At 40.9% G+C, this 72,089-nt stretch overlaps 3 protein-coding genes across 3 annotated transcripts in view; 2 read left to right on the forward strand and 1 right to left on the reverse strand.

The window, feature by feature from the left end:
* The first annotated feature begins 1,235 nt into the window (after positions 1 to 1,235).
* On the forward strand, positions 1,236 to 10,372 carry smyd2b (SET and MYND domain containing 2b). Its single transcript, XM_039781673.1, has 12 exons — positions 1,236 to 1,459; positions 3,247 to 3,310; positions 3,824 to 3,934; positions 4,040 to 4,100; positions 6,828 to 6,952; positions 7,135 to 7,202; positions 7,832 to 7,934; positions 8,738 to 8,848; positions 8,985 to 9,105; positions 9,339 to 9,513; positions 9,606 to 9,714; positions 9,962 to 10,372. Exons 1-12 carry the CDS (start codon positions 1,290 to 1,292, stop codon positions 10,040 to 10,042), a joined length of 1,299 nt encoding a protein of 432 aa, XP_039637607.1. The 5' UTR covers positions 1,236 to 1,289; the 3' UTR covers positions 10,043 to 10,372.
* Positions 10,373 to 10,909: 537 nt separating this feature from the next.
* On the reverse strand, positions 10,910 to 54,013 carry LOC120546612 (tyrosine-protein phosphatase non-receptor type 14-like). Its single transcript, XM_039781672.1, has 20 exons — positions 53,610 to 54,013; positions 41,980 to 42,409; positions 34,506 to 34,681; positions 27,033 to 27,130; positions 25,867 to 25,937; positions 25,338 to 25,408; positions 25,128 to 25,215; positions 24,919 to 25,007; positions 24,648 to 24,735; positions 24,265 to 24,347; positions 23,987 to 24,047; positions 23,300 to 23,378; positions 21,909 to 22,378; positions 20,512 to 21,810; positions 19,117 to 19,257; positions 17,836 to 18,054; positions 16,125 to 16,253; positions 15,665 to 15,899; positions 14,841 to 15,004; positions 10,910 to 12,913 (listed from the first exon to the last, which is right to left on the reverse strand). The coding sequence occupies exons 2-20, from the start codon at positions 42,151 to 42,153 to the stop codon at positions 12,785 to 12,787; spliced, it is 3,864 nt and encodes a 1,287-aa protein (XP_039637606.1). The 5' UTR covers positions 42,154 to 42,409; positions 53,610 to 54,013; the 3' UTR covers positions 10,910 to 12,784.
* A 14,967-nt stretch (positions 54,014 to 68,980) lies between these two features.
* The window catches only part of LOC120546239 (pro-opiomelanocortin-like), a 5,610-nt gene continuing 2,501 nt past the window's right edge, over positions 68,981 to 72,089 (forward strand). The window contains exon 1 of the mRNA XM_039781031.1: positions 68,981 to 69,188. The gene's annotated coding sequence lies outside the window, so the exon portion shown is untranslated. The remainder of the gene's footprint in view (positions 69,189 to 72,089) is intronic.

The raw sequence follows: 72,089 nt of genomic DNA on the forward strand, positions 1-72,089 counted from the left end.
ACATACTATACTATGACTTTTTTTATGACTTTTTAGACATACTATACTATGGCTTTTTATGACTTTTTTCGACATACTCTACTATGACTTTTTTATGACTTTTTTAGACATACTATACTAAGGCTTTTTTTATGACTTTTTTGGACATACTATACTTAGGCTTTTTTTTTACTTTTTTGATATACTGTAATATGGCTTTTTTACCTACTATGCTGTTAGTCAAAATATAGTAAGTCCAAAAAGTGTTTGAAATCCATAGTATAGTATGTCCAAAAAAGTATTAAAAAGCCATTGTATAGTATGTCAAATAATACATAGTATAGACATAGTGGAGAAGCCTGGGATTGATCTGCCATAGTATAGTGTGTCGAAAAAAGTGATAAAAATAAATGTGTCATACTATAAACATTTCATGGTATCGTATGCCCTATAAAAAAGTCATAAAAAGATCATAGTACAGTATACCATAACAGGTCATAGTATATCTTATAAAAATGTCATAAAAAGTTATAGTATAGTATGTCATAAAAAGTCATTAAAAACGTAATTGTATAGTATGTCTTAAAAAGTAATAAAAAGTCATAGTATCATATGTCATAAAAGTTTCAAAGAACCAAAAGTGAAATGATTTACGTTCAGTTTTTTAACCTGGCAATATAGTTTCAGTTTAGTTTCAGTTTTTCTTGGAGGTTTTAGTTTTTATTTAGTTTGTTCACTAAAAATAATTTTACAGCTTATTTTCGTTTGGTTTTAATAACCTTGATAGTATGCCATAGAGTCATAAAAAGTCAGAGTAGCCTATAATATGTCAAAAGAAGTAATAAAAAGGTATAGTATAGTAGGTCATAAAAAAATCATAAAAAGTAATAGTAAAGTATGTCATAAAAAATGGAATAAAAAGTCATAGTTTAGTGTGTCATAAATAATGTCATAAAAAAGTAATAAATTAGTATTGTGTCAAATTATTCCAAGGGAATGAGGGGGTCCCCGGTATTTATCTTGTAAGGGGGTCCATGGCTGAAAAGATTGAGAACCTGGCTCCCTAAATCAATTATTGGGTACTTTAACAAAAGTAAAATGTTTGGCTGTCAAAATAAAAACTTTTACAATGTTTTCTTAGTTTTTATAAAACTACAACCGGGCTCTCTGCCTTTGGATGCTACTATGAACTATTATTAGAAGGGTGACGCCCCTACGCTTGGAGCTGAGGTGTCACATCCCACTTTTCTCCCAGGTCCATGTTGTGAGTGAAAGGTCATTTTGAAGGAAGACAACCCGAAGGAGGCACTATGATGGGCAGCATCGAGGGACTTGAGAGGTTTGACAGTCCTGGTAAAGGCCGAGGTCTCCGCGTTACCAGACCCTTTAAAGTTGGAGAGTTGCTGTTTTCCAGCCCGGCGTACTCTTTTGTGCTGTCACTATCAGAGAGAGGCTGCTACTGCGAGTTCTGCTTTACCAGGTAAGTAAAGGGTTATTTTTATCACTGTGTGCTGAGACAACGTATTTTCTGTTTGAGTGTTACTTGAGAGTTCATAAAGAGTTTTATCTGTCTGTTTCGCAACCTTTGAGATGATACCTGACATCATTTGGCTGGATATCCTGCAACACACCATTACATATGATTCACACACACACACACACACACACACACACACACAAACACACGCCACGACACACACACACACACACACACACACACACACACACACACACACACACACACACCATTTAGGCACTTTGGGCACTTTGTCATGAATATGCCACTCAATAAAATCTATTTTGGTTATCTGGTTCATGTATCTCCTGTTCCACATTTACCCTCTGTGACCCGCTGTGAAAGTATTTGAATGGTGAAGCTGAGCAAAAGATGTTGTGACCTGAGTAGCATCATGATTACATACAGTGTATTTCAATATCTCAAGATATTACAATATCACTGGTCATCTATTTTGCAGACATAGTATTTAATTATGTATTTAAATCAGTTGATGTAGTACTCACATAGTCAGGTAATCATAAATGCATAAATTCATATAGTGTATTCTCCTGAGATAATTTCAAAATGACACACAGCTATGTCAGTGGTTTACTCATAAATGACATTTATTCGTACATTCAGCTCTTGATTGTGCTTGGCTGCATGTGTTCATATAATCTAATCTAATGGTTCTGTAAGGTTCATTGTGGATGATTTACACTGAAGGTACTGTAATGTGTCCTCTTTCAATAAATGATGCTGCTGTGCTGCTTTATTAAACTTTCTTTTAACTGAAAAGTCTAATTATGTGCACAGTTTAAATTTTGTGCAGTGACATTTTTAATATTGACCAGTGCTGATCCTCAATTATCAGGTGACAAAAAGAAGAATTTTTAAAAGCACGATTTCCTTTTTTCTGTTGTAAACCTAACCTCTACCTCTGACCTTAGCCTTGCCCCAATCCAAATCTAGTTGAGATCCTGAGACAGCCATTTAATTCAATTTTCTGTAAGTTAGAAAACACAGCTTCCAGAGACGCCGGCGTTTCTAAAGTGCATAGGGAGCCAGGAGACTAGAGGACTTTTGCAGATACAGTTATAGACAACCCATTGTTTTATCATAGAGGATCAATGATGTTTGACAGCGCTCACTTTAATTGACCACTGTGTGTAGACTGCAGTCTCTGTATGGTTGAACCAATCACCAGCGTGAAACTCTGGGTTACACTTGCACTTTACATCGGGTAGTGTGTTGCCAGCCTGTCATGTTCATTCACCACTAAGCAGTTTGTTGGACTTGGTCTGACTACCGACCAAAGTGTCTAAAAAATTAAATGGGTGGACTTTTGGACCGCTTTATTTTTCAAAGTGGTAGAGAGACAGCTGGTCTGTTTTAAGGTCAGCTCTATTAATACCACAGAATGTTAGTTAAACCTCTTTGTTGCTATCAGTTACGAGGCCACTAGCAACTGCTGGTTCTTGTCTCAGAACCATGGAGCAGGAAGTTTAAATGTCCATACAAACACTTACACACTGAAGCACCTCGATCCTCATATACAGATTCATTCACAACATTAAAGTGTGATATCTACACACCAATCTTTTGGATGCAGGTTGATATCCACTGAGCTGTGATGTCTTACGTTTGAGTGTTGTTTGTTTAAGTCTGGGAAAGTAAATTATACGCAGATGTGTGAGAATCTTTCAGGAACGTTTTAATCATATGCTCTTTGCTATCCATAATAGACCCTGTATTTTTGTCATTTATAGGAAAGAGGGCTTGGCAAGATGTGGAAAGTGCAAGAAAGCCTTCTACTGCGGTGTGAAATGCCAGGTAGTAAACGGTTGGGGGAGGGACAGAATGACTCTGTAATGTAATGATTCCTGTGTAAGATAATGGACCCTATATTGTAGTTCAGGGCTCCAAACAATTACTGTGTATTTCCGTCACAACATCTACTGTATGTTGCACAATCACAAGCAGATTAACTCATGAATGATATTTGCTTATGCACAAATGTCATCGCTGAATTCCTGTCACTCTAATAATGTAAAGCTGAGCCTGCAAAGCTGAGTAAGAGATGACCTAAAATAGTCCCTGGGGATCCCAAGGGATGAGGGTAACATTCAGAATAACACAGTGTGGAGTCACATCACATCTTTTTGCTTAATGTTTCAGCCGGCAGTGTAGCTCAGGGGCCATAAATGCCAACTGTTAGGCCTTTTGTTGTGGTGCGACCTAAACTGTAAATAGTTGGCTCAACCGTATATGTTTACAATTGAATCGGCTTTAAACTACAGGGCTGTGCTTTTGTGTGCAGTTACAATATTGATGTATGTTGTATAGAAAGGGGACTGGGCCATGCACAAGCTGGAATGCTCTGCAATGACTGCATTCGGAGAGAACTGGTGCCCGTCAGAGATGTCCCGCCTGGTGGCCCGGATCCTCGCCAAGAAGGTTGGCAAGAATTTAATAAAAGACACCACGTCCTTTTGGAGTGTTTTCTGGCACATACTGTGATTCACTGAGGTCATTTTTGTTAATAGTGTCTATTTTCCACAGAAAATGCAGAAAGAAAGATGTGCTTCTGAGAGGATCTTGCTCATAGAAGAGATCCAATCACGTGAGTAAATGCTCCTTTAACGCGCATGCATGGTTGTGTTTGTGATTAGCTCTTTGGGGACAACCCTTATAAACCTACTTGGAAAGTGTCAGATTTAGTATGAAGTGTTCAGACCGCATTTTCATTTTTCGGTCAAATGGCCTTTTGAATGGGAGTGCTAGGTGCACTTTTATGCTAGCTATGCTCAAAATAGCTATTTTTAAAACACTAAGAAGGCTCGACACAACATTAAACTTTGCTCGAAGTATCACCAGGGCTCTACACTTTAACAAAAGCATTGACAACATTGTTTGTGTACCCAGAGTTTACTAAAAAGAAAGGTTTTGAACAACTCACCACAGCTCGTTGTTTCCGGCCGCAGCCTTTTTATCAGTCAAAAACAATCGATTTCCGAATGCAACATAACAGGGAGGAGAGTAAAGATGGAAAGCTCCTAAAGCTTAGTTCCATATACATGCACGGATTATTTCTTGTTTTGTCGTTATTGAAAAACAATATTGACCTTGTAGTTGAAAAAGGAGCCTCATATGGAGTCCGTTCATTCACATTTGGATATCGACTCGTTTTGACTGCCGAGGTGGTAGCGGCCGGAAACAACAAGCGCTACGGTGAGTTGTTCAAAACCATTCTTTTTAGTAAACTCTGGGTACACAAACAATGTTGTCAATGCTTTTGTTAAGGTGTAGAGCCCCTGGTGACACTTCGAGCAAAGTTTAATGTCGTGTCGAGCCTGTTGTGCCGATTCCGTCCCAAATATGCTTTTAAACGAAAGTTTGACTTGGGTACATTCACAAAAAGACCCTAGGTTGCATTTTGGCGAGAGTAACGCTTTAACAGACTTTCTCCTGCATATTGTTTTAATCACGTTTCATGACCTCCTGCTTTGCTCCTGTGATAACTACTATGGCCGCTAGAGGGCGCCACCGCCTAACAATTAATGTAAATATGGTAATTGCTGTTTGTACAAATGACCTATGGGGTCGTTTTTCAAGGCAATTATAGTCTAAAATAAATTCTGCTAATACGTATGCATACTACTCTGGGTAAATACATGTTTAAAAAATATACACTACCGGTCAAAAGTTTAAGAACACCCCAATTTTTCCAGGTTTTTATTGAAATTCATACAGTTTAATGTCTTATTGTACTCTGAAATGAAAGAATAGAACAAATGAACAATTTAAGTTAAAAAAGAAATCATGGAATCAATTTATAAACCAAAATGTATTCTAAATTTTTGACTCATCAAAGTAGCCCCCTTTGGCAGATATAACAGCTGAACACACTTGTGGCATTCTTTCTACAATGGAAATCAAATATTCTTCAGAAAGTTCTTCCCAACTCTGTTGCAGAAGTTCCCATAAATGTGTGGCACTTGTAGGTTGCTTTGCTTTCACTTTTCTGTCCAGTTCATCCCAAACCAGCTCAATGGGGTTTAAGTCTGGTGACTGTGCTGGCCACTCCATGTTTTTAAGCTTAACCCATCTTGTTCTTTTTTGCTAATGTAGTTCTGGCATAGCTTGGACTTATGTTTTGGGTCATTATCTTGCTGTAGGATAAACCCCTGACCAACTAGGCGCATACCTAGGGTACTGCATGGCGCTGCAAAATGCTGTGGTAGCCGTTTTGGTTCAGGGTGCCTTTCACTCTGTACAAATCACCGACCCTGGATCCAGCAAAACAGCCCCAGACCATCACGCTTCCTCCTCCATGTTTGACAGTTGATGTCACACACTGAGGAACCATCCTTTCACCTACTCGACGGCGTACAAAAATCCTGCATGATGAACCGAAGATTTCAAATTTTGATTCATCGTACCTTCTTCCAGTCTTTAGTAGTCCATTGATGATGTTTCTTGGCCCAGGCAAGCCTCTTTTTCTTATTCTGACGTCTTAGCAATGGCTTTCTTGCTGCAACTGACCTATCAAACCTGCAGCTCCAAGTCTTCTCTTTACAGTTGAAACTGACACTTGCTTATTACGACCACTATTAAGTTGTGCTTGAAGCTGTTGTCCTGTGAGCCGCCTATCACGCAAACTGTTGACTCTCAGAAACTTGTCTTCTGATTCTGTTGTGGCTTTGGGTCTGCCAGTCCTCTTCCTGTCAGAGTTTCCCCCAGTTTCTAAGTACCTTTTGATGGTGAAGAATACTGTACTCACTGACATCTTGACCTTTTCGCAATTTCTCTGTAGGAAAGACCAACATTCTTAAGTGTTATGATGGTCTGTCTCTCTTCCATTGTTAATTGCCTTTTTCCCGCCATTTTTATAGCAACACACTACTTTCTGCAGTACAATACTGTTCAAATAATGCTCATGAGGGTACGGTACCACAGTGTGTTCCAACAATACTTGTATACAAACAGAGGGGGTTGTAAGTAATCCAGACAAGTTGGAACACCTGTGGGAATTGGTAGCACCAACTTTCAAAGCTTTATCAACCTCCTTTGCTGCAGAACAGCTTTACATTGTTTACCCATTTCTTGTTCCCTGAAAAAGGCCTTTTTGTAAAATACTGAAATGTACATTATTTTTCAGTTTTGGGTAACCTTACTTTTTTTTTAACCTCAGGCAGTTATCACTTACCTTTGTACCATTTCAAGCTATTCATTGGACTTGAACTGCTAAAATTTCAATAAAAAACTAAAATAATTGGGGTGTTCTAAAACTTTTGACCAGTAGTGTATGTTTCATCAATCAAAATGTCTATTCCTATTCCTGTAACAGACGTGGAGGATGTAGACAATGAGAAAAGAGAGATGACTGAGTCAGATATTGCCGGACTGCATCGCTTTTTCTCCAAACATTTGGAGTTGCCCGACCATAAAGACCTTCTCACACTCTTCTCCCAGGTACCACACACACAGACACACAAATGACTGGTGATAATAATATCTATAGAATCTTACTTTCTCTTTGCTGTCCTTATCAAGGAAGCATAGAAAGAAGAACAAAAAAATATAAATCATTTGATGTTTTGGTCACATGTATTTGCATTGTTTTCTTTCTCTTCACTATGTCATTTATTCAACAGGTTGCCTGTAATGGTTTCACTATAGAGGATGATGAACTGTCCCACATGGGTACTGCAATCTACCCAGAGTAAGAAGGAAAACTCACATGCATACATACAAGCACATTTTCATTCTGTACTCTTTCAACTACACATGTAAAGGGCACAGTATATTAGACAGTATTTCCCTTACATTTGTGGTTCTAAATGTCTTTTCTCTTCTGTGGATATGTGTTAGTTCCTTGATTTTATTTTTTGGCTTTGGCCATGCATGCTAAATGCTACAATTAGCAGTATTTGTTCATGTTTTAAAGGTCAGTATCTGGAGCAACATGTAACAGATATCTAAAGAGGCGAGATTATCACTTCCTTGCAAGACAACTTTTCTTCTCCTGTTGGTCATTTGGTAGTACAATCGGCTCCCTGCTGTGGCTGAGGCTGTTAAGTTTTCAAATTTGCCATTTTAAGCTATTTCCAGCCTGCCACCCAGGTAATAGCAAGGTCGCTAACATATGTATGTCACTCAAGACCTCTCTATAAGAGCACTTGTAGCATAGTGTTGGTAATACCACTTCCACAAATGTTAGTTATTACTGTATCATTAATAATAACAAGTTGGCTCTTTTCTCACTGCTCCTATGTCATCAAATGTAAGAAAGTAGAGAGCTGGATTTTTATTCTAATTTGATTCTTTCCCTGTGTGTCTGTCTCTCCAAAGTGTGGCACTGATAAACCACAGCTGTCTTCCCAGTGTCATAGTCACATATAAGGGGACGTCTGCTGAGGTTCGAGCAGTGAAGAACATGAATCCTGGAGATGAAGTGAGGAAAAGGGACAGCTGCCATGAGAGGGGGTTGGGTTCATGTTTTCAAGTGTGTGTGAATGGAGAAGGGAGCCGAGCTTATTACGATTGTGTGTGTGAAACGTGTCTTGCTGTTAGCTCGATTTGATTCTATTTGGTGGATCAGCCTGCGCTGAATCCAAATGAAGAAGATTTGCTAAATTGCTTTTAAACTACTAAATAACTTTAAATGACACAATACTTAATTTTCATCTTCCAGTGATATATAGGAATTGTTCAACTTTGAATGATGTGTAAGCCAGACATTTTTTTTTATTGTGTTTTCTGCCTTGACTTTAAAGGAAAAGTTAAACATTTTGGCAATGCGCTTAGCTTTCCTACCAAGAGTTGGAGAAGATGTATATAACTGTCTTGCCAGAGAGTGATATCAATCTTCTCATCTAACTCTCGACAAGAAAGCAAATAGCCAAATTTTTTCAAACGATTCCTCTAAATCTTGAAACAAACTTAATAGGTTGTGGTTCTCCGGTCTCTTTCTCAACACAGGAAGTTTGGGATTCAAATATAATACGGAAGAGATAGTAGCTTACAAATGGAGAAGGAGACTTGAACATTGTGATATTGTGAGATTGAAAGTCTTTGCCATGACATCACTGCTGGCGTATAGTTCCACGTGAATGACAGTTTACTGCTGTAGAAGAAGAAGAATGTGTGTGGTTTAAAGGGGGAATGCAGCAGCTGATTAAAGTGGCTGGCATGGTTATTTTTAGACTAACCTTGTAACCTGAAGAAAAATGAGGAAAGTGTTATTTCCACTTCTAGGTGCTCATCAGCTACATAGATCTCCTCTATCCAACAGACGACCGTAACAACAGGCTGAGAGAGTTCTATTATTTCACCTGTCAATGCCAGGAATGCAAAACCAAGTCCAGTGTAAGACACCACAGGAAGTGCTGAGTGAAAAAAAATACTTAATCATACAACTGCCATTGCAATTCATGTGTAAAATTTAGAAACAAAACCGCATGGTTTGGTTGACTATCGTGCTCTGTGTCCTGTCTTCCTCCAGGACAAGGCAAAGTTGAAAGTGCGTAAGCAGAGTGACCCCATCGAGCAAGAGGTCATCAGCAACATGGTGCGCTATGCCAGGAAAACCATCAGAGAGTTCCGGGCCCTCAAACGCATAAAAAATATCCTTTAATGTCACTAAATTACATCGTCTCTTGTGTTGTACAATTCGTTTGCACTTTTAATTTAATTTTGCAGCTGCACCTGCAGGTTCAATCAGTGCTTATTAAGCTTTCTTATGCAGATATTATTCTTTAGCAAAGTAGCTTTCAAGACTCTAAACCATCTGTTTATATGTTCAGAGGCCCTTTGAAATCTCAGTTAAAACTTGATGCAGCCCTTGACTCTGTGGCACCCCCTAGTGAGTTGCTGGAGATGTGTGAACAGAGCCTGGATGAGATGGGTGCTGTCTTTGATGACGCCAATGTCTACATGCTTCACATGATGTACCAGGCCATGGGGGTTTGTCTCTACATGCAAGATCCAGACGGAGCTATCAGATACGGCGAGAAGATCATCAAACCTTACAGGTGATGAGAAACAGTGAACAGTTTGAAAAGTTCTAAAGGTGATAAAAAAAAAAATAGTAATCATCAATATGTATGATCTCTTTCCAATGCAGCAAGCTGTATCCACCCTACTCTTTGAATGTGTCCTCCATGTACCTCAAGTTGGGCAGACTGTACATGGGGCTGGAGAGGTACTCAGTGGGCATCAGCGCTCTCAAGAAGGTAACATGACCTGCTGAGCTTTTACATCAGACTTTCATACTCAAAAACAGCAGCTACAAAGCACTTTTAACCAAGTCAACAAAGTAAATGCTATTATGATAAACTTGAACAAAAATCATTAGGCCTGGGTATCATTTTAAAACTAGGATATTAGTTTCTGTATCAAGTACCTTACTTAGAGGAATATACCTAGAAATCATGTACATATTTTTATGCTGTACAATTATATATGTTTGTTTGCACACAGGCAATGGCCATAATGGAAGTGGCTCATGGGAGGGATCACCTCTACTTGACAGAGTTGCACAAAGAGATGACACGAAAATGATGAGAAAGGAAAGAAATGATGTTGAACACAGCTGATCCGAAGCGACTGCAAACACTCCTTTGATTAGGAGCTTCACAGAACTGAAGAAACATTCTACTCTTTTTGATACTGAAGCAAAGATAGAGAGCATTCATGGTTTTTATGCAAAGTTTTGTGCAACAAAAATATTTTTGGATATTAAACTTTTTACAACAGTGTGATGTATGCAAGAACCTATTAGTTTGTTGGATGCAGGATACTTTTGTACCAAGCGTGCATTTAATGTTCAGTTATATGCAAATGTGAAAGTCTGACATTGTAAACAGTGCTTTTTACTCATGTTGACCATAAGGTGTTTAATAATTATTTTCCAAATTGTTAATGATTTTGTGTTTGTTTAGGCTTGTGACTGACACGTCAGCTGGGCCCTGTCATTTATCGGGGTCAAGTTGTTTACATATGAGTGGGGGGGGGTCAATTCAACAAAATCCCTGTCAGCCAATCAGGACAGCTGCCTCACCACAAGGGGCCTATTAAAGCTGTAGAATGGGCCTGAGTCACAATGGCGATTTGGGATAGCGCACCGTCAGGGGCGTTGGACTGGGGGGGGGGGGGAAAGAGGACGGAGTACCCAGGGCCCTCATGTGAGGAGGGCCCAAAAGGATGATAGAATGAATAGCTGTGGATGCGGGGAGGGGCCCATAGAAAATGCCTTTCTACAGGGCCCAGAATTTTGTGCTATGCCCCTGAGCACCATGTTTGCACTAGAACTTTGTGTGAGTGCTCTGTTCTAATTAATGTCTCCAGTACTGACAGAGAACCCCCTTTCCAACACATGCATTATTATTAGCTAACGGAAATCAAATAAATGAATTTGTGGCAACAGTCTTAAAGAAAATAAGGCTTTATTGCATAATAAGCAAGTATAACATATCTGGGGAGAGAAAAACAAAAGACTTGATGCACTGAAAACACATATACAAAATATATGTACACATACTCTGAAAAGGTATTTTTGCCAACAAAAAAAAATTAAGGGGAAAAATTAAATATAAACAAACAGTGGAATGCTGTGTAAGGAAATACTGTCACAAAGAGAACAGAAGTGCAACAAAACACTTATATGTCAAGAGAGCATAAAGCTTATACTTATTTGAGAATATATACAATGAAATATAAAAATGCATGCATAGTTTATTATGTTGCGGTATTTTTAGGGTACCAAGTCAAAAAAAGAAACTATATAAAGAATTTGTAGAAATCTTTTCTCACATGCCCATTCTGTACAAAGTTACTTTGGACATGGCTGGCTTTGCATCATGATTCAGAAAAATAAAAAAGAATATTTCACGTAACATGTACAGTATAAGGAAATTCTTCAGAGTCTAATTTTATAAACAGGATACAGGAACATGGCAACATAATCAATTGGGTATGGATCAGATTAGTACTAACGGCTGCCAATTTTTTGGTCCAAAGTCACTTCTTACTATTATCCTTCAAAAATAAACCAAGACATCAGTATTCTCCTACTGCCAAATCTTTACCTGAGAGTTTGGTAAATGATTTGAAATGTTAAAGTTGTTCTCATAACAAAACACAAACTATTAAATACTGATTCAAAGATTTAATCTTTGGAGGTAAAAAAGGAATTTAGTGTACCAAACCCATCCAGAACCCTAAAACAAGGAAAGGGCTGTCAGCTTCCCCTTGTTTCATGTTTCAATAAGGCACAATGATACATTGCATACAGTATTTTCTGTATAAGGACACAATTCTCTATTGACAGCAAACTGTAAAATTATATTTATAAATGACCTCTAATTCATCAGACAAAAACCTTTTAGACTTTTGAAATGTTTTTAGGTAAGAAATGTGTTAAGACACATTTGAACGCAAGGAGCAGTGAGTCAAGAAACAATCAACTGTTAAAATGAACTTTGTGTGTGCTTGTGGGGGAGGATCTTAATAGAAATGTATCAAGGAAAATGTCAGCGATCCTTTTGACATTGACAGGAAAGCTTTTCGAAAGATATAGTAAAAATTAAAAGTGACAGGGCAAGGATCAACATGCTTGTCAATGCTCCATTCAATTGCAAAGGTGGCCACAATCTTAAAAGAAATAAATAAAAACATTTGTTACAATGTTGAAGTAAATATTTGCCATCAATACTTAAAGGGAACATGTTATTATTTTAACAGTGATTTAAAGAATACTTTTGTTTGGCAAACTCTTTCAGAGTATAGAAAATAGTCATAATACTGCTGCCATCTACTGTTCATGCAGCATAGTGCCAGCTCTAATAATGGCTAAATAATAAATGAGAAATGTAGCAGGCAGGCAATCTATCCAAACTGAAACTGAGATTTAATTCTCAAGATATTTGTTAAGAAATCTCTAGCACACACGGAGCATATAGACATGCATTGGGAAAAAGCACAAACATGCATTCTCCGCACAGAAGGACCAGGTCCAAGAATTAAACCCAGGGGAAAAAAACAACTACACTCATTAGGAGAAATGGTCGTCAATTTCTATACAGGCCTACAAAAATCCTTTCCTCCCTTGAGGTGAGTTTGTATGAAAATCCACCAGAATTTCCATAAACTGCCACAAAGAAAACGGATCTCTGTATCTGCTTCCAACCAGCTATCAGTCATACTGTATCTTTTGCACAGTCCTCATGTTTATTTGAAGGACCATTGTTGTTCTCTGGTGCCATTCTGCCACGTCATGTAAGGTCAAAGGTCAGGACCCCAGGCTCAGATGAGGCGGGAGTTCTTGAGGAACTGAATAAGGACCTGGTAGACAAACTTGTACTGGGAAATGGTCTGCACCATCAGCATCCTCTGCTGCCTCAGCCCTGACAACATGGTGGGAACCTCCACAGGCTGAAGGGAAGGGAAGAAGAGACAGACAAAATACGGTGATTGAGAAGAAATAAAAAACTGAGAGACAATCATTTAGGGGTATAACCTGTAAAATGGACTCCGTATGTGTGCAGTAACAAGGCTACATGTATGTCAATTACAGAACCCACCGGCTATCGGTCTGAGGGCGATCAAGCCTCTGGGGGCAACGGCCAATATTTCTGGGGTTACGGTGTAGCAGGGCAGTTGGAGTCTCGCGGTATCACGTGATCCCGCGAGATCGCCGAGATGCGAGACCAATCAGTGTCCCACGAGGAGCAACTGGCAGCTACGGGTGTAATTTAGGTTTGTGTGACAACACGGAGAGGCGACTGTTTGTTCAAAAAACAATGGCGGCTCCCAAAAAGGTTAGTGTAGATGCTACACTATCATCAGTTATAAGCAGAACTGGAGAGTATTTATTTATTGAAAAAAAGAGCAAAGAACGGCACTCTTCTCCTGATTGGCTTCGGCGAGAGTTTGATAGACAGGTGGTTCATACAATCACCGGCCAGCTATTGCTTGAAAGTGCCCACCCTTTTCCAAATAGTTTCTAATTCTTCTCAGATGGTTCTGTGTAACAAACCATCTGGGGCACCAGGTTAGGTGTTTTTGCAGTTTCTAGAACATAAAATTCCTAGAACTCTTTTTTTCTCGTGTTCCGACTTGACCAATTTGGGGATTTTTAAGTTCCTCTGGCTGCAGTTTCTGTAACTCTTTCAGCTCCTACTTCAGGGCAGGGTCTTTTCGCTGTTCCCTTTTCAGCATAGGGACCTAGGTAAATGAGGGTCGGGTTTCTGGTACAGACAGACCAACAACTGGACAATTTTAACAATTTTCGCCATCTTATTCATCACTAAATTCACTTCTGACAACGTTTTAGGCACGAAATGAACTGTTAACATTTCGAATATAGGCAGTCTTGCAAAAATTCATGCCGAATTGACAATTTGCTTCAAAGTTTTCGGAGGTGGGAAGCTCCATGAAGTGAGGCGACAGCCAGCAGGTGCCTGCCCCGGCCGCGAGCTCTTCACTCGGCCAGTCCTGCTCAGAAACCCCGCTGTAAGGCGGAGGTCTCTCAGACCTCTCGTAAATAAGAGGCTTTTATTTCGTCGTTGACGGTTCGTTTGTTCAAATATCACAACACATGTCCATCATAAGATTAATGGGAACCTGTGGTAAACTGTCTTTTCGGAGTTAAACTCCACAAGCTTGCCCTGACCGATGCCGGGCAACCTATCAGCCCGTCACCCACACACGTCCCCACTGTGCAGCCGCGGCGGGGAGAGAGAGAGATACCAGTTTCTTTTTGGGAGACTTGTTTAAATTATGACAAATATGCTATATACATTAGATTTAGTATTTAGTTCATACTTTGTTGGTGTATTTGTTTTCTGATTTTAACGCTATAAAGACCATTGCCGTGCTTGCATCACTCTCTTACCCCTCCTAAAGTCCCTATGGCCACTTGGCCAGTGCGAATGCAAATGGGAAAAACGGTTTTGGGGGAGAGTAGTTAGTAGAACTGCTCAGAAGTGGACTTTTCCTATAACTACGTTCCTGTAACTACTTGGTCGGAAAGCGGCTATTGTCTCACTACAGAGGATTCACTGAGTATAATAACGGGATAATACCTGGTCTGCATACCTGGATGAGAAGGTGTATATAGTGTTTTACAAATGTGCTGCATCTTTTAAACAACTCTGCTTCCAGTGTTTTCTCAAGTTTTCAAGTCACATGATTTGCATCCTCATAGGAAACTTAAAAATATTAAGCTGTGTGTCAATTCATGAGATACTTGTTAGATATACAGTATATCTTGTCAAAGAAAAGCTGTGATCCTAAAAATGACAAAACCTTACAGCCCAATCAGACTCTTTGCAACCCTGTCACTTCACAGTCCACCCACCTCATTGTGCTCCAGGCAGCTGATCATGAGCTCAGTGAGGATGACCACTCCAGTGCGACCCACCCCGGCACTACAGTGAACCACCACAGGTGGATTGAGGCTCTTTGAGGTGTCCAGCATGGAGTTGGTGTGTCTCCTTACAGACTGGATCTCCTCAAGGTAGGCTGCAGGAAAGAAGAAGAAGACAAAGGTAAGATGTGGGAAATGTGTCTGCCAGGCTGAAGAGAGAATTTGTTGAATGTGGTTAACTGCTTTTGTTGCTCACTTGTTGTATAATGACATATTTTCAGAGCATGTGGCTTCTTTAAAAAGGAATGGCAATTACACACTTGCTTTCTTGAAAAACAATACCTTTCTCATATCAGATATGAAGCTAGAGCCAGGAGACGTTTAGCTTATCTTAGCTTAGGTTAAAGACTGCTGGGGGAAACGCTAGCATGACTCTATCCAAAAGGTAAAAACCACAAATTATAATTTTTACAATTCAGTTTTTGTATGGATTAAACAACTGTGAAAAAAAAACATGTAATCCTTTAGAGGTGCTGGTTGCTTTTTTTAACATTGAAGGAAGGCAGGCTAGCTTTTCCCCGTGCTCACAGTTTTTATGCTAGGCTAAGCTAACGGCCTCCTGGCTCTAGCTTTACCACAGCCGTGAGTGGGATGTCTAGACTAACTCTCTGAAAGAAAGTGAATGAGCATATTTCACAAAATGTCAAACTATTGCTTTAATTAGACATTAAATAATGAAAGTATGGTGACTGTTTCATCACTTCCTGTTATGTCTTGAAATTCCTACAAACAATGATGATTATGATGACACTCACAGAGGAATCCCTGGACATATTCGGGACAGCCCTTCTCAGGCCAGTCAGTGTACTGAAGGTGCCAGACCGTCCTCTCCTGGCCAGACAGAAGGTGTTTGACCTTTAACCCCGTGGTGGCGTAGCAGCCCGAGTCGGTGCGGAATTTGGTGGTCACCTTGAACTTGCCGTGAGTGGCTGAGTTGTGTTTGGATCCCAGTTTAGGCCAGTAGCGGTGACTCTTGGATCTGCCACCCTCCTGGATGGAAAAGATGGGAGGATTAGGATGGAAAAAAGAGAAGAAGGGGATGAGGGAAAATAGATGATGTGCTCTGACACTTAAATAAACATAATCCCATAATCACAAACACACAGTAACACACACACTCTCACTGTCATCCTATTTCTCACACACAGACAGACTCCAGCTGTCAGCCGCTGAAAAATATCCACATCTGTGTGTGCCATGTGTCCGTGTGTGTACCTCCTCGGCAGTAACCATGGCGATGACGTTGACCCCCTGCTCCCAGACCATCTGCCAGAAGTCGGCACAGGTGTTGGCTAGTGGGCCTTGGGTGGCAATGTAGTGCCACTCCTCCCCTCTGATCATCACCTGGGAACACACACACACACACACACACACACACACACACACACACACACACACACACACACACACACACACACACACACACACACACACACACACACACACACACACACACACACACACACACACAATAAATTTGTGCACAGTGACTGCAGAGTAAACAAGAATCTGCCTACACATGAGTAAAAAAACTAATCTGCTTACTAACAACCACATTTGAATTAAATAAAAACTCACACTTCAGCCAGAAATTAATGCATTTATACTAAAATATATTACATTTTAACAGCTTATTTACACACATTGACAATAATCTCATCCACCATTGGAGGGCAGTATAAACAATTTTCATCCACAGTTTGATTCTTTTCTCTCACTTATAAAATTCCCTCTTCTTTAACCTTCTTTTGCTTTCCCTAATTAGTAATCACAAGGCCACACACAGCACTGAAAAACTTCCCATCTTCAATACACCCCAACCACAGAGTGCCCTTGCATAATGAGCATGTCCCAGCTAATTCCTCAAGCCACCTTGTGACTGTAAACACTGTATTAGTAGATGGATGAGGAATAAACAAGGCCTTTTGTTCTGTGGCAGCTACCTTAAATGACGGGGGAAAGTAAGAGGGTTATACCGTGATAGGCAGTGATTCAGTGCTGCTTTTGTGAAATGCAAACTCATGCATACACACAAGCTTGCACACACACACACTGTTTGCAACTAAGCATGAATAGAGGGCTAGTGAGAGCAGCTCAGGTTGACTTAAAAGGGTTTGGAGTTTGGACCACATTCTTTGGGAATTCCACAAGGTCTATGAGCTTAAAGGCCCAAACAGCCTTCAACAACTGCCTTTCATCCCTTCCTCCGAGCCATTCGCTGCTTAGGAATGACCCTACAAAGACTAGCAGCGAGCTGAATGTGTCGTGTTGATGCTCTGTATTTAAATTTTTGGTGTATGATGTGGCTGTTGCAAAGTACTTTGATACTGATATAACTGTGATTAAGTGCCAAAGACATAAACTTGAATCTTATAAAACACTTTGTGAAATATTATATTACTTAATTCAACAGTTTTAACAGTCAATATCATTCTTTTCCTCTATATTGGTTGTCACTGAAAACTGACAGATGATAAAGTCTGATTTAAAACCCCGGCCGTCATGTTGACACAACACACATTCAATGTTGAAGGATATTATCTATCCACCTGTTTTTATGTGCATGTGTAACCATGTATCTCCAATTTTGGTGATACATTTTTTCAGATTAACTAATGATCAAGTGTTCCTTTATGGATTTAGCTACTTAAGATAAATAAACCATTTAAAAACCCATAGGATTTCCTGAAAAATCTATTATAACAAAGGCTTCTTTTCTTGGCTTATGAAAAGTTGACATTTTGGAGAAACATAGTTTTCATAAGAAGATAAACATATACAAAACAACTTCCCACCTTTGTTAACACAGTGAAAGCATCACATGAATTAGATCAAAGTCTGGATTACAAAGAGGTAGATGCTATTATCATCGCTTAAATTCCTTTTTACACTTTTTAGCATTTTACCCATGACCCCTTGAGTGCACCTTGATATGCGAGGCATTGATGTAGCCCGTGTTGTTCTCCTTGTTTGGTACAAGCTCAACCCGATTCTCTTCGTATGGAACAACGTCACGGAAACGGTTACGCTCAGTGTTTTCGGGCAGAGTTGCTGTAGTGAGAACACAGTCTGTCCTCTTCTTGGGCACCTGTTCATACTCAGTGAAGACCCGCTCCTCTTCCAGCTTCAACTCCAAGGTCTTACACTGAAGAGACAGAGAGAGAAAGAAGGAGAGAGGAGGGGGTGTTAGTCATTCACATGATTCAGAGCTTTCTCATTCAGTCCATGGGGCTTTTATTTGTTTACATTCCACCAAACCCAAGTGACTATTCAGACCAGAAGAATTCAGAAATCACATTATAATATACGTCTACATTTCGAAACTCTCATCAGCTGAATACTGACTTCAATATCAAAGAACTCAAGCATGTAAACTGCATCAACACAGCGATAAAAGAGCTGAATATGCAGTGGTGGTATTCATCCTGATGGGGGTCCATATTTATTAGGCCAGTCATGTTTGAGAGGACAGCATCTCTGTCTCTCCCGCTCTTTCTATCACTCTTTCTGTGTGGTTTGCTCTCTCTCGGGTCACATTCTTAACATACCACCGGGCCTAGAGGCGATAAGCACCACCATGCCACGCGTTCCACAGCCCACTTAGGGCTTGCCCCCGTTAGCTTAGCAACAGTCGGGACAAAGGTTGGGTTTCACACCTCTACACTCAAAAGGGATCCAACAGACAGTATTTGGGAATTTAAATTGTGTGATTATCAGAGTTTTACAGTGACAATCTTCAGCCAAGCTTCCTTAATCACTGCCAATAGGTGAAGAATCTGTAAGTTAGAAGGTTCAACATGAATCCTCCAAACATAAAATTTGCTTAAGTTAAATTGGGGCATGGAGGTTTTATTTAATTCCCTAATCTCTCCATAATTGTGGTGTGATTATATTCATGTCTATAATGGTTTGGTTGCGTACCTTTTGAGCAATTGTGAGTAAAAAAGAGCTCTAAAAGAGCTTTGTGTATTGTATCCACTGCATAAAAATGATAACAAACCTATAATGTTCACATAATAATGTTACTTCAACTTACGTCAACCATAACACCATCTTTTTTAAATAAATCAATAGCACATGTCTAACTGAAAAACAAACAAAAGGACATATGCTATATCTTTCAAAAATACTTTTAGATACACAGTATGAAATCTAAAAACTCAAGCAACCCCACATATATTTTATAAAGTAAGAGCAAAAATGTTACCCGTTCGTCGGTAGCAGCCTTGGCACCTTCTTCCGCAGGACTCACAGGGACAGGCATTCGGGCCACGTAGAGGCCGTTGAGGGCAGCCATCATCAGCGGCCTCTTCATGGAGTCGACGGACATCTTCTGTCTTTCCAGCGTCTTCAAGAGAGAGGAAAATCCTGGTGTCATGGTTACAGGTAGCGGCAGCATTGCGAGACTGACTGACCTGCGCTAACCTCAAATCGGTAAGCGCGCACATGTGCGTGTAGAAGTGGGTGGGGACGATTTGACACGTGTGTGTGTGTGTGTGTGTGTGTGTGTGTGTGTGTGTGTGTGTGTGTGTGTGTTGTTTTGTCTCCATCCTGTCTGTAGGACTAACCTGGTCGTACCAATCCAATTGTCTTCCGTACAATGGTGTGAACTAACAAGTCTGAATGTAAAGCCTATTAAGAGTAGACTTGCAGCTTCTTATCCATCTCACTTTGCCCTCAACTTCTTTTGATGCTTTCATCCTTGTTTTGTCCTCCTGCACATATGTTTCATTCTTTCAGTCCTTTTTTTATTCCCACTTACCTATTTGGCTTCCTTTCCTTTACAGAGCACACACTCCCTCTGTCATTTTTCCTCTCTACCAAGCTAACCAAACTCTGACCCATATTGCGCAGTCCCTCCTTCCTCCAAGGATTACTTCTGCTAATCTCTGATGCTATTAAACCTCCAGGACTGCTCCACCTCCCTTATTCCCTGTGGGACAGTCAAAACAACAGCTTGGGGGTCACCAATGGTGTCCTCTAGGTATAAGATAAACCAGCTGAGGGAAAACAGCTTTGGACCAAAGAAAAATATTTTGGAATTTCATTGACTCACATTATAAACACCCAGCAACACCAGGTCACTCTTGAACAGTGAGGTTTATCGCAATTTAAGTGAGCCGATTACATGATTTGACTTATACCTGGACTCTGCTGCTGTGTGAAATGTTTGTGCCTTAACAGAGAGCCAAACTACACAAGAACACCAAACCCAAAGCATAATCGGAGGGATTTATAAGGGTTTTAGCTGCCTGGGGGACTCAGAGCCTAGTGCTACCCTCTCAGGTGCTGAACCCCGGATTACTGCTAATCAGGAGCTATAAAACTAGCTAGCAAACAACAACAACAACAACAACAACAACAACAACAACAACAACGACTGAAATATTTAAAACTGAACCATTATAGTGTGTGGGTGTGTTTGTCCAGTACAGGATTAAATAAAAGATTGTCAACATTGCTGTCAAATTATTTTTTGTTATTAATTAATGAACTTCAGGAATTTCAGGACTGATCAATAGCACGTATCATAAAACAATATGGTGGCACTTGCATAAAATAAACGGTGTCAAGGCAATGAATTACTGAATGATTGTCTCACCCTCTGAGCGATTTCCCTCTCCACTATGCTGTCTTCTAAGGAGAACATCTCTGACACCGGCCTCTCTTTGACCGGCTCCTTCCTCACTCTCTCCTTCACACTGGTCAGGTCCGGTTCTGAAATAGATGGACCCAAAACTGCTCCATTCACCCCACCCTGGTCCCCTCGGGTCAGTGTCCCACCACCACCTGCACCACCACCACCTCCAGGCCCGTTAACACCTGGGATCTGCCCAGCTTTGATTGCTCGGCCCTGGGATTGGTTTGGATCCATAGGTCCCTGGTTGCTCTGTGGCCCTTGATATTGGTTTCGGTGGTGAGTGTGGTTGTGGGTGCGGATTTGAGCATTACTAGAAGGTCTAGGAGGACCGGGGTACTCTGGAGGGGGTTTGTTGGGCAGCTTGGCCAATGCAGCCTGGAGCTGAGCGCTGATGCTGATGTCCTCATTGAGACCTGGGATTTGAACATCCAACTCAGGCCTCTCCTCTTCCTCTTCCTCCTCTTCTTCACTCTCACTACTGTGTATGAGCATTGTAGCATTGGAGAGAGTCTTTTGATGCTGGTAGGCCACAGGTGGCGTTACACAAGTTTCAGATGCTTTCTGGGCAGGCATCTGCACGGACAACTCCTGTGGCTGCTGAGCTGGAGGCTGGGGTTGTGGCTGAGGGGTTTGGGGTTGGGGTTGAGGAATGGACTGAGGCTGAGGCGGCATCACATGTTCTCGCAGAGTATTCCTCCGATGAAGGGGAGCATTCATACCCTTCATCACCAAGCCCTCCATCCCTCCTCCTCCACCTCCTCTCATGCTGCTGATCACCTCCATGCTGTGTCTCTTGCCCAGGGTGGAGCGGTGCTTAGCAGCTGCAGTTAATGGTTCACTAACTTCCTGCAGGGACTGGTGAACCACGGCCGAGCTGTCCGGCTGGAAGGTCTTGACCGAGAGCTGCACCATACGGGTAACCAGCTCTGGACTGCTGCCCCCCATGCAGCGGTGACGGTGGCTAGCCAGGTCCGGGGTGCTGGTGGCCGGACGGAAGGAGCTGGAAGGGTAGGGTGGAGGAGGGCGCGACATGTGGTTTCTCAGCATGTTAGCTGTAGCTGCATAACTTCCCGCATTGTTCCCCTGTTGTTTGGTATTTGCCAGCTCAGGTGTGCTGACAGTGTGAGAGATGGAGCTTCCTACACCTCCACCCCCACCACTGCCTCCCCCTCCATTAACGCAGGGTGAATGACATGGGCCCTGGCTGCTGGCTGGTCCTCCCTGATGAGGGCCATGGGACACTGGCTTACTGTAGCTGATCTGCAAGGTGAAAATTCATAGAAAAACAATGTGAGATGGAGATAAGATGCAAAAAAAAGAAATTTAACAAAATCAAAACACAGAGCATCCACCTCTACCTGTGGTGTGTACGGTCCCGGACTGGGCCCCAGGCCATGATAAGGGCTCCTCTCCCTCATCTCTGGCTGGCTATATACCAGAGCCTCAGGCTGGCGGTAAGCACATGCATTACTGATGTTCAGACTGCGTAGCGATTGGCTGTGGAGGTCATGGTGAGTGGGGAGTATGCGCCGCTTCTGCCGCATTACAGCATCATACTCAGGCGTGGGCCGGTAGGACGGAGCAATGATGGCGCTGTGGCGGTGGCTTGGGATGTAGTCAGGCCGCATGAGCTCGCTGCCGGGGATGCTGAGGTTGGAGGACATGGGCGAGGGCGGGACAAAAGTCTGGGAATGATTGAGGGAGCTCAGGCTGGGGCTGCTGTACATGCTTCCATTGGGCACGGTACCGTTACGGAAAGGAAAGTCCGCCGGGCAGCAGTCCAGACTGGTCTCTGACTTGTAGTAGGGGTCGTCATGGAAGATACTGTCTAAAGATCAAAAGAGGGAGAAAGAAGGGATGAAAAAGACCAAATCTTCCTTAAAGTCAATTTTGTCCTTTAGAGAAAACCTGATTTTTTAAAAGTTGAGTGTTTCTGATGTGGCAGAAATGATCATTGTTTGTGTCTGGTTGCACTGCAGCACCAACCACCTTGGAAAAAATTCAGAAAATTCCCTCCCAGTAGTAAGTACCAACTTACTGTAGAAAGGGATAGATTGGGAATATTTTCATCCCACCATAATGATGGTGAGTGTAATGCATGCCGTTCCTCTTTACTCAACAAATAGAGCATTCTCTTGTGTGAAACTATCTCAAGCCCACAAGCAGGCAGACATACATAATCTCCGTCAACACAAATGGAGTGTGATGCCTGAGGTCACACTACAAAATGATCTCACACCCACGCATAGCAGCACACCCAGAATTTTTTCCACTCGCTCTGTTTTACTGTCAAGCCGACATGAGTAAAGCTCTTTGGATTATAAGGCCGACTGAGTGTGTGAACAAGTCAATGAAAGAGTGAAGAGCAAAATGAGGTCACTGCTCTGCACCCCAAACATTGGGCTCTAATTTGCTGGGAGATTGTTAAAATACAAATGGGCTGTGAGTCCGCGCCCTGATGGGGAAAGACACAATTAGCTCCATTCAAATGCTTTAGTTATCATCAGGGAGGATACATCTTAAATCACACTGTGGTCAAAGCAGTGAGCTGGAGGGTTGAAACTTACTGTAAATATGTATGTGTGTGTGTGTGTGTGTGTGTGTGTGTGTGTGTGTGTGTGTGTGTGTGTGTGTGTGTGTGTGTGTGTGTGTGTGTGTGTGTGTGTGTGTGTGTGTGTGTGTGTGTGTTTGTTTGTTTGTTTGTTTGTTTGTGTTTGTGTGTGGGTGCGTGCGTGTGTTTTACACGTACCTTGAGAGCTCTGTGTGTCCTGATAATGCTCTCCATACTGGGAATGCATTGACTGGAAGTTACAGGACTGGGGCCGCGGCTGAATAAAGAAACACATTAAATGCAATAAAAAAGAAGCAATTCATGTTTATACTCCATTAAGTTATGCATATCATAATCTGCACATATTGAAACAGCCACTAAATAAACATTAAAATATCACACTGCAATCTTTCCTAACACAACAGGTGACTGTGACTGACTCAGATCTACTCTAGAGCCATGGAGTTGTAAACCACCAATGCCTGCAGTTCTCCAGATAGATAACTGAGCACTTGAGTGGACTGAGTGAAACAGCTATTGTGCCACATTTAGCCTAGCCATTGTCTGGCCAGCAGGGAGGGAGACGCACAAATCACTGCCTTCATTGTCGCAGCGGAAATCAAACCAAGCAACACCCTTGCAAACTTTCCAACAACACCCACCACACCACCAACGCACGTTAAAACCAAGGCTCCATAGCACAATTAAGTGCTGCCCTGAGTGAAGAGCAGGGTGAAATCTCTAACCACGGCCATTTCTGTCTTCCCTCCCAAATTCTCCCTCTGTCCCCTGCCGTCTGGTCTCATTTATACACTTTGTCAAACCACTCAGCAATAACCAGTGATAACGAACTATATCAAAGCAAGCAAATGGGGCTAACAGTACCAGAGATTTGCGGTGGGTCCATGTGGGTCTCCTCCTGATTGGTGCAGGTGAGTGATTGGGCCTGAAGGGAAACAGACGAAGATGATTCACAAACCAAAAGTTCTGTGAACTCTGTATCACCAATTTAAGATTAACGTTAAACTATTTGTTTTTGTATTACTTTTTCTGTTTATATGACAAAAGGTTGTTGAACTCTATTTTAAACATTAAATGAATTCAGGATATAAAAGTGTTCAAACGGCCTTCAGCTGGCCTCTCCGGCTGGCCTCGAGACTCACTCTGCACAGATCTTGTTCTGTTTGTAGAATTTGTGTCTGGCCGTGAAAAGACGAGCGATGTACTTTGCCATTTCCATATCCTCCTTCAGATACAAACACAGAGAGAAAAACATTGATATTTTAAATTAACACAGCATTTGTATTTCAGGGGAAATCAAGACCATGTACAGTATTTGTCTGTGTGCAGGTATATCTAGTAATGCGTTGGTACTTTTTTTTGGTTTAACTTCCCACTAGAAACCTTGTGTCCCGTGTGTGTGTGTGTGTGTGTGTGTGTGTGTGTGTGTGTGTGTGTGTGTGTGTGTGTGTGTGTGTGTGTGTGTGTGTGTGTGTGTGTGTGTGTGTGTGTGTGCACTCAGACCACCCGCAGACACAACACTTACCATGTGAAAAATAATGGTATCGTCTCTGCTTGTTATCTCTACTGTGATGGCTGACTTGTTGTGCGCTATGGTACCGATGTCCTTCCACCTGTCCACACAGGAATACAAACAAATGTACACAAGGATTGCATTTTCCCACACAAAATACCTAATATTTTCTTGCATATTCATTTATTTGCACTAGCCCACCACTTCATGATCACAGATAGGGTCAAAACTCATACAGGCTACAAAAATAGATAAATATGATGTAGATGGAGGAGGGGCTTACTTGTGGAGCATGATGGATCTGCCATTTCTGTGTTTGACAAACACCCCAATGAAGGACACACCGATGAAAATATCGTTGGTGTAGTTGTCCTGTGGAAGAAGATTGAACATCAAAATGACACAGTAAAATCTTCTCACAATCAAATAAATTGGCTATTCTGTAGAGGTGTGTCTGTGTAGGAGGCTGGGGGTGATATGTAATTGATCTACCTTGGCAGGAAAGCTCTCCTGCCCAAAGCCGTCCAGTTTCTCCACATCCTTGATGTACAGCAGCTCTGCTTCAGCGGTCTGCATTCGACTGGAAAGTACAGACAGATATAGTACCTGGTACTAGGTAACTCGTTGTCTCTGAATCATGTTTTATTTAATTTTTTCTCACATGTGCACATGTACACAAACACTATAAAAATTAAGCTGTACCAGTGACTCTTGTGCTCCTCAGCGACTTTCTGGGTGCACTCTTCCAGCACCTCCTCGCCATTAGGCCAGTTCTGAGAGAAAAAAAGTGAGCAAAACAGGTAGCAAATAAGGAGATGGAGGATGAGAATAAGAAAAGAGAGGTATGAGAAGCAACATGTGATGGAGGATAAATGACAGAGAGATTGCAAGGTAAAGAAAAAGTGAACTCATTCACTAAAACACTGTTACTACTCTCTTTCTCAATCAAACAGTTTTGCAGCTAAACTGTAGTTAACAGTGTAGCAATGAACATGAACATGAACATGAACATGTAGCTGGAAATGTAACAGAGTGCGTTTCCTCAATGTAATACACTTAGTATCCACTAGATCTTTATCTCAATCAGATTCTTGCTTATTCTGTCATTGTTTTCTGCCTGTTAACCAGATAGGCAGAGGGAGGAGGTACACAAGAATGTGTGCTTTTAGGAAACACAAAGAGAGACACACACACACAAACATATTTGAACAGGGAAGGTTTGAGGACTCACCACCACTGGGAAGAGCACGTACTCCCTGAGGAAGTCCTGAGACATGAACTGAGTGAAGTCTCCAAAGTCAGCTAGAAAATACAAACACATACATTTTATAATCTTTTACGTAAAAAAACTCAATGGGAGTCCATTTTCATGTGTATGAATGTAACATTTACAAATCACAAGTCGCATTACCTGGAATGTATTGTCTTTCGTTGTGTTACTCATATTTTAAGACTTTAGAAACAGAAAACTAGAGGGTAACCCCAGATGATATGAGCAAACTATGCCTGTTGTTATAAATATATATGTGTATATGTCTTTGATAGCCTTCATTTAAAAGGTTTTATCTACATAATTCATAGCATAATGTGTGGACCAAAGATACTAAAACAAGAAGATAACATGTTAGGATAATTACAGTCTTTCCAATTAACATCATTGGTTATTTTCTTTTTCTCTATAATAGTATGACATTTTCCTGTAATCCACCAGTAAATAATAAACCTGTTTGCTTTGTTCTAAGTAACATATGTTGATATAAAGACTGCTGTTGACCGTTAAATTGCTTAGTAGCTCAAACTTGTCTCACTTCTTTTTTTAATGTAGCTAAAGTGGCTTGGTTAAATGTAGCTTTGGGAGCATTAAATAATATTTCTAGGGGAGAAATTTGACAGGTGACACATTAGGGAAGCAAACAAATTCCAGTATATTTCTACTTAGGCTAACAGTCTTGAATTCTAACAAGTAGCATAACTAAAGGAGACAAAATGAGGTGTAGCGGAGGATCCTTGCCTCACGACAGATAAGGGTCTTCCTGATGCTAAGGCTAACCTTGGAACTGGCGATAAGCTAACTGTCTGTTTACATTCCCCCTGAGACACAGACAGCATCCAGGAACAAGACTGAGGAGATGTGTGTGTGTGTGTGTGTGTGTGTGTGTGTGTGTGTGTGTGTGTGTTGTGTGTGTTAAGACTGATACCATAGGAACTCAAGTGGACTGGTATGCAGCCATATTAGGTAGTGAAGTCGAGATGACCCGAGAAAGTGTGAGTTTGTGCTCACTCTTCTCTCTTGTGCTGCCTGTCTCCCTCTGGTAGATTACATGCGATTTTAGTTCGTGTTTGTGTGTTTGTGTGTTTGTGTTTGTGTTTGTGTGTGTGTGTGTGTGTGTGTCTTACCTTGTACTGCTAGGCCAGCTAGTCTGATCCCCTGCTCTACTGAGCAATGGAGGCGTCCATCCAACACCTGCTTCTTCACCTGCAGGTAATACTGATACCTAGAAAGAAGGAAGGCAGGAAAAGAGAAATATTAGTTTTTCAGATGCTGTAGATTGACACTGGAGTTGGAAATTATTGGAAGTTTTACTTTGACAAGAAAATTCAGTCAAGAGACAAGAGAGAAAGTCAGTCAATCACTTTGGTCCAGACTGAAGTATCTCAACAATTGATGAAGTGATGGAGTTTAGGTTAGCATGCTAACACACTGAAATACAATGGTGAACATGGTCAGTATTATATTTGCTACACATCAGCATGTTAGCACTGTGACTGTGAACATGTTAGCATGCTGACATTAGCATAAGTAAGTAAAGCCTGACAGAGCTGCTAGCATGACTATTGACTCTTCCTCAGATTGCATAAGGCCGGTTACACACTGCCGGTGTGGCGTGAGCATGGCGTTTCTGTTGCGTGGATTTTTCTATGTCTTTACACACCAGAAACGTGTCTGACGTGGTGCTGCTGCTGCTAGCCTTGTCTGGACACATGTATGTTTCCCATTGATAAAATTAAATACCATGTTAAACATAAATATATACTGATTTGATTACAGCAAAGATAACGTCGGCAGTATTGACGGCAAAATAGGCTACAGAATATTTCGTTCTGTATTGACAGGTGCAATATTAGAAAATCGATTATTTTTTTAAATTACATTTATATCTGCATTTATATCAAAACCTAGAGACTTTCAAACATCAACATGTCATTTATTAATATGTATTTGTGTCTAATATGTATTCGTGCCTGGAAACGCTTCCAACACGCTTGCGTGTCGCGTAAAAAATAGGCGTCTGTTCTATTTCTAGCAGGCACGCGTTTGAGATGCGCGTGTCACACAGGCAGTGTGTAAACTCTAACCTGTTAACATGGGAGCCGAAATATAAACGGACACGCGACGCATCCAGTGTGTAACCGGCCTAAGAAAGCCTCTCTTCAGCTAAAGTGTACAAAACATCTGACTAGGTGGGTGGTAGCATAGGCACTCTTATTAGCTTTCAGAAACTCACCAGAATTTGGTTAGTGGTTACTGGTAATGTTATTTTTCCAACTAGCCACACTGTCTCTGTACACTACTTCGAGTTGGAAAACATGATGTGTTTTAATTCAACACATTTATCCAAAGAAAGTAAAAAGAGCTGTGCTCAAGGCATTGCACATGAGCAACTAATGGATTGCAAACATCCAAAGAGACACCAAGGAGAGACATATTCTTCTGCTTCTGGTTTGTGCAACAGAAAGTATGCCTCAAGACAGTATTGGCAACAGCATTAGCCGTTTAAAATAATGGCAGAGAGGCCTGTTGCAGAATCCAAGTGAGGAATGAGTGAATCACCTCTATTCAAAATACCAGTGACTCATTTCTGACTTTAGAGGAATGCCAAATGTACACCAGTAGGGGCTAAACAATACGATTTTATAGCTCTGTAAATCTTCGGTAACAGTGAGCATGTTACGGAGCTGACGCTAACAAGGACTGAGTTTAATCTTAGGTAGGACCAACACAAGCTGGACCAAGGAGCATTGTAATTGCTGTGCAAGCGTGAGGCGAACTGGGGACTCTGCACTGTGGTTTTGCCAAGTGTAAGCTGATATGATGACACAGTTCAGATTGTTGAGCCCACTTGCAGCCTTCACATAATGTGGTAAAAAGTCCCAAAACCAAGAGGCTGAAATACACTGAGCTCCTCAAGTTTCTGAGCTCCTTTAGTCCACTTTTAGCAGCGATCCAACTGTCTGCTAAAGAGTGGAGGGGCCACACAGGAGGAAAGAGAGAATTGTCAGGGTGACCGGGCTCAGCTGCGTAAAAACTTGCACACTGTTTCCGGTTTGTTGCCATGGTGACCACTGTCTGAGTCTTTCCAATGTGGGCTGTGAGACACCTTTTCTGACATACGCACAAACACACACACATTGAGAAAGATCTGTGAGTGGAAGCGTACATTAGACAGTCCATGCCAGAGTACACAAACTTCTATGTGGAAACCACTGAGCTGTACACGCTTAGTCATTCACTGTCTGTGGCTCAGAGGTAGAGAGGGTCGGCTTTCAAACACACGATTGGCGGCTCGATCCCAGCCTCCTCCGTCCACATGTCAGTGTCCTTGAGCAAGACACTGAACCCCAAGACTGCTCCCTGGACACTATGTGGCTGTCCACTGCTCCTAATGCTTAGGATGGGTTAAAGGCAGAGATTGAATTTCACTACATTGTACTGTACGATTGTATGTAACGAATAATAAAGTTTCTTCTTTTAAATACTTTTAAGTTAATTCCTCAATTGTTGCATTCTTTCCTCCTATGTCATCTCAGTTGTAAAACTCGCTCTCACCAACCCTCTACTGTTTAGCTCCCTCTGAACTATTAATTTACCCTCATAGTTTCAGAGTTTCATGCCCTCCTTTATGTTCTTTACATTTTTCATGTTCATATTCTTCTTCACATTCTCTCCCATACTACTTTTTCTTGTTCTTTTCTTTTTTGAGCTCCACTCAGCATACTCCCAGGCCTATAATCTGACCCCGCCCTCCTCCTTCACCCTGTCATTACACCCGTCGGCTAAGCTGCCATTCCGTTCCCGTGGCAACCCCCTAATTAGCTAACCCCAACTGCCGTTGATGCAGCGGGGGGAGGAGCTTGAGGGGGGGAGGAACCCTTCAAATGATTGTGGACTTTGTTTTTACAAACTCTCCATGTTTTCCCATGTTTGGGGTGATGGCACACACCTGGCACAAATGTCAGACTGACTGACATCACTATGCTGGAATAACAGGTGAATGTACACACAGACATGAGGTAGAGCGGTCCTCACTAAGAGTTAGTTGTGACTTCCACCATGGCAGAGTGCTCTGCTGGCACTCCAGGCAGCCACACAGGCACAAAGGGCCCTTTATATGCCCACGCATGTTCAAGCCCCGCTCAAGACATGCTGCCAGATGTCCAAGTGGCCCGGACAACAAGCCTGCAAGCATATGTGCATGCATGAATGTGTGTGTACATATGCTTCAACCCCTCCTCCACCACTGTAGTGGTGTGACCCTGACCACCCCCTCAACCCTGGATGGGTCCAGACGGCTTGTGTGGGAGGCTGGAGGATTTCACTTTGAAATGTGTTGAATCAGCAAGGGGCACAACACAGTTGTGTGTGTGTGTGTGTGTGTGTGTGTGTGTGTGTGTGTGTGTGTGTGTGTGTGTGTGTGTGTGTGTGTGTGTGTGTGATAACTAGCTGAACAATGCTAGGATTCCAAGGCTGTTGGTGCCTTGGGGGCTGTTGAGGCCAGCTGGCCTCGCTCCGGTCAACAGCTCTCTGTTTAGGTTCCTCACTTTCTCTCTCTGGGCCACTTTGCCCCTCCTTCACATCAGTGAGACAGAAGGAACAGAAGGCTTCAACCACATAAACCTTCTGCGAGATGTGTAGGTGGTAAACTGGGTAAAATCTAAAGAGGTGATTTTCAGAAAGAGAAAAGAAAAAAGGTGGTATAGGATATCTAGTTACAAGTGAGTGGCATATAGTAGGTAGTCGGGGATTAGTACAGAAGTCAAACACAGTGCAACTGACTCTGCATGATAAACCCACACACACACACCAAACTATTTGGTTATGACCAGTAATGCGAGTAAGGCATTACTCTGATTTATAGGTTTACCTGGGCGGCCTAAAAGGACCATTCTGGCTAAAAATGCACCAGGTTCTGTTACAAAGTCAAAGGTTATCCTCCAGTGTTCAACTTCAAACCCAATCTTTTGCAGTTGTGGTGAATATTGCTACAAAATCATGCTCTAATGCATTGTTTTCTATCAGCTTCAACACCACAGAGCATGTACAAAGATGTTTGGTAAAGAGGATGCTACTTCAAGCATGGAAAGTTTGTTTGTATTTTAGAAATTGTCTTGAGATGACAGATCAATTAAAGAAACAAAGTGAAATATCTTTGACATGCATAGTCAGGAAATTAGATTAAAATGCATGTGTTGCAAAGCATGGTAAAAACTAAGTCTATCTGACTGTATATAATACTCCACATAGTGTCTTACAGCAAAAACTGCAACTATGAACATAATTGCATTAACATAACAGAGAAAAGTGTTTACATGGACTTCAGCTTTCTTGCATTACTGCCTTAATTGCTTGATAATTGGATTGTTCCCAGTACACACACACACACACACACACACACACACACACACACACACACACACACACACACACACACACACACACACACACACACACACACACACACACACACACACACACACACACACACACACACACACACACACACACACACACACACACACACACACACACACACACACACACTTTAGCTCCCCGCTTTGGGTAATTTTCACAGCTGCATGGAAAGAGGAAAGAGAAACAGATGAATGGATGGACAGGAAGAGAGGGAGATCTAGTATCAGGTTACACATCAGTCAAACACTGAACTTCAAAGACCTGACCACATAATAAAACTCACATTACTTTCTCAGTAAATTTCATTTACTCAGAGGAGGCAGAGCCAACTGTATTTTCTTCTGGTTTCTGGCAACAAGATGAATTTGAAAAACCAAGTAATCTGTCTAGTCTTTTCTTACAATCATGCTGATAACATGAACAGAAAACAAATTGTAAACCAATGACCTACATCTAAGTTGGTAACTCACCAATCTAACTATATACATTTTAAGGTTATTAAAAGTATTCTTATGTTATATTTTAATTTTAAAAGTAACTTAAAATCCTAAAAAAGGGTTTTGTGAAACAGTAAATCAAAGCACCACTGTCCAAAAAAACCCAAATCCACTCACTCCTACTCTGTTTTTACTCACAAGAACAAACTTTTCTACGTGGGCAGCGAACTTAAACTTAACATGAATAACAATTTACAAACCCAAAGCAAAGTGCTGCTGCCAAACTTTTACTTTCTCTGTCCCCACTTGTCTTTCTCTTTGCCTTCTCCAAATCCTACCCCCCCCCCCCTCTCATCAGACCAGGTGTGTAGAAAAATCAAAGATCTGCTTCATTGGATCTGACCCAAATTAACTCCATAAATTATCTACATTTAACAAATAATGAGGGCCATCAGTTGTAACGGTTATCATTTTTACGCTGACTGATGTTCTCAAAGGAAAGTACAGACAGCATAAGAGCAAAGTATGCTTTTAAGGATTTTTTAAAAATCCTTGATTAGGCCTGAGTGAAAATATGAAGTTGTGAAAATGGTTTTCAACTTGAAGGGGACAGGGCTTTTAGAAAAGCTTGCCTCAGGGAGCGTGTATGTTCTTACAATGTGGTGTATTGTGACTAACTGTTCTGACAGGGCTGCAGCTGGCTTCTGAGAGGATTCTTGGGGGGAGTGTGCGAGGTGTGTAAGGTGAGTGAATGAGTGTCTGCGTGCTTATAAGTGTGTGTGTTTTGTAAACCAGACATTCCCGCCCCCCCCCCAAAAAAAAAAAACGTTACCCCCAGCACTTCTGCTGGGAGGAATGTGTGGTCCGCCTCCTACGCTTGACGGCTGTGCCAACATTCCTGACAAACAAAAAAAGAGAGAAAGAGGGAGAGAGAAAAGGAGGACGAAGAGAAAGAGAGTAAAAATGTGGGACTAGAGTGATGTGGTGATCTGCTCTTGATAAAAAGGAGTAGGGGTGACACTATATAGAGGGACTGTAAGAGAAAGAGAGGGGGGCTTGAGAAAAAGAGGCAACCATTGTTCCCTAAATTGCCCCTAAGGCTCCATCATAACCCCTTCAACCACAAACACCCCTATATCTTTACCAGAGTAAAGTAGCTTCTGTATAACTTGCAGATAAACACACACTCTCTATTACACACACAGTGATCCCAGGCCAGTTGATGATACATGATGATTTCATTATTTTCTATGTAAGCACAGAAACAGCATGTCCAGCCCTGCCTCCTCATAAAACAAGACAATTCAACTGCGTAAAGGGTTAACACACACACACACACAACTTAAAACTAACTCTAGTGTCAAAACGTCAAGATGTGACCTGCAATCGACCTTTCCCACATCCAGCGAAGCAGAAGCCGCAAATTCACCAGCTCAGTGCGAGGCAGACCTGCAGTGTGTGTGTGTCTGTGTGTGAGTGTGAGAAGGAATCTGAGATGGCAGACTGTCCACTACACACTGACCCCTGGATGCCCTTTTCACAGCTAACTAACATGCTCATTCACACACACACACACACACACACACACACACACACACACACACACACACACACACACACACACACACACACACACACACACACACACACGTTGATAATCAGACTAAAATGACATCAATTCTAAACCAATCAGCTGTTCAGCTGCTGTACATGTATTCATATTGAAACCGAAACGGTACGGGCGTCACGGTTCGGTGCATGAATTTACAAGGTATAAAAATAAATAAAACTTGCGTGCAAATGAATTAATGTAATGCGGAACTACTGTAATGCGGAACTACTGTTAGATACCCAGGTTCTTTAGGGACATCTAATCTGTAGCCCCGCCTTAGCTCTGAAGCTCTCCGCCTATGTATGCAGTTTTAGTGAGTCAGAGAGTTAGAGGACCCGCCGGCCTCTTTAAGATCGCAAGTTTGGGAAAACTTTGGTTTCCCAGTCAGTTACAGTAGTACAGGCGAGAGAGTGGTGGATCGGACTGCTGTTGTAGATTAGTTTACGTTTCCAGCGTCGCGGCTCCGAACTGTAATGTTAGTTGGGACAGACGGCTTGTTTCTTTAGGCTAACTACAGTATATTAGCTTTAGCCACGCAGGGAGCAGCTTTCTGCGGTGAAAAATGGCCGGGAGACGTCGCGATAACGTTGCATTAATTAGGTAATTTGGTTACAGATGGAGTCTGGAGATGATGTGGAGTACTTAATGTTTACTGTTTACATCTTACTTTACACACTTCAGGCTGTTGCTAGCCCAGGGGAGAGACTGTATAACACTAGGTGTTACAGCCTGAGACGTGCACAATAAAAAAAAAAAATTGCCTTCTGCATTTTTGTTTTGCTTTTCCCTCCATTGTACCAAACTCATACCGACCCGTGATGTCTGAACCGAGGTATGAACCGAACCATGACTTCTGTGTACCGTTCCACCCCTACAAGATTAATTTTGTTCCTATGCCATCAATCACTGTCAGCATGGCAACCTATCTCGTCCTATCTGGTAGTGAGATACATCTTTTCTTTACACTTCTCATCACAGACACAGCACAAATGACATGACTATTTTAATGTACATGTCATAGGAAAAGCAAACAAAGAAAATGAGAAGGCACTGTTGTAACTGAATTTAAAATATATAAAATAAAACGTAAATGTCCGACAAACTGTAAGTGGCGTTTGGAGACTCTTCACCTGGTGGCTTCTTGCTCCAGCCGGGAAACACTGGGCACGTAGAACATGACTCCAAAGAAGAGCAGTGACTCATTGCCAAACTTGTCCAGCTGCTTCTTGAGGGGTTTCTCCAGCTCCACCCAGCGATGGGCCGGGGCCTGGGTCTTTCCTTGGAACCACAGGCCAAAGTAATGGGTCTGGAGCCAAGGGAGAGACAGAAGGAGGAGGTCAGTGTGGTGCACAAGGTCAAGGGATGGAGATGACGGAAAAGGAAACAGGACAAGGAGGGGGGGAGAAAGAAGAGAATGAAAGTGTCATGAGCAGGTACAAAAGAAAAGATGAGTTGCAAGCTGGATGAGGAGAGATAAAGAGGCAAAATAAATAACTCCGGGAGACAGGAGGGAACCAAGGAAATGGCGATAAATGGGAGAGATAGTATTGGGATGGGAAATAGGGGTTTGTAGGGATGGAGAGAAATGGGTTGAGGAGGGAAATGGGAAATTAGTTGAGAAATACATTAGGGACAATTGAGCAGAGGGGAGGTTAATAAGCAGCTGAAATACAACCAGCACATACTGTATTTCTCTTTCAAATCTGATCAAACCTTTGACGTCAGCAGCATAACTTAACTAAATATTAGACCGCCGGTAAGATTACCCTGGGAGAAAAGAAACAGGCAATGATCCTATCTCACTGAATCAAAATGAATGAAGTCTCTTGCCTATTGTTTTATCTAGAGATGCATATGCTATTTAAACACAATTCAGCTGAATAAACAGCAGAAACAACATTCAGAGATAACGACAAAGGTGAAACAGTTCATCTAAAATGTGCTGTACAAACAAGAGCAGATGTTTAAGCAGATGAGCTTGGAAGTGCTGTAACCAGTTTAGACTGCAAGAATCAGCCCTGTAAGTCTCACAAATGTATCTGTGAAACATGATACTGCTGCGCTCCCAAACAGCTTTTGTGAAACGGGCCCCTGACCTGCATCAGAGTTTTCTCCTAAATATCTCACTTCACCTCACCTTACAGGGCTGGGCGATATGGAGAAAATCAAATATCACGATATTCTTGACCAAATACCCCAATATCGATATTGCGGCGATATTTTAGGGTTGATAACTGGTGCGTTAACAAAATATGTTCAAACTTACATTTTAGATAAATAATCATCAGTAATGTGGACATAATGTCTAAGTGGGGAAAAGGCAAATAATAGAACAGCCAGAACAGTCTGGTAAGTTCAGAAAAGTTCATCACTTTACTGTAATGCAGCCTTTAAAACCATAAAGACAACACTTACTGTATGTCATATCACGATATTCAAAATCTAAGACGATATCTAGTCTCATATCACGATATCGATATAATATTGATATATTGCCCTAATCTCATTAAATTTGTCAAACTATATATACACCATATTAAGCCCCAGTACTACTAACGGCTAACCATGTAATTTAGAATAAAGCAAAGGTGTTTCATTGGTGTGTGTCATATCACAAAGAGGTAAGCACACCTGTTTAGTCACCGTGCTTTGACTCTACTGTAATGAAAATTGTAAAGCTGCAGCTGCAAGAGCACACATATAGACACACATACACAAAAACTCTTTCCTCACATGCAAACAGACACACTGAAGGCCTCAGGTAGAGCAATAAAGATGAAAACAACAAATTCAGATTGACACACACTCACACAGAGTCCTGAGATAGCGTGCATGCTGGGGCAGACAGCGACTGAAGCTGAGGCATCACATCACCTTATTTATAACATCACTGACACCTGGCAAATACCACAACACTATGTGAGTACGCCGCCCCTCTCTCTCACTTTGTCAGCAGCTCCAGCTGGCGCGGAATCACAGTTGAACACACGTATTCATCCAATTCAATCAGTCGTCAACCAAAGAGAAACATATTTTCTGCGTTCTGTGAACAAACTGCCTGCCCTTTCACACACAAAACAACTCCACGTACAAACAACAGGCCCCATGCAAAGCTACATACAGTACCTGTGTGAGTTAAACCTTGATAAGGAAATGTAAAGAAAATTAGGGAACAGAAAAAAAAGGGATGACAGAATACACACAGCATGGACAGGAGGGTGGGAAGTGGGAGAGTGTGGGGAGAGATTTGTGGCCATAATCACACATGCAAACACATTCTGACAATGCATTCATAAATGTGTGAAAGTGTGAGAGTCAAAATTGTACTTGTTTTTTTCAGTGTATGCTAGATATGGGTGATTACAAAGGAGTGATTGGTCATATTTTGTGAGACAATATGAATTTGAATTATAAGAGATTTTGCTATACACTCTCCCTTTTAATAATCTGGATAAGAGCATTGTGAACAATGCTGTCAAATAACTGACTGTTAATGGCAATATTACATTTTCAAGTACTTTACATTTGTCAGGTATTTTCTTTCCTGGATTAGCCAGCAATTGACATACTTCTCATACTTGATATTTTATATCAACTAGTGCAGTGCCCATTGAAAATGTGCCTGTTTGGAATGGGCGATTACTTGGCCTGTGGTATTGCTGCTTGTAGAATTCATCAAAACCAAATTGTACCCCAAAATGACTTACAGAAGGACCCCAAACCACTTAATATGCAACTCCACTGTATAGCCGAGAGAGAGAGAGAGAGAGAGAGAGAGAGAGAGAGAGAGAGAGAGAGAGAGAGAGAGAGAGAGAGAGAGAGAGAGAGAGAGAGACTGTGTTGTCTCGTGTTGGATCGTTAACAAATTTAACATTTCAGCAGACATGTTCATTTCCATACAGGTTTAGTGGCTTGATGGTTAACGGTGAAGTAAGTAGGGGATTTGCGGGGGGATTTTGGAGACTTAATTAATTAATTAATTAATTAATTAACCCGACTGATGTGCAGGTTACCTTCGCCCCAAAAATGGACACACATATATACAGTAATATATATATAAGTCTCGCTTTATAAGATAAATGACCTGCCTAAAAATGGCATCACGCTCTGTCTGCGCTTGTTGTCTGGTTGTGCTTTGCATGTGTGGGATTCTGAAACGTCCTTAAGTTCAGACAAATCTGAATTTTGGCCATTCTGGAGACTCTCTCTCTCAATGCCACAACTGCAGAACAAGCTAAACAACGTACTGGTCTTAAGGAAGACATGGCCACACTAATCCAAGAATCAATGAAGCCCCTGCAAGCCTCAGTGGATGGACTATGTGATACAGTCAACTCTTTTCAAGGCTGTCTTACCGCAACAGAAACCTTGGCAGGCGACAACTTCGAACAGCTCTAGCCACCATCAAATCTCTCTAGACCGTGAACACGTCTCTGTCCGACCGCCTTAAAAATCTGGAAAATAGGTTACGCAGAGTTAATCTGCGCATCTTGAATCTGAAGGTAGCGAAGACGGCCATGACCCCACTACATTTGTATGCAGGCTGCTGAAAGATGCCATGGGAGCAGACGGGTTTGCAAATCCTCCAGAACTTGACCACACTAGGTCCAAAGCCTGCAGAGGGACGACCTCCAAGACCCTTCATCCTGTGCTTTCATCGGTACAGAGAGAAAGACCTCACCTTGAAATGGTCAAGACAGCACCAAGTGAATTATGAGGGAATTATATTGAGGATATATCCGGACCTCAGTACCACCCTCGCAAAGAACCGGTCCACATTCAGTGGCGTTAAGCAGGCTCTCTACCAAAAAGGAGTGCAGTTCCGTCTACTTTTTCCAGCCCGACTCAGAGTCACTTTTGAAGGAGAAAATCTCTTGTTTGAGACACCAGAAGAGGCCCAAACTTTCTATGATCGGCGTGTGGCTAAAATGCTGTTTGCTGTGTAACTAGCTGTTTTTCATCGGAGGACTGGCGTTTTCTTTTTCTTGCTCAGATTGCACGCAACAGGTATGTGTGTGTAGGAGTCTTTTTTTTCCCCTTATTTTCTTCTAATCATTATTCCCACCCCAATGTTTGCACTGACTAAATGGGACGTTAACGTTAGTCTGCAACCGGACAGCTCTCCCAAGGGATTGCCAATGCATTACAATAACTGATCTGAACACTGCTACAAGGATTTTTCTTTTCTTCTTTATGCTTATGGACTGTCTACAGGGTACCCGACGGCAAACTGAACAATTTAATTTGAAGTAGGTCTTACTTTGCTTTTATTCTTATTTTTTTGTTTCCTGGAGAGAACTGAATCTCAATTCCCTGGACACAATAGGTAAGCTACACTGTGTATAGAGCTAATGAATGCCTTGTAACATGTATAAATAGAGCTGATTTTAGGGTGATCACGAGTACTGGGGATGTTGGCCCACTAGACATGATCCATACACTGTACGGAAATAGAATTCGGCCATAAAGGAATAGTACTGATCACCGCAATGTATATTCGTTGGTTATTGTTAGTTGATAATGCTCAATGCAAGTATTTTGCCAATTGGCAAAGAACAGGCCTCTATAAATTCAATGACCTTTAAGCCCACCAACACACCAACCTGACGGCCGACCGTTGGCAGAAAAGGCAGTTGGACTTATCAGTCGGCTCCCAGAGGTCCAAAAAGTGCCTCAGAACACACCGAAGTGACGCCGACTTGAGAGTACTTTCTGCGCGTGCGCGAGACGTAATACGTCTCCATAACAGCAGGCGGCGCTAATCTGTATTGTCGCCCAAAAAATTAAAACCGGCAGCTGATTGGACGAACGCGTCACGTGGGTCTGGCTGCTCCCAGATTTTTCAACCGGGCATAATGGCGGCTTCGTTCAGAATACGATCTCATATTGTACGAAGATTTTGCCGAAACGCGTTTCTGAAATTTTTTTAAGCGAGAAATAGGCCATGCATTTGCTCAATCTGTCTTCATTTCAGATCGACAAAGGGTCAGTTTAAAAGATTTTCGTCAGATTTTGAGAGGCTTGGTCACGCTCATTCCACTTCCGGGATAGTACTCCACCAATCAGATTGGTCACCGAGTCCGACAGCCCGCCCTCCGACCCAGCAAGTCAGGTCAGCCAAAATGAAGGCCGACAGCTCCTCCGACGGACGACGGCACGGAACACACCGAACAGACTCGAGTCACTGACCTCGCCAGACTGGCCGATTATCGGGTTGCTGTGTCAGGGCCTTTATATAGATGGCACTTTCGCCGATTTGAATGCCCTTTCCGCCAAATTTAAGTTACAGCAATCCAGCCTTTCCCGCTAGTTCCAGGTTTGTCACTTTGTGCAATCCATTATCCCATTCTTTCCCATTCTACTGCCAAGAAAGGGACTGGATATAATTTAGCAAATTCCTGTGCTCGTTAAGGCTCTTACCTCACAGATATATAATACTATCATGTCTCTTAGTGAATTATCACTTAAGATCCGAGCAGACTGGGTTGAAGAGCTTGGAATAGTTATATCTGATGAAATATGGAATAATGCCCTGGGTAGGGTAAATGGGTCAACATCATGTGCTCGCCTTGGTTTAATTCAATTTACGGTTCTTCATCATGCACATTATTCTAAGGCCAAGCTGTCCATGATCTACCCTAACGTAAATGACTTATGTGATTGTCACACAGAAAAGGTAGACCTGTCCCACATGTTTTGGTCCTGTAACAAGCTGAACACTTTCTGGACTAAGGTATTCCAGACCTCGTCTGAGGCATTTGACAGAGATATCCAGCCTAGTGCTGAAATCCGCTATTTTTGGTGTTCCAGAAGAAGGTATACAAATGACAAGTAGACTAAAAGATGTGTTTGCCTTTGCAACTCTTCTCACGCGGAGAAGGATTTTCTTAGAGTGGAAATCGGAACATTCACCCAAAGCCTCAGCTTGGATGAATGACCTGACGCTATTTCTGAGGTAAGAAAAGATTAAATATTAGAGGGTCCATCCACAAATTCCATAAGAGATGGGATACTTTGGTGTTTTATTTTGAAAGGCTCAAGACTCTTCCCGAAAATTAAGAAGGAACTGCATCCTCCATAACTAACTCTGCTCCATTGTTTGAGCTCTCAGCATACTGGAGTATAATGATAAAAGCTGATGGCAAATTAGCCTACGGTATATATTTTATTTTAATATACAGTATATTTAAATTTTATGTGTATTTATTAGGGCTGCAAAATTAATCGAATTGTAATCACAATCTTGGCTTCCCACGATCAAATTTGCGTGATCGAGCGATATTTAAAATGCGTCATTCCGTTCATAGAACGCTCCTTATCAAAGTTTTTGCAAAGCCAATCTAGCGCTCCATAAACAACTGTCTGATCACGTGCCTTCATGAGCCAATCAGAGTTGTTCCCTGCTCCACGCATCTTAGTTTTTAGATGTAGACAGTCACAGAGGACAGAGTAACGTGAGGAAAATTCCACAACAGGTAGCAGTCGGTCATCATAAGCCGGTCACGATGTTTACCAGTTTACCAGTAAACGCAACATTTTGTCCCATCTGTTTTGTTTTTCAGACAACAGCAGTGACCAGTGCTAGTTTGTGTCTTTTAGCTCATAGCTTTAGCAGCAGACTTTTTGACGTCTCGCTGTTGGAATCCTGTCACACTACACCATTTAGCTGTCAGCATTTTAGCCGTGTTTAATCCAGTTACTACTGTGGCTAATGGTAGACTAACGTTTCCTGCTGTGTAACGTGTTATTAGGGTTTACTAGCGTGACATGCAGCAATGTTTATGTTGCCTCTAACATGGGTTTCGGAGCATCAGAGCGCAACGCAGACATGTAAGTAGGAGTGTAATGAGCCACCGAAATCCGCGTTGCTATTTCGTCAGGTAGATACCTTACGGCAAACGTGCATATATGGAAAGCGGTCGCACAACAGCTGAAATGGCATACTCCTTCACAGTATCCTTCAATAAAGGAGGAATGTAGCACAATATGGATGTATTAGCAGGAATGTAGCACAATATGGATGTTAAAGCAGTTATAATTAGCCTATGTGACAATTAAAAATTAGTTTTGGTTAAAATCAACAAATTAATCGTCATCTCAATATTGATCAAAATAATCGTGATTATCATTTTGGCCATAATCGTGCCGCCCTAGTATTTATTTACTTTATCGCCTACTTGGTACAATACCCTGTATATATGTTGGAAATAAGTACTTTTTTTTTTCCCTGTATAACTATTATTTGCATAGGCAGTATGTGGGGGGTGGTGGGAGCAACAACAAAAAAGGAATTGTTGCTAAAAGTCTGTAAAAACATTTATAAAAAAATGTAAAATAAAAAAAATAAATGAAAGGAAACGCAGCGGGCCGGGCAATAGTGCTCATGATACATTGACCATCTATCGAGGAAATGCCACTATGGGGGTGGACGTTTATTGGCAAAGGCTGATCGATAAATTGTCTCTGTGACACAAAAAATAAAATAAAAAGTTGTACAGATTGCTTTTGCTTAGATCAATTACAAACCTCCAAAAATGTCCAAATATTAGCTGACATATGAGTCTAACACAAGCATGTACATAGGTCACTTAATAAAAGACTCACCTCCCGTAGCTCCAGCCTTTGGGCCACCGCCTCCAGACATTCCTGTCCCGTACTCTCCACTGAAAGAGTGCATTCAATCACATTGCTGTCCAGCAGGCGAATTCGTGTCACAAAGTAGTTCTTGCTCAGGACGTTGTAGCGCCGTGTGCGCCGCAGCTTCAGCCGGAAGGGCATGGCTGGCTGGAGGTCCCGTTGAGTCAAAGGTCAAAAGTCACTTGGGAGCAAGCAAGCGCAGAGGGGGGGCAGGCTCTATGACCTGGCCGTCGCCCTCCTCACTCTCGCACGACGCCAGCCACACCACCGGGTGGAAAGATGCACCCTGGCAAGGCGCTGGCCCATTCCCAAAGATGTCCGGAGAGAAGGAGGGGAGGAGGAGGAGGAGGAGGAGGAGGAGGAGGAGGAGGAGGAGGAGGAGGAGGATGAACGGGTGCTGCAGGGATAGATGAAAAAGAGATGGATTAGTCAATAACAACAAACTCCTGAAAAATATTGACAAATAGTTTTGTTTTCTTTTTAAACTTTAATTATTTGAGCCCACAGGAATACAAAAACTATGTGGTGTTCTAATGAGTAACTAAGGAGTAATGAGTAACTGTCAAACCTTCCCACATTGTATTTCCCTACATTATCATCCTACCTCACATACACAAGCAGAAACAAAAAACAGTTGAGGCTAGCAGAATCACCAGCGATAACAGAAGCAGCAGCAGCCGCAGCAGCAGTGAATCGCACGGTAGTAGACAGCTTTATCCTAAAGTTATGGCAGCTGCGCTCTCTCCAGCCCCATGAGGCCCAGCGTCGAGCAAAGCTGGGAGACAGAGGCAGAGATGTAAGGCTATGGATGAATGGACATCAAACAGCCGAGCGCAGACATCCATCTGAACCCGGCAGCTGGCTTTGAGGAACTAATGGAGCTTCTAAGTCTCATATCTGCCTGTGTGGGAGGCCTTTCCTTTCCTTTTTATCTCCCCTCTCCCTCTCTCTGCCCGACAGCAGCACAGTGCTAGACACTGAAGCGTACAGGGTTTTAGTGTGTAAGATCACACACATGCGGTGGTGGCACAGATGCTTCCACAGAAACACTGTTTGTCAGCTACTACCACAAAACGTAATTTCATGTCAATAACAAACTCATAAAACTGCAACAAATGCAAGTGCAAAATTATGAGACAAGCCAACACACACACACACACACACACTGTGGTTTTAAGGTTAAGACAGGTCTTTGGGGAACACTTTGAACACATCTCAGGGTTAGTCATCAGTTCTTAGCTTTCGTCTGTGATGAGGACAGAGCTTTGAAGTAAAGCACACACAAGCATATTTACTATATTTAGATAGTCACACCTGTTAAATATATATATATATATATATATATATATATATATATATATATATATATATATATATATATATATATATATATATATATATATATATATATATATATATATATATATATACATATATACATACACACACACACACACACACACACACACACACAATGAGAAATAAACCTAAAAAAACTTTTCTCCCAGGATAAAACCTAAGCCACCAAGGGCTAATGCTGGTGTTGTCAACAAGAATTAATTAACATAGCTAAAAGCAGTGTCATTTTAAGGGTGGTGGCACCATTGTAGCCTCGTTAGACAGGAACTACACCACAAAACCAAAAAAACATCTCCACACCTCCTAACTCAGGAAAGAACAACCTCTTCTCCATAGAAAAACACCGACAAAAGTCACTGACAAATCAGATAACCGATTACAAAACCTTTATGAAAGTAAATGAAAACAGAGAGACAAAACAGTAAAATGAATCAAGTATGAGAAAAAAGAGAAACTGTAGTATAAAAAAGACCGTAATACAACACGACAAGCTCCAGTGAACAGGAGTGGGAAAAAAGGGGGGAGGAGTAGAGAGGGAGAAGGAGGAGGAGTAAAGATGGAGTGGATGTGTTGCTTCTTGTCCCAGGCTCTGGCAATGTGCTGTTGATAGTCAGCTTGGACCCCAGCCCAGATTCCTCTCTACACTGACTGGAAAAACAGAGCACACCTGACACAAGTATGCACCACAAGGAAGGAGTGTGTGAGTGTGCGTGCGTGCGTGTGCGTGTGTGTGCGCGCGCGAGCGGGAGAGAAAAGACACAGGCGAGAGAGTCTTGAATGAAAGAGCTACAAACTGCTGACTTACAGCCTTGTTGTTTGGTTGTTTGAATCAGACTTGTCTTTTGTAACAGCCGTGCCCCTCTGGAAACCGTAACACATTCCTTCCTCCTGAATCCATCTAAGACAGCTCGCTGTAATCTGGCATCATCTTGTGTTTTTTATTGGGCGTTCATGCCAACACACACCGAGCGAGACAGCCACAGCAAGTGAATAATTGGGCTACAATGGTTGAGTGAATCAGCTTTGCTTTAGGATATGCGACCCCAGCTCCCACCTGACCCAAACTACAGCCCCTCTGACCCCCCCTTTTCGGGCTTAGGGGAAGTGACATCAGAGGTTGGCAGTAAAACCTCCCCAAAATGCCTCAAGAAATGTTCCCAAGTGCACAGGCCCCGCAATATCACTGTCAACAAGCCTACAGACGCAGATAAACACACAAATAAAGACACATACTTTCACTGTGTAGTGTACAAACATAGACATGCACGAACAGAGCACACCACAAACACACAGGATCACTCACACACACCAGGTTATTCAGAGGTTAGCCAGGGACCAGACAGCAGTTAGTGCAATTCTAAACTAGTAATCAGTGGCATGGTTTGAAGTGTGTGGTTGAGTAAAGCCAGACAGACAGACAGACAGACAGACAGACAATAGCAGGGGACTGAACCCACTCCTCGACACAAAAAACGCTGCTTCAACGCCACGGCAGCGCTGCAGCAACATTCTCTCCCAACCGTCATGTTTATTTCCAGTGTGCAAAAACAGCATATACGTTTATGAATTTCCACATTGTAATTTTGTGGCATGGAGAAAACGAGAGGGAAAACTGAGGGAAGGGTTTGTTGTTTTTCTTTTTCAGGGTAGCAAGCTTTGGCTAAATATATATGAAACCATTCTCATCTTTTGTTGTGTTTCTTATTTATGGTGTGGTCAGGGGCAAAAAGGTGAAAATAAAAAAAGAGAGAAGCTCTTTTTTTCTGTGTGCTTAAACTACATAACCACAAGTATATAATTTCCTTAACACTGTTTGCAGATGCGTTGTGTGATGACGTCATTTGTTTCCATAAATCAATCAAGATAAAAGACGTTTAGCATGCAGGAGCCACCTAGTCAATTCATAAAAGGTGAACAATTAGAAGTCTGATCTCACAGACCTGCATACTTTTAACTGAACACTAGATTAATAAAGTTGTGCGCGTTTGCTCCCATGTACAAAAGCAAAAAGTGCTGTGTGCTCCCATCAGCTAGAGATGGCCCAATACCATTTTTTGCTTCCCGATACCGATTCTGATACCTGAACTTGCATATCGGCCAATACCGAGTACCGATCCGATACCAGTGTGTCATATATTTTATTATGTTTTAACAGCTGTATACTACAATCCCTGTATGGATGTGATATTATTTCTACCTTTGTTGTCTGTCTGGCTCAGGTTAAACTCTTTGTGAAACATGAACAAACACAAAAAGATGAATGCCACAGAACTTTCTTTTATTATGCAGTTTGACAGTCAGTTATAACGGAAAAGAACATAAATAAACTACTTTAACGTAGATTTTCTTTAGGGCTTTATTACGTGGTATCGGATCGGTGCATAAACTCCAGTACTTCCCGATACCGATACCAGCGTTTTAGGCAGTATCAGAACATCTCTGCCGTTAGCCTGGCATCAGATTAATTTCTATCAAGCATTTTTGTGCTTGTGCATCACAAAATGTCAATGTGACCAATTTAAACAAAGATGACTGACTGATTATTACCAGCAAGTTGTAATTTATGTAGTTGGTGATACGAAATGTCTTTGTTTGACACAAAGAGGAGTCAATCATCAGAGACACCAAGTAGTTTCTAGCATGCTGACTGACCATTTGCCAAACCCCTCCCCCAAGCAGAAATTGTCCAATCAGTAATATAGCAAATGTAACAGCAAGGCCGGTCTGTCAAACTTTGAATTCCTGCACATGACAAAGCCCTGTGCATTGTTTTGTAGTAACACCAATATAGCATTTAAAGAGTTTGAGCTGTAGTCTTTTCTTTTAGCCTTTCGAAAACCAAAAACATGAGCTAAAGTGTTAGGAATGCAACAGTGTGTTTATCTGCTCTAACGTAAGCTACAATCATTAGAATGTCCAGCTTACTATCAGCTAGGGTTGGGAATCACCAGAGGCCTCACAATACAATATCATCACGATACTTCTGTCACGATACGATATTATTGCGATTTTAAACATATTGCAATAATCTGCGATATATATTGCAATTTATTACCTTTTTTCCGACTTCAAATTTTTCCCAATTTCAAATTATGTCCCCAAAAGTAAACTTTGTCAACATTTGTTTTATCTAAAAAGATACATTTCTCTGTTTGTTCAGCTCACTTCAATTTTATTGCTGAAAAATGGGATTATCGAGCAGACAAACTGACCAACACATGTACTGTATAATAACAGATCAATATTTGGCGTCTGTAACGATACAGTATTGCCACGGAAAATATCGCGATACTATGCTGTATCGATTTTTTCACCCTACCCCTACTATCAACATTATTAACCCAGCATTACTTCCTAGGCCAGGGAGCATATCATTAACTAACTAGCACATCCACTATAGTAGGTTATTACCTCAGTGTGGAAGGCACTCCTGGATGCTACTAAATCAGAGTTTAGGCCAGTGGTTCCCAAACGTTTTCTGCAGGGCCCCCCTGATTCATGTCCTTTTCTCTTATTTTCTTGGCAGTCAAACAGGGTTATGTTAGAACAAAATAACAGTTTGATCTTACACGTTTCATTATCATACTTATATTAGCTAGGTCTACATTGCATTATAAGAACAATGTGGTTTCTAAAATGACCGGTTCTCCTAAAATGAGCTGAGGAGGATGCTATGTTTTTGCCTGGAACATTTAGCTTTAGCCTCAGTCTTTTAGCATTAGATCACGTATGTAGTCACCAAGTGAATATCAAAGACCCTTTCACAGGTTTCTCGTTTTAGAACCAAACATTAAAAAGGTCAGCCAGAGACGACGTTTTCAAATAATTCACTGAGCTAACGTTAGCTAAATCAGCTAATCTAATCGAAGGTCACCAGCTAGAAATGAGAATCCTGCTTTTGTCTACCTCTGTCTGAAATAAAAAGGACCCATTGTTTCCAAAATTACGAAGAATTTAGATTGGTAACTCTTCCCCCGTTATTATTGTAAACTGCATGCTGGGCAGTGCGGGAACAGAGAGCTTGACAGGTGTAGCAACAGTGACTATAAGGAGCAGGGTTTAACATAGTCAGTCCTATGTGTTAACAGCTGACAAAAGACGATAAGGGTGTGATGTTTTGCTGCCGGTCATCTCTCTACTCACTCAGGTGTGGATTCAGCACACAGGGGCCACCTGAGAATTATAACCAAACAACAAACCACTACAGCCAGCCAACCAGCATTACATGACAAAACCCCAACCAGACGGTTGCATTTAGTTGCTCATCTGCAGATCAAACACCACAGAAAAAAAATCACCTAAAATGTTTTGCTTATATAATTACTTTTACATTATTGACAAATAGACAAGTTGTAAAAACAATTATTCCCACACATCTGCACAGTAACAGAGCTGTTGGTCTGGGTGCCCGACTCGCTCTCAGGGCAGCCCGTCTGTCGCTTTGCTCCATTCACATCCACACAATAGCGGGAACAAAACAGCACTTTGTCGCCTACTGCTAAGACCATTAGACACAGGCCACCAAGAGCTGAGGACGCAAGTGTAGCGTGTGTAACTCAATCAATCTGATCTCTGTTGCTTGTCTCTGTCTGAAATACCAACACCACCCCCTTCCTCCTCCCCTCCTGTTACACATGAGCGCTGTAGCAAAACAAAGGGGTTAAGTGCTTCACAGCTCGTAACTACTCTTCCTCCGGCATACTCTTTTTACAGTTTGGTCTACGAGCATAAACCAGACCTGGATCACAAGGTAAATCAAGTAGTAATTACAACTAATAATAGTATTATAATTATATTCCCTTTTTATTTGCCAAGTACATTTATACATACGAGGAATGTATCCTCTGCATTTAACCCACTGTTACTAATTAGGAGCAGTGGGCAGCCATAGTCCGGTGCCCGGGGACCAACTCCAGTTGTAATGCCATTACCTACGTCAAGGGCAATGACGGGAGTTACCTAGCGTGCATGTCTTTATGTGTCCTAATGTGCTCAGGATATACCTTTTCTGATCATAGAAAAATTTAATAAAAAAGGTCCCATCATAGGTTCCCTGAGCACAAGAGGTCTTCAATTTGCTTGTCCAGTCCAAAAAATATATTTATTTGATAACCATTATAGGCTTAGAAAATCAGTAAATATTGACATCTGACAGTCTGAAAGCAGTACATTTTATTTGGCATTTATGCTTTAAACTTTTTTTCTTAAATATATGATCAAAATAGACGTCATTCTAAATGAATCATTTAGTCCATAAAATGTTGAAAGACAATATGAAATTGCTCTTCATGTCCAACTAACAGTCCAAAATCCAAACATTTACAATTATATAGATCAGAGAAAGAGAAAAACAGCAAATTTTTTGGAGACAGGAACTAGAGAACGTTTGGCATTTTTGCTTAATGAATGACCACAAAATTACTGTTGACTAATCGTGTCAACTAATCGTGTCCTTTCAGAGTCTGCAGTCACACAGAGGACTCGTAACTTGACTATATTTATACTTTATTGGTCGAAGAATTTTGTCACTTGCTGTATTGTCCTAACTGAAGAAGAAGAAGAAGAAGAAGAAGAAGCAGAAGAAGCAGAAAAAGAAGAAGAGAAGAGAAGAAGAAGAAGAATATACTTTATTAATAATTTATTTATATTTTTTAATTAAGGGGAAATTAAATTTGGTTTGGTCTGATGTTTATTAAAAAATCTTTCAGATTTTAATCCTCTTTTGCCTCACTGGCTTACCATGGAGCTAAAACAAGCTCAGTAGTGAGATGTTTTTGGGGAAATACGGTTCTGAAGTGTGGACACATACAGCCAAAGTCAGTCAAACATCAGCTGCTGGGAGCTGACCACAGATCAGAACCTTGCTGCCCATTTCACTGGGCAATAAAAAAACAAACTGCTTAACCTTTTGCTATATGAAAAAAAAAAAAAACACATACACTAAATTAACATGCAACAAGTATTCTCCCTGCATGTCTAAGGGACAGCAGGACACAGCACCAGTCTGTCACTCTGGCCGTGTGTGGCCGTGTGTGTGTGTGTGTGTGTGTCACAAGACAAAAAAAAAGTAGTAGACTTTGCCTTATGTTTCCTCACCTGAAAGGAATGAACTTAAATATATACGTTCCACAATATATGATATGCTTTCTTCCACACAGTCCTGCACACACACACATCATATTGTCTGTCACACAAAAATTAGCAGCTGCAAACAGATGGTGGAGCCAGGCGGCCAGACTGTGTGTTTCTAACAAGCGCATCTGCTTTTTCACTTTCCAGCTCTCTTTTTTCTCTCTCACACACATCCACATCCACACACACATCCACACACACATCCACACACACACACACACACAGTGTTCGCACAGAGGTGACATCCAGACAGTGAAGGAGCCTTGTCTGTACCTTGAAACAGTCACACACACTTTAAATCCCAGTTTCCCACTCTATCTATAACACACACACACACACACACACACACACACACACACACACACACACACACACACACACACACACACACACACACACACACACACACACACACACACACACACACACACACACACACACACACACACACACACACACACACACCTTCAAAAATTCAGAAATTTAGAAATTGTATGTATAACTGAGAACAGATTTCCCACATCTTACATTTTGTTAATTTAGCAGCTCAGTTTAAGGACATTCTACTGCAAATAACTGCTACTATCAGCCAATGCAATATGCAAACCTATTTGAAAATGGCAGGGATTTAGGAATGCTCTAAAAAAGATCCACTATATCGTCCATAGGGCTGTATCGCAAAACAATATAAGATCTATAATTCTATCATATATATTTTTCTATATCTTCTATCGCGATTTCGAAAACCAGCTGCCAAACTGCATTACACAATATTTACATCATTTGGCCATGGTTTTATGATAATTTTCCGGCTCCACATTATGTCTGACAGCACACGACATACCCCTAAATACAGTATATTTAATAAAAAATAATAGAAATATGTGTTCATGGGCTGCAGCACTGTGCCACAGTTGGCAGTGATAAATAGGGAATGCCCAGTGTTTCAGGCTGGCATAGCCATCTAAACACTGTCACTAGAACATGAAGACCGGGAGGATCAAAGAAGGATACAGCTTATCACTGGCCAGAGACTGTGTTAAACCAAAAATGACGTAGCGCTGCCGACTCATCCCGTGGCAGCGACATCTGGGGATTGATGACATGGAGGCAGGGAGAGTTTGGAGATATGATTGTGAGAAAAAGTGCAGTGTGCGTGTGTGTGTGTAAACATGTGTGAGTGTCCCTGCAGAAAAATAAAGGCTTAAGATAAGTAAGGATATGGAGAACAGGGCAGAAAGGGAAGAAGAGGTGTGACAACGGTGTTTCAGGCTCTTATCATGTTGGTGCAGTTGCTCAGAACGAGGGGGGAGGCGAGGGGAGACTGAGGGGAGGATGGAGGGAGGGAGTGACAGGCAGTGAGGCTGATAGCGGCGGCTCTTCACTCAACAACAGAAACATGGGACCATCATAAACCATCGGCCACCATGTCTGCTCCAGCCAAACCACGGTGCTGTTCACATTTTCCATGCCCCCCCTCCTCCTGGGAACCACATCACACTCATACAGCCATACACACAAACACAACTCCACACACACATGCTCAATCACAAAAAAGCCACAAAGTGTTTTCTCACAGCTGAACCCCAAGGCACTAACACTAACCGGGACCTCAATAGCACCGGGTTTACAGGCCTATGAAAGCAGCAACACTTTGGAGTTGCTACTGCTTACATCCGGCTGTATCTAACACACATAATGGCCGTGAGGAAAGGAAAATTCACACATTTTAAACTTCAGATCAAATGGAAAATATCTCTGCTTGATGCTCCATTAGGGTGAAAGTGAAATGGGATAATCACACACACTGTTGCTCACACAATGTGTGTTTTACATGTACAGTTGAGGCCCATATGTGGGCCACATCATGGGAAAAGTAACATTCGGGCTGATCAGAAGGAAAGGGGTCTGACCTGCCGTGGGGGCAGCAGTGATTGACAACTGGCCCACAGCACCTGGAAGGTGGAGTGTGGGAGAGTTGGGCAGGTCACAGCACGCTCTCTGCTCTGTTGTTGTCTGCAGCCAGAGAGCACAGCACTTACACAGCTCTGACAAAAGCTTCTCTAATGCACTTACCACACACACAAGTTACTGATCGATCGCAGTCTCATCCATAAACCCAGCTCACACAATATTGTATATTATACTATTTCATATTATTAGAATGACTTTATAATACAAATAATAATTATTATTGCTCTCCTAAAACTCAGGCTACTAATTCTAAAGGCTATTTGTTTTATGATTGGAACTTAGGGTGACACAGCTAAAACTAATAGAACAATCATGAGGAATAATTGCATTTAGGGCTGCAGCTATTGATATTAGCTCTAATCGGTTGATTATAAAATGTCAAAATAATTGTGAAAATGCCTCTTTAAATTTCTACTAAAAATGAATCTTGATTTAATTTTTTTAGACAGCCTTACTTTGAATCACAACAACTTGATATCTTTATTTCATCAGGACTTCCTTCAAATAGTAAGAAAGATGTCACAGCCTTGTCTCTGCAGCATTACAAGAGCACCACAAGTTGACTTTGAAGAAATTCTGTACATTTCATGGCCTTCAGTTAAACTGCTACGACAATAACAACAATAACTTCTTCTCCCTCCCTCTCTTCCTGTGCTACAGCGTGAGCACTTGACCAAAATTACAGGTATGATTGCCCCGCATAGCAATCAAATGGCCATTAGACTCAAATGAAAGAATGTCGAATGAAAAAAATGACCACTGGCTACACAAACAATGGCCACTTTTCCTTTTACATACAGGCTTGCATTATGCAGTAAACACCTACTATAATCTTACCATGCTGAACATAAACAAAACATGCCTTTGGGACTTGGCATTAACATGTCAGGAGCACCTTGAAACTTTCCTTCGTTTTCAAATATGACAGAAGACATGGAGGGCAACAAATGGCACTGCTTTTGTGGAAGTAATCGGAAACATATAATGAATATTTAACCCTTGGGTCTCTACTCTTAAACAAGTCACGAGGTGATGAGAAGCATGGATGAAGGCGGAACCCACAACTCTGACTTTTGGTCCTTTAAATCCTCTACCAGTGTTTTAAAAGTGGTGCGTACTTCCAAGCCACTTGCTCTGGCACCATATAATTTACACAGCATGCCTTTGAGCTTATAAAGACAGCCAGATGTATGTGTGTGTGTGTGTGTGTGTGTGTGTGTGTGTGTGTGTGTGTGTGTGTGTGTGTGTGTGTGTGTGTGTGTGTGTGTAGCCTACGCCTCCTGCAGCTACGCTATATTTGCCTTTACAGAACTCAACCCCTTTTTTTTTTTTTTTACTTTTTACAGTAATGGTGGTAGTCCAAGGTGCATGTCCAAACACATCTTTTACTCTCACACAAACATGTGTAGGATGTGGGAAGGGCAAACCAAAATGATAACGTCATCATCACCAGGCTCATCATTTAACCCATTATTGAAAAACTGTAATCACTTTTTAGATGAATGCATGTGCAGCTCTCAGTCTCTTGTTTTTACCTGGATGACTCTATGCATTGTCCACTAAAATCACAGTCAACGGGTCAACAAGCTTCTGGTAATATAGGCAGTTTTCAGTGTAGCCTACAATTGTCATTTCTAGGTGTAATAGATCATCCAGGTGGTGTAAAATGTCTGGCATGTGACCTGACCTGCATAGGGCTTCCTAAAGTCCCTTTAGCCAAGTGTATCAATATAACTTCAGTATAAACGTTGCCTAACTGGATGTTTTAGGCTGCTCTGATTGGAGGTGTAACACTTCCCACTGTTTTCCAGTTATCTGCATGTTATTTAGTTATCCAGTTCCCTCACACCAAACAGTAGTCCACTTCTTATCAAGAGGAGAGGAGGATTGGGGGCTCTGTCTGTATTTTAATGTATGTTTATCTGGTGGAGGACGGGGTGGGGGCTTAGCATGAGAATATTTGGGATCCCCTGCGTGCACCTACGTGGCCCAGCCATTTGGCCTACATTTTAACATTGCTGAGTGAGACTTTATTTTCCCAAACTTCAGGAATGTCAAGACGTTTTGGAAACAAATAGGAGCATAACAAAAAATATCCTGTTTTTTTTAGTTTTTTTAACAAGACAACTCACCCTTGATCCTGTGCTACATGCCGTTTCTGCTACCAACTAGAGAAACTCCTCTTTGCTCGACGGCGTTGAACCTCACAGCAAACAGATAATCCTCATGTCGTTTCTCCTCATAAATAAATTGTAGAAACGTAGAAAAACAAATCTCGAGAGACTCTTGAATCATGCGAGCGCAACTTTCAGAACAAAAAACTCAAACTCAGTCCTGTCGCTGCTTCAACTCCCAAGTATTTAGTCCCGTTTTTTTTTTTCACCGAGCACAAAAGTCATTAAAACCAGTTACGAAAAGTTCTCCCAATCGGCAGTGGATAACTACGACGTGGTCTGATTCTCGCGCAGGAACTTATTCTTCTGTATGTTTAAATAGTAGTGGTACCTCTTGTCCAATGGAGGCGTTCAGGACAGGGGAAGAGAGCGAGAGGAGCATATGCTGCATTCAAAAGCAGCAGAAAATATTGGAATCTCGAGCTTTAGTTTAAGAAGGTGTAAAGAACCGGTTCGGGACCCTCACAAAGGTTCGCAAGAGAAATCCGAGAGGTCACGAGATGATTAGAAGGATAGAAGGCAGAAAATAAACCATAAAATTATCAAATTATTCAATCAAACTTTCAAACTTTTCTTTGCTTTCTTGTGAATAAATGGATTATTGTACCTCTACTAATTATTGAAATAAAACAAGGAAAATCACATACGCTACATAACTGGTGAGAAGGGCTTGCAAGAAGACATTTTGTTCATCACAAGCCAGAAAGATTGGAGATTTGTTGTGTACATAGCAACTTACTTACTTAGCCTACTTAGTTCACATTTTGGGAAATATACTGTCATATAGCTTTAACTTGCTTTCTATTTTTACACTTAATAATGGTTAATAATGATGTGTTAATAGCGGGTAGTCTCGGTTTGCCAGACCATCCTCTAAAGCGCGCTGAAGGAGGGTCTGGCTACTCCACATAGCATTCGGGTATGGGAGGAAAACATGCTCTGGTTTAATGGCATTTCTTTAAACCAATCAGAATTGTAATGGGCGGTGCTAAACTCCGCACAGAGCCGCTACAAAATAGTCGTGCGAGAGAAAACTCAGATTGGACAGATAGTCTAGCTAGCTGTCTGAATTTACCCTGCAGAGATCTGAGGAGAAGTCAACAATAGTCCTCATAAATTCATTGAATTTAAAATACCAACACAAAGAAAGCGGAAGGGAACGGAAAAGACATGCATTGGGCAGAATTTCCTGCAGCACCGGAGCAATCCCGGAAGTGGAACGCGAAGGATATAGACAAATTAGCGGGCTTCCCAGTAGGTGGATTTTGTTTCTTTTAACAGAGCTAAGCTGGCTGTTTGCCCTTTTATCCAGTCTTTGTGCTAAGCTAGGCTAACTGGCTGCTGGCTGTACCTTCATATTTAGCATAAAGACGTGATTGAGAGTGGTGTCGATGTTCTCATCTTATTCTCAGCAAGCAAGTGAATAAGTGTTTCCCAAAACCCAAACTTAAAAATTCATGCTGCTTATTGGTAAAAAAAAAATAAAATAAAAAGTTTACAAAAAAGATTAGTCAAATATATGTAGGACTATCCATGTTAATTGTCTCCACTAAAGATAATGAAAAGTGCGCAAATCGCTACATAAATTAGAGCTCGGAGGTCGCAGCCATGGCGGGGACCGTGAAGGCAGCAGTGGGTCCAGATGCCTCCTAAGCACCGCCCTCTCCACTCTGACATCAGACTGGAGGAATCTGAGGAATGCCGGGCTCCTGGGAGAAGTCCTCCTCGTTTAATGGTTTTCCAGGGGCCACAGAGGTGACTAAACGACGAACAAAGGAGGTCCCCTCACAGATTTATGTCCCCCCTTTTTGCCTTTTAGCCAGGGATGAGTTACAGCCTCGGTGGGGCAATTTATTTGCATAACCTACATTTTTACAACATGTAGGCTTTAGTAGGTCTATGTATAAGCAAATCTGGACATTATTTCTCACAATATATAGTATATTTTGATATATTATTATATAATATAATATAATATAAACATTTTATTTACCAAGTAGATTTTACACATACAAGGAAAGTATCCTAACCCATCCTAACTAACAGTGGGCAGCCATAGTCCGGCACCTGGGAAATATATGAGCTCGCCCCAAGCAAAACACTTTATCAATTAATGTATTTTCTTTTAAGTGCTTAATATAAAAAGCAACAAAAAGTGTTATATACTTCTGTGTTAACTTAAAAGTAGAAAGTATGTGGTAATATGTTTAAAAGTCAATATTCCCCTACTTTAACCAAGAGCAGCCAAATAATGAGATTGAACATTTATTTAGGTAGTTAGTTAGTTAGTTAGTTAGTTAGTTAGTTAGTTAGTTAGTTAGTTAGTTAGTTAGTTAGTTAGTTAGTTAGTTAGTTAGTTGGATAGTTAGAACATTTTGTATATATGGTTGTATATACTTGTGATCATGTTTTTCTTCTATTTTTATGTTCCATTCTGTTATAACCACATTAAACAGATTTATCTAATTTAATATGCTGCCTGCTGCAATAAACTGTCACCCACTTGCTGTCATGCTTTTATGAGCCCTTGTGAGTAGAGTCCATAGTGATCTCATTATACCTTTTTCAAGGCAAACAGCAAATGATTCATCCTTGTAGCATTCAAGAAGATCACAGGAACATTTAATGGTACCATAGGAGAGTAGAAAATAGAGGAAATAGCCCTACAAGTTTGTTGTCATGTATTAAAGTGATCTTCTGTTTGGGATGTGTGTGGGGTTCAATTAGAGAAAAAGCAAAGGGTTATATAAAACTTTACTAACTAAAGTTAGTCTTTAGCTCTTATTTAGTTAAAAACAAGTGTATACATTGTGAAAATTACACATACTCAATGGCCAATGTCTTTTCTGTATGTATTTTGCTTAATGATTAGTGTAAAGGATCCAGCAATAAATAAAAAAGAACAATTCAACTCAGCAGAATAAAGACAACCCTGCTTTATTTGTGACCCAATTGCAGCCTCTTGTGGCTCAAATGCAACTTACAGCGGCAATCAGCACAAGAAAACCAGCTGGCCAATCATATCACACAATAATAATCTATCTATAAATTGCAGGAACGTCTGTCTATCTGTCTGTCTGTCTGTCTGTCTGTCTGTCTATTTTGTGATTACATTCTGAATCTGCCCCGTTCTCTGTCAGGTAAATACAGTAGTAGGAAGGCCTACAATGTCTTCCTCTGATGTAGACGTAGCCTACACTGTAAGTCAGTAGTAGGCTATACAGTGGAGTAAGTGGTTTGGGGTCCTTCTGTAAGTAATTTTGGGGTACAATTTGGTTTTGAAGAATTCTACAAGCAGCAATACCACAGGCCAAGTAATCACCCGTTCCAAACAGGCACATTTTCAACGGGCTCTGTACTAGTTATTATAAAGAGGCACTTCCAAACGTATGTTTACAAAGTTACAAAAAGAGTAAAACCAGATTTAAAAAATGGTTTCAATAGCAAAAACTTAAAAAAAAACTTAAAAAAAAGAATATATATAAAGTATCTCACAAAAAGTGAGTACACCCCTCACATTTTAGTAAATATTTAATTTATATTTTATAATATTTAATTTAATATTTATCTATTATATCTTTTAATGGGAAAACACTGAAGAAATTACACTTAGCTACAATGTAAAGTATTAAGTGTACAGCTTGTATAACAGTGTAAATGTGCAGTCCCCTCAAAATAACTCAGCACACAGCCATTAATGTCTAAACCGCTGGCAACAAAAGTGAGTACACCCCTATGTTAAATTCCCATAGAGGCAGGCAGATTTTTATTTTTAAAGGCAGTTATTTCATGGATCCAGGATACTATGCATCCTGACAAAGTTCCTTGAATTGGCATGGTTTTATTTCAGTTAGTCTAATAGCTGGTTTGATTTGCATTGAGATGATTTTATGGAAAGTACCCCATGCCAATCTCTAATAGCCTACTTTACATTGTAGCAAAGTGTAATTTCTTCAGTGTTGTCCCATTAAAAGATATAATGAAATATGTATTAAAATGTGAGGGGTGTACTCACTTTTGTGATATACTGTATATATAAATTATATGTTTTATACACTAAATACAAAATACATTATCTGAGCAAATATTTGCCCAGACTTATAAACTTCTCTTTGGGACAAATACAAACAAATATTTGATGATGCATGCGCTCCCTGCAAATAATCTCACTCTGACTCCAGAGAGAGCCTGTTGAGCTGATGGCTCTTCACAGCGGTCTTTATGGAGCCTAAGGAGCTTCTTCACTCACAAATGTGTGTTTTTTGCCAATATCTATATATATATATATATATATATATATATATATATATATATATATATATATCTATATATATATACAGTATATGGCAAATATCAGTATTCAGTATCACATTCAGTTTGCTATCAGGCTGGCAGATGAAGCGGGCAGCCCCAATTCCAATAGAGGCCTCAATCTTAATAGACCAGAATGTCATGCACCCAAAAGAAACATTACATTTTCAGAAAGGGTTTAAATTTTTGTTTAGCTTTTCTCCAAGGAGAAAACTATGTTCCCTCTGTGCTTCAGTCCAAATCTTACAAATAAATAAAGGAATGATACATAAGTATAAGACTATCTAAGAGTTCCTTAAAAAAAAAGAAGAAGGATATTGCAGGGTCTGTCTCAACTATCTACTCTGACCAGTGACTGAGCTTTAGATCTAGGAGAAACAATGTGTTTTTTGTTTTCTATTGTTGGATTTTTGGAAATAGGAGACTGTGCTTCCTTTTATACCCGGTGTGCATCATGTTCTGCTTCAGTGACATTAAGGTGGGTTTGTTTCTCAGTAGGGTTTGTCCTTAATACATTTATAGTGAGCATCATCCTATAAAGCATGATTCAAATGTTTCTGACAATTGGATCACTGGCAGCAGCAGCAAGCAAGCAAGATATTTGATGGTCACATATACTGGACATGGTTTTATTTTGCTTTCTAGGTTAGCTCATTATTATATCCAAAAGGTATTGTGCTCTCTATTTGATTGCAATGTCAGTTTTTGCACATTGTGGGAAGTCTCTGATTTCGTGTTATTGATCTTTTTTTTTTTTTCTTCTTTTTTTTTTTTTTCTTAGTAATTTAATTGCACTTTGCAAACTTGATATTTGCAGTTACCTGGTTGTTTATAGTGTGTTTGCTGTTACAGTGCATTTCTACCATGTTTGTTTGTTTGCTGCACCAAAATTGCTCTTCGGGGACAATATTTATTGAATTTAATTTAATTGAATTATGGTGAAGAGCTGTTTAAATAAACCTAACACGTAAGACCAAACCCCAAGCAATTTTTCAGGAAAAGGTTTTGAAAGCAGCAGGCTGTTACTATAGGTTACAATGCCAGACTGTTTCAATTAAGGAAACTATTTCTAAAAACCTGTAAATCAAAGAATGATAAAGAAGAAAAAGCTCTAAAACCATATGGGACCATAATTAAAAAGTAAAATGCCATCTTGGCACAGTTCCTATTACTGACAGATACAACAGATACAGCTCATGAAATTTACTTCATAAATTCAAGTTAGACATGGAACATTGTGTGATAACATTCTGTTCTGGAAGGATTGAGGGAGTTTGTTGTTTAGTTTGGAGGTCCAAAGGAACAGGGAGTTACTGCATGTCCTTCAGCATTTATTCACATTTGCAACCAATAGCTATATTTTCTCTTCTTTTGGCCTTTTAGTTTAGTTTTGGTCAGATGTAGGTCCCAGGGCGATTCCAGGATTTTTAAAGTGGGATGGCACAGGGGGGGGACCAATAACCAGTCAGATTATATCAGAATACAGCATAGAAAATCTTCTTAGAAATATAGGACATATTGGATTGAATAGAACAACACAATGTAATTCTGCTAAGTAAAACATAAAGTTCATTATTAATTTCACTTTTTTTCATTTTAAACAAATTGTATATCGGAATACAATACACATTTTCTTATAGGGTCAGTCTGCCACCTTTCCTGTGCTGGTTCCATGGTATAAGAATTTTGGATAGTCATCATGGAAATATTCATTGGTCATGTGACAAGGGCTGGGGAAAGTTCAGACATGATTTGTGATTAATGGTTAGTTGCACCATTAATTCACTTGACTCAACTTAAATCCCCCGTGCTGCTCTCTGCTTGATGCATCAATGCACCTATAAATGGGCCACACGTGCCACTAATTTCTGTGTGTTACTTGTGTGATTTCGCGCCTCCTCTCACACATTAGTAGTTTAAGTGTTTTGTTTTAATGGAAATCTAAAGACGCAGCTTTTAATGACATATTGTTGGAGACCAAAGATATACATCTTTATCCATGCTTCTCATGCTCATTATCGGATGAATAATCTGGGGATTTTTTACAAATTCATTTGAAACTCTTCTGAGACCTCCAGGGACCCCAAAAGCTCCCAGGTTCAATGTGTGTCGATTGTTCAACATATTTCGATTAATTGCATATTTGTTTGGAATATGCACAATACCCATGATAAGATGTGCCTTCCATTATTACTTTATCTAATATTGGTACTTTCACCCTATGTCAACAACTAGTTTTTAAACTATAGGGACCCAACAAACAAGTTTATTTGGGTTTTGGTTTGGGACATTGGGAGATACTCGTGTCTTTAATTAATATAGATGGTATTGCTATTAGGCTAGTTTGTCTTCGACTTTGTGCTGCACTTGCGGACTTTGCAGTTATTCAGACGTAAAGCCCATTCTGATCTGTTGGACATTGTGGTGTTTCTCTAGGATCAGTTACTCACAGCTTGCTATCACTGCCAATGCTCATTTTGTTTGTTGTCTATGTGGTGAAGCGAGCTGTTAGCTGACATCATTTGGCATGTAACACTTAACTAATATCTTAGGTATATTGACCCTGTACTTGAAATCATATAGCACTGTTGGAGGGTCAGGCTGATTAGCAGCATAAACCATACTCCATGTAGGATTTTGATATATATCTTTGATTACATTTTTTTTCAAGTGAATGCATTACGGTTCCATAGCTACATCTACAACTCAGTTTTACCTGTAAAGTGTTTGCTTGGCGTGTGTGATGAAGCAGCGTCCATGAGTTTGCAGAGAGGCATCCTCATGTCCGGCTTAAAGCCAGAGCAGCTATTTTCTAAAGCTCATGTTTTGGGATTTGGCAGTGTGAGTAAAGTCCATCCTGGGACTTAAAAACTTGTAGGCGTTTTGTTAAGCTTTGCTGATAAAGTATAAGCCAGCTTGTCTTCAGGTACCCTAAAATATATGAAGAGGCATAATCTGTCTAAGTGCTAAAGCCATGGCCACATTAAATGGATACTTTTGAAACCACACATCTCTCTCTTTGTTTCATTCTTTCATCCACATAAGCCAGAGTTTCCGCCTACAAAAACTCACCTTTTCTAAAATGCTCTTCCAAGGTGATAACTTTAGAAAACACTGCCTCACACTAAAGAGTGGTTGGAGAAAATGAAGATTTGTTCAGACTTTTTCAGTATGTAAACATCTCACCCTCTCACTTCCTTTCCCTTGAATAGCTTCTTTGAACCTCAACTTCTTTTTCCTCCTACAACGTAAGGGAGGAATCAAGGCAACACGCACTTGCCTAAAGAGACATTCCTCCTCACTCCAGCAATATTTTGAAGTGACATCAGGCTCTCATGACGCACAGTTGCATAACCTGACACACACAGCATGTGATGGATTGCTCTGGATAATGAGAAAAGCTATAATACTTCATATGAAATCTGTAATTGGTTACAATTGTAAAAGGTTACACATACAGTAAGTCATTTTCATCTTAGGTGGCCTATTACTAGACGAATAGCCTAAATAGTCAATGTATATCTTACTTTGCAGCTTTATGGGGGAAATTATTGGACTCTTCCTTTCTCTATAACTGAGCTGAGTGCATTTAGAAAGAAACAGAGGACTTGGTATTTTATATGAGTCATCAATAACGTAAATAAACACCAAATAACTCCAAAATGGGAAAAAAAATTCATCATCTAACAGGATTTTTCAAATGCATTCATATCAGGGAAGATATGGCTGTTATTTATTTATCTATTTTTTGTTCTGTTATCATATATTGCTTACAGCCATGTCATGTCAGCCACAGTGACCACATGCAGCCTTCAGAGGTGCTGCAATAGGGTTCAAGAGGTTCAGAGCGTTGCCAACACTGCATACATTAGACATTTTCTAACATGTTGAAGCCCTTTGTGTGTTTATTTTGTTTGCTTGTTGTTTGGGGGGGGGTTCTTTTTACATTTTCAGTCCTTGGTAATTCTTAGGAAGTCCCACAGCTTCTCTGACGAAGTTGTGAATTACCCATTAGTGGTGTTCGAGCTGTATATTTGGACTCTTATTGTGAGCACAGTCAACACAATTAAAGGAACCAAAGACTAGGCTATTCTGGAGTCCAGTGTCCACCACCTCAAACCCTAAACATCATAATATTTAAAGAATATTATTTAAAGTGTCATCAACAAATCCCATGAAAGACCAAAACCTGTGCAGCCAAAGTCTGATATATTCCTCCGTGCCATAGACCTCACAAATACATGAAATTACTGTTAGTCATTAGGTTGTGCAATGAGCTATATTGAAACACAAGTAAACAGTGGACAAAATCACCTCAACTCAAGGTTGACATACTCACTTGTTCTGGGGCTTTCAGCCGGTCTTCTTCAGCCAATGTTTGCTCAATGGTTTGCTCATGGAACTGTTTCCGTAATTATGAGCTCCTCCAGGACCTCTCATCCAAGTTAACTTAAAAGTTGACAATTCATTAAGTGTGTGATACGGTCAAAAGCTCCAGTAATGAGTAAGGGGGATGTTGAGTTTTAATCATTTCATCAAATGTTGTTCCCAGGGTCAATAATGATCTGTTAACCAAAATAAGCCGTGCTAAAGTTGAGGGAAGTGTTCAGTTCCACACAGTTTTCCCTTGTCTTATCTTCATTACCATTTATTGATGAAATTTGCTGTCACCTTTTGTAAGTTAATAGCAAAAAAAAGTATCTGTATGTAGTCAGGGTTCTTTGCATTGGCGCACGTATGAATGTCACTAGTCCAAAAAATTGGTTTTGTTTGGTTCTTGCCATGTGATGCAAAAGACCACTTTCAGAAAAAGGTAACATTAAAGACCAGTGTGTAGGATTTAGGGGGATCCATTGGCAGAAATTGAATATAACATTCATAATTATGTTAATATTGTGTTTTATGGGCACCTGGCTAGCTCACCTGGTAGAGCAGGTGCCCATATGTAGAAGTTTACTCCTCGACGCAGTGGCCATGGGTTTGACTCTGCTCTGCGGCCCATTGCTGCATGTCATTCTCACTCCCCCCTTTCATGTCTTCCTGTATAAATAAAGGCCTAAAATGGCCAAAATTTTTATTTGTTACCTCTATATCTACATAGGAAGCGGGTCCTCTTCCACTGAGCCCACCAGGTTGCATCGCCATGTTTCTACAGTAGCCCAGAACGGACAAACATAACATCAGCTCTAGAGAGGGCCTTTTGCTGCTGCCCCCACCAAGGATAAGGGCAGACTACAGAGTATCATTCGCAGCTGGCCTCATCAACAAGGCCCGGGACCCCCACTGACATGGCTTATTTGGTTATAGTGTTTGTTTTAGTATTTATTCAGATTTTATGGTATTTTTTATTCTATGTTTATGTTCTTGACTGTTTCAGTACTTTGCTTTATTTTTTACTTCCTCTTAATATGTTGATTGTATGCAGCAAACACCAAGGCAAATTCCTTCTTTCAGGAGTGATGAAGAGGCGGAGTGAGGTGTTAAAATCAATTTGATTGACTGGATCGTTTTTAGCTGTTCTTGTTTACAAGGTGTGCATGTGACCTTGTGTGGAAACGACATTAGGATGACCTGACTCACTTGTTTAGACGCCACGACTACACCTTAAATGGAAAAGATATACGCACATGCACACATGCACACGCACGCACGCACGCACACACACAAACACACACACAAACAGTGTTTTTTAAAGGAAAGGCTGTGCTGTTGAAAAGAAAATCACTTTCTTTTCATGTGTGGATTGCCAGTAACATACACATTCAGCGTTCTCTTAGCTACAGGCATATAGGTTTCTTTTCAAGGAAACATACACAAGGACAAACCACACAAAATAACTGAAGGTTGACTGGAGGTGTAAGAGAAGACAACCTGCCAACCATTAATCAATTTCCTTTCAAAATACAAAATCTATTAACATTAGTGCCTTTCATTTTACAGTGTCCTCAAAATATGTTCATTCATCCTTCCTTCACTGTGTCTTTTAAAGGCCAATGTCCCCCTAAGGCCTGAACTCGTGAACCCTCACAGATTTAACTGACGTCACCTGGTAAGTGCATGTGAGAGGCTGCAAGGGCTCGAAATGGTATAAATACAAATGGGACAGCACTTTGCAGCAACATATTATGTTACCTTGACGATTCCAAAACATGTTATGTACAATTGTGGGTTTGGGACTTTTTAATTTCAAATCAGGCCTGATTTGAACGTCTTCCAGGCTCTTGCCTTACAGAGTGAAAACAATATACATTTTCAAATATCAATTTACTTGTTGTTTTTTTGTAAAATCAGCATAATTAAGCAACATTAAAAGAAATAGTTGATAAATAAACTAGGTGTGTACTATAGCCTATGCTTGCAATCCTCTGATTTGATGTTTTTTATGTATCGCCATGTCTCTGGGTAAATTTTGCCATCATTTTTAATCTTTTTCATTTTTATTGATTCTGGGCTCCGCCTGGTAACTGTCACAACGCTATGAATTGTGGGCAATTCCCTTACGCAAAGTCTGCAGAGTTGCGGACATAAGGAAAGTGTGCATAAAGGGCTCAACATTTTTACAAGAGTCCTCAAGCACTTGACGATTTGACAGTGGGGACAGTTTACTGGGAACGCACTTCAAAGTCGGTGAGTGTGGACATGATTGAGCCTGAGACTTGAATAAAATTGACAGAAAGTTTGTCTGGTATGGTATCCCTGTCAATCAAATGTTGATATGGCAACAGGTACCTGTTTACTTGCTGCAAACTTGTAAACTACTGCAGAGTAATCAAGCTAGTGTCTGCATATGATTAGAATGTTTGAATAGATATTGAAAACATAAATCATGAGTCAAGTTGAGGTTATTTTACATTATCTACCTCTGTTCTATGAATGCTGTTAAATTTCCACTGGAATGTTAACTATGTTAAGATATATATAGGTGTATGTAGGCCTGTGGGGCAGGGGGGGTGGAATGCTAAAACAAAAAGAGCATGCACGCTAAGCCACCTCTTTGATGGATAAGTAAAGGCTAAAACAAATGGAGATTATGCATTCCAACAGCACTTAGGAGTGTAATTCATCTCCCTGTTGATGGTGCTTACTTCCAGCGCTTAATAATAATGCAAGCCCCAGCTGCACAGGGTGTGAATCACTGCCTAATAAAGACTGCCGTGTACGCAAGTATTATCTCATCAATCTGTAGAGGTTTTAGACACTACGCATCCCCATTAGATGATGCCATGGCAGTCAGCTAATCTACTACATAAAAAGTATGTTGATGTATTTCACACCTGTAAACATCCTACTGCCCCTCGGACATCACATAATATTCCTCCTTGACATTGGTGTAAGAGTAACCCCTTACCCCACAAGCATGTTCAGAGGAGCATTTCACCAGTGCTCAGTACAAAGACCCCTCACAGCAGCGGCAGCCACAAACAAATGGCAATAGCACTTGTTACTTGAAGGAATGACGTCTACTGAAGCCTACCGTTCGGCTCATTTTTCTGTAAATCGATTAATCGAAATAGTCTGTCATTTTGCTTCTCACACTCTTAACTTTCTAATCTGTCATCGGGAATATACATTTAAAAACTACGCCTGTGTAATAGTGATATACAAATAACACATTTGTAATTAATTATTAGTTCCACCCAGACTTAACCGCAGTATTGTTTAGTTCACTAAGGCCATGTCCACCCAAATGTGGATTTATCGCTAGTGAGGGAATTAATGAAAATATTTAAGATATTTTGTTTATGTTTTAACTAACCCTGTAGCTCACACGAGTATCTCCACATTGTTTCTGAACAGCTAACAAAAAACAGGATAGCTGGTTTTCTCCTTTTAATTAGGTTTTATTACATATAATTAGATGAGATTGATCTTAAAGGGGACTGTTAATGAAAAACTCACTTTTTTCAGTGCTTTTACACATACAGTTGGGTATCTGGAGTGCTTACCAACCCACAAACCGATAAATAAAACAAACCAGTCAGTCTTTTGTGGTCTGCGATCAGAAAACAGCAGTTGCAACGAACCATCCAGATTTGACTCCCCTTCCTATATCACATGTAGGCTCATTAGAATATACCGACCCCCATTTCAGTTTTTCCACCAGGAAAAAACAGCGCTCAGCCTTTCTGGTGATTTAGTTTTGCAAAGAAAAATCCTTCTGCAACCCAGAAAGTATTTTCCCTGTAGGCCACCATTGTAAAAGAGATGTCAGTTGCCAGGACACCTCGAACTGCAAACAAGTTGGTTTTGACTCTTTCTATTCAGAATTTTTAATCCATGGACTTTTTATATTTGAAAAACTCCCTTCGAGCCGAGAAATGCGTTTCGAAAACCTGTAACGTCACCACAGTGTAAGGTCTATGGGCCGGGTGGGAACTCGCGGGCGGGGCCAGCGGGACAAACACTACTGCGCATATTCAGCGGTCACATATCAAGGAAGGAAACCCGTAAGCATAGAAACTTTTTTGGCAAATGCGCCACTGAGCAACTATCATAGGAAAGAACGGGGCTCCGCCATTAACGTTGCATCCAGGTCTAATAATACATCCATGATCTCCGCCTACAGCTTAAGATCAACCTTTGCAAAGGTGCGCCATATTTTTCTCGCAAGCCAATCAGGGCAGACTGCGCTTTTCAGGAAAGGGGCTTAAAGAGACAGGCGCTAAAACAGATATATATATATATATATATATATATATATATATATATATAATGTGTTTTCGAACATTAAAGCATGTAAAGATGTTCTAGCAGAAACCCAAAATTCAAGTATGAACCTGAGAATACATCATATGTCTCCTTTAAAGGATTTTGTCTCATCCAGCGGCGAGGATGCTACCAACTAAATATCCCTTGTCACCCCTCCTTTTCCAAGCGTGTACAGTAGTAGAACCTATAGTGGCTTCAGGTAACATAAAAATGTGTACCAGATGGTTATGGAGGAGTTGAGGATGGACTCAATGATGGCCATCATCGAATTTGGCAGGGTGAACTTCTTCAGCTGCTGCAGGAAGTACATCCTCTGCTGTGCTTTTTTGATGAGTAAGCTGATATTCAGCTCCCACTTCAGGTCCTGAGAGATGATGGAGCCCAGGAAGTGAAAGGATCCCACAGTGTTGACTGTGGAGTCACCCAGGTTGTTGAGGTGGGTGGTGCTATATTCTTCCTAAAGTCCACCTCCACTGTCTTCAGAGCATTTAACTATAAGTTGTTTTGTTCGTACCAGGTCACCAGATGGTTAATCTCCCGCCTGTAGGCGGACTCATCCCCACCAGAGGAGAGTCCAATGAGAGTGGTGTCGTCCACAAACCTCAGGAGCTTGACATGGCATGTCTCCAGTGAGATGTTAAAGATCAGCTGATCAGCACAGTGCTTCAGGGTGAAGGGAGAGACAGTCCGGTCCGGCTGCCTTGCAGGGGTTCTGTCTATTGAACAGCCTGTTGATGTCTCTTTCAAGGGTGTGGAGAGTCGTCGTTGTGGTCTGAGGTGGGAAAGCCCAGGACCCTGTTGAGGTGGAACTGGAGGGCTTGAGCTCGCGGATGAGTCACGGTGTATGGTATCAGGACTGTCCCATTGTCTTTCAAATCAACAGTAGCCTAAAACTCATTCAGGGCCCTATCTTGTACCCGGTGCAGCGCAGCACAAAACCCAACGCAAGAGTCTTTGCTAGTTTAAGACCAGCGTATTGCTATCTTGAGGCAGCGGGAAGTGATCGCGCCATTGACCAACAAAAACCTGGTCTAAAGTCAATAGCGTAGCATTTCATTGTTATTTTAACAGCACATTAGTAAAATGCGCCTAGGTTTATGCACAGCGCGCGCACTCTATGCTTGTTACACACACACAGGGAAGCGCAGCAGCACACAAACATGCAAAAGATCGCAAATAAAAATATTACAGTGCAAATCCGCCATCATAATAGCAATGCGTCAAAGGACAAACGTGCCTGGCTTTTAAAGGGAATGGGAGATGACACTAATTGGTTTATTGCATGTTACGCCCAAAACACACCTATGAATTAATGAAGACACTAAGTACAACCCTTTTGAACCATGTGCCCGGCGCACATACCCTTTTTCTGCCGTCAAACTAGCAAAAGTGGATTTGGACACGCCCTAAACGCACCTGCACCATGCGCTTCACGCCGTGCACTTATATCGTTAAAATAGGGCCCTCAGTCTGTTTTGCTAGGCGCAGGTCATTGATGAGGCTTAAGGTTTGTAGTTGGTGATCAGTTTGAGGCCCCTCCAGACAGAAGCAGAGTCATTAGCTAAAAAACTTCTGTTGAAGTTTCTCATAGTAAAGATGTTTAGCAACTCTCGTCACCTTGCTCAGGCCGTACTTGGCCTCTTTAAACCTGCCCCTGTCCCCTGTCCCCACTCCTAAACGCCTCTTACTTCAGCAACCTGAGCTGTCTGAGTTTAGCTGTGAACCAGGGTTCAGCTATCCTGAAAAACATCCCAGTCTCTACAGTCCAAGCAAGCCCGATCCTCCATAGCTTAATTGGTTGACTTCTTGGATGTCCTCACAACAGGTTTAAAAAGTTTTAATTTCTGCCTGTATGAGGGAATCAGGTGGACCATGACATGGTCAAAGTGTCCCAGTGCAGCACGGGGATGGGTGTAATAGGTACTGCTGCTGATATCAGCAATTTAGAATGATTTTTGAGTCAATTCGACCCGGGATTGGCAGGAATCCACTAATGACCTGCAGTTGCTTTTATTAGTGTATGACAATGTAAACATGCACTCAAGAAATGTACCTTAGAGCGCTGAAACATCCTAATAATCCCCCATTAAGGTTACTTGCAACCCAAACAGAGGAAGAAGCAGGAGGAGGGAGAGGGGGGCAGCAAGTTAACTAGATCACTAATGTATCACCTGTTGTTGTGGGGACGTGAGCTGCACCATTGATTAAAAAGTGTGTGGGTGGCCTTCAAATCTACCACACACACCAATACACACTCCTCCCCATCCAGAAAGGGGCAGGAGGACCCTTACCTCAATCACACCCTGAGGCCTTGAGAGTCCGAGCTCCACACTTCATGAGTCTATAAAAAGAGCTTTCCTCTTCTGAGGAAGCAACAGCAGACCCTCTCCTACTGAGCATTTCATTGCAGAGCAGAGAGAAAGCAGAAGAGGAGGAGAGGGATCGCCACTCTGGAAGATCTGTGGCCAAACGGAGGGAGAAAAACAAGAAGAGAGGAAAAGAACGCTTTTGGAAAAGGTAAAATAAAAAAGCTTTTTGTTTTTCTGGACGAATAAGCACTATTGCATTGATTAACACTCGAGGACTGACATGTACAGCTGAATTTATTCTGTAAATTATAATTAAAGTGGATTTATACTTCACAGTTACACCTCAACTTTTTGAAGAATATGCACTGTTGTCTTAGGTGACATTTGCATTGCTTTCCATTAACATGAACCTCCAAAAACACTAATCTAACTTACAGACCGTTTAAATAACTCTATATATTGTTAACACATGAGGTTTTTTGATCACCGCTCTCAGGCTTCTTTAATCAGAGTATGTCTGTGGAGAGCAGAGCTCAGCTGAGTGAGTCATACTGTAAGAAGAATGTAGAGTCTCTCTGCCAGAGTTACAAAGATGATGGCCCACTAAGGAGTCACTCCTTAGAATTATAGAAAAAGGAGGGACAAACAACAAGATGCAATTTCCCAAAAAGGATAGAAAACATGTAATAAAATAAATGAGTATAATCAAATATCAATCTTAATCTTAAATCTTAATCTTAATCTTAAAGTTAATTTTTTCTTTCATCAATCTTTTGCAAAATAAACCCCCAAAAGACTCTATTTCTAAATAAATGGTTTAACATGGAAAGAGAGAGAATTGGAGGAGAAGAAGTGATAAGAAACAGCAGCAAAGAGATTAGGAGAGGCGTTTGCCTGGTGGAGATGCGTCATAAGGGAAGCCATTCAGTGCTGTCATCTATTGAAATAAATCATTTGTACATTTCTCTAATCGCTTAAGAAAGATTAGTGCTTGTGGAGTGTGTGTGGCCCAAATGAATGCAGCCTCCTACAATACCTCTGTTTCCTTGCATATATCTGTGTACGTCCATCAGTCATTGTCACAAAAGGTAACGTTTGCTGGCTATTTATCTCGCAAAGCACCTTTAATCCTTCTAATGTTTGGCTGCATATCTCATTAATGTTCATAAGGGCAGTATAGCTGAGGAAATAAAGCCTTTTTACTGAAGTAATGAATTACTAAATTACTACCATCATTATTGTTAACAGCTATAAAGGGACTGTTGCATTACTTTCTTTTTCTTTTTGATATTTTTTTTATTACTACATGAACTTCAGAGTCAACATTCACACAGTTTAGGGCCATTCATATTTGCTTAGGGCTATTCCCTTGACCTCGAAAACAACATCCTGCACCATGATATCTCAACTCAGCCCCAATTATTTGAGGTTTAATATGTTAATGGAACAATGATACATTGTCCAAACTGCACATAAGCAGTGGGAATATGAATTTCCCAAATTATGTAAAACATAAATGATGCAAATCTTGTTTATCAAATTTAATTTGCATGTTACAGGTTAGAGTTATAATTCTTACGATTTCAGTCCTGGTTGAACTCCCTGAGCAGCTATTATGTCAAGAATGCAGTCCAACAAACTCAAGTTGCATGCCATGACTAACGCTGATTGTATATCTTCTGCTGGCAGCACAATCAGTTTTCCACACAATAGCATTAAAAAAAAAAATGTCTTTTGTAACGCATGCTTGATGCCCAAACCAAATGCATTGCATGTCCTGTGTTTGCTTGTCCATAAAATCCACCACCATGTTTCAACAACAGAATGATTTTAATGTGAAGGAGCAGCTGTGTATAATTCAACAAGGGAAGGACCAAAAGGCAGTCCAGGCAGACAAGGAGAGTTCAGTTATTTATTGAAAAGCTGATAATATAAAACCTTCCTGGCTTAGAAGTTCAAGAAAATCCACAGGTGAACAGGAATGGGGAAGGAATGTCTTTCAGGTTTACAGGTTCATGTGGCTGGAACACAAGCATTGACAATCTGGCAGGGAAAGAGACAGAATGGGCCGGTTATACTGTATACTGCAGGGCTGATAAGGGAAAGTGGAAACAGGTGGAAGTAAATGAGGGCATCTGGTGGATGAATGGAGAATGGCAGTGCAATGAGGTGGATTGAGACAGGGACCAAAAATTGAAACAGAAACTGAAACAAAATGGAAACAGAAAATGCTTAATTTGCAGTAACTTAATACAACTCTGATATGGCTGTAGGAGAGTGACCAGTAAACATGAGGGCTGATACCAATGAGATCAAATGAAGCTGGATTACATGCATGCCTCATTTCATGTGAAGCCACCTATCAAGTGCAGCCAGGGATGGTGGTCCGCCACTAACAATGAAAACCATATAGAGTGCTAATTGCTGAATGTAAATTGAATGGCTATTGCAAAAAAATATATATATATCTAAAATGGGTTTGATTTAATGAGAACCGTAAGGATTCTAACTTTTTATGACATTTAACTTTACCATAGTTTTGTCATGTTGGCCAATGAAAAATTGGCATGGTCTTTAGAGAGAGAGCTTTGATCAATCCCTACTATTAAGATTAACGTCTACTGTCTCTCAAAACTGACATTATGGTTTTACTACCTACAAGTTCATTGTGAAGTGTAAAATAAAGTCCCAAGACAGAGACATGATTAGTGTTCTCTGCATAAGTAAAAATACATCTTTATGGTCCATGGTGCACACAAAAAGCATGTTGTGAGCGTAACTATTTTATTGTAATTATTCAATCTTCAATAAAATATAAACCTGGAGCAAGACAACTATAAAGCCCCTGCCCTGCTCTCCCAAACCAATTACACAAACAGGTATCATCCTCCTCCATTTCCCAACCATACCTAACAATTTTCATACATTCCCTTAAGGTTAAAAACTGCAAACCTTAATCAAGCCTCTTTTTGCGAACTGAATCACATTTCCCAGGGCTTTCATTATCAATCACTTTTAAATAAAATCAATGTGCAACAGAAAAACAAGGCCATCTGTTAGAATACGTGTGATGCTGGAAAAGGAATGTTGATGAATGGTATTTAAGCTG

Source organism: Perca fluviatilis, chromosome 18, assembly GCF_010015445.1.
Source record: "Perca fluviatilis chromosome 18, GENO_Pfluv_1.0, whole genome shotgun sequence".
NCBI classification, from domain to species: Eukaryota; Metazoa; Chordata; class Actinopteri; order Perciformes; family Percidae; genus Perca; species Perca fluviatilis.

Excerpts from the sequence above, each read along its gene's own strand:
- smyd2b (XM_039781673.1), top strand. The coding sequence starts at position 1,290 with ATGATGGGCAGCATCGAGGGACTTGAGAGGTTTGACAGTCCTGGTAAA. Across the intron at positions 7,203-7,831 it reads GGTACTGCAATCTACCCAGA|TGTGGCACTGATAAACCACA; the intron begins GTAAGAAGGAAA and ends GTCTCTCCAAAG. Across the intron at positions 7,935-8,737 it reads ACATGAATCCTGGAGATGAA|GTGCTCATCAGCTACATAGA; the intron begins GTGAGGAAAAGG and ends TTCCACTTCTAG.
- LOC120546612 (XM_039781672.1), bottom strand. The coding sequence starts at position 42,153 with ATGCCCTTCCGGCTGAAGCTGCGGCGCACACGGCGCTACAACGTCCTG. Across the intron at positions 23,379-23,986 it reads GGACCCACCGCAAATCTCTG|CCGCGGCCCCAGTCCTGTAA; the intron begins GTACTGTTAGCC and ends TTCTTTATTCAG. Across the intron at positions 16,254-17,835 it reads TCAATGCCTCGCATATCAAG|GTGATGATCAGAGGGGAGGA; the intron begins GTGCACTCAAGG and ends GTGTGTTCCCAG.